Here is a 68265-nt window from a genome sequence, read left to right as displayed (position 1 = left end):
AATCTCAGCACTTTGGCAGGCCGAGGCCTACAGGGTCCAGCCCTATAGGGTTCTGTGAGCCCCTCCCTGTTGGTGCAGAGATGAGAAACTGTAGAAATAAAAGACAGAGACACAGAGAAAGAGAAAAGAGAGTTTGGGCTCAGGGGTCCACTGCCAACCATAGCACACAGACCTGCAGTGGCCCCGAGTGCCTGGACACTCTTTTACTGAGTACAGAGCAGGAGGCAGGGAAGGTAGGGTGAGGTAATGGTGGTCGGTGATAGGGTCAGGTCAATCACGTGTCTTGGAGATGGGGACCCAAGACTTTCAAGTAGCCGAGGGGAGGAGAAGAGCTAATGTGTCAGCGCTCTTCGCATATTTGTTAAAAAGTCGAGGACATTAATTCTTATCATCTGAGAAAAAGAGAAACAGGTGCAGAAGCAGGGTGTGATAGTGGACGTGGAACGTGACCACTGAAGCACAGCATCACAGAGACAGTTAAGTCCCCAGATGTCTGCGGGCTTCCCTGACAGCCGTCAGGCCTTGCCACAAGAGCTTGGAGAAGCAGAGTTTTCTCCTAACTTCCCCAGGAAGGAGTTGTCTCAGCCATTTTGGACATCTCCTTCCCTAGCTGACTAAACAGCGGGGCTTTCACAGCATTGATGCTGCCGCACAGCCGAGGCGCCCTCCAGCAGCCATTATGCGGGCGTGACAGAGGGCTTAGAGCATCTTGCCTTAGGATTACTTTGTTCACAATGTCATCTCAGTTTCATGCTTCATGACCCGATAGACATTAGTAAAATTAAAGGTTATATTGAGTATATATCTTTATAAGTAACTGTAAGATTATATATGATTATATAAAGGAATAACTATGTGCCTACATTTCTAATTCTTTTCTAAATCAATATTTATATGGGAACAGGCTGAGGCTTCAGAACCTTCCCACAGCACTTGCAAGGTTTCGCCCCTACAGAGGCCAGTGGATCTCCTGAGGTCAGAAGTTCGAGACCAGCTTGACCAATATGGAGAAACCTCAGCTCTACTAAAAATACAAAAATTAGCCAGGTGTCGTGGTATGCACCTGTTGTGCCAGCTACTTGGAAGGCTGAGAGAGGAGAATTGATTGAACCCAGAAGGTGGAGGTTGCAGTGAGACAAGATCTCACCACTGCACTCCAGAATTCCAGGCTGGGTGGCAGAGCAAGAATCTGACTCAAAAAAAAAAAAAAAAAAAAAGGCCAGGCACCATAGCTCACTTCTATCATCCCAGCCCTTTGGAAGGCCAACTCAAGTGAATAACTTGAGGTCAGGAGTTCAAGACCAGCCTGGGAAGCATAATGAGACCCTGTCTCTACAATCAAATAAAAATGTTTTCTCGGCCGAGTATGGTGGTTCATGCCTGTAATCCCAGCACTTTGGGAGGCCAAGCTGGGTAGATCATAGCGTCAGGAGTTCAAGACCAGCCTGACCAAGATGATAAAAACCCTTCTCCACTAAAAATACAAAAATTAGCCAGGCATGGCGGCAAGCTCCTATAATCCCAGCTACTCGGGAGGCTGAGGCAGAAGAGTCGATTGAATCCAGAAGGCAGAGGTTGCAGTGAGCCAAGTTCATGCCATTGCACTCCAACCTGGGTGACAGAGTAAGAGTCTGTCTCAAAACACACACACACACACACACACACACACAGACACACAGTTCTAAGGCCAGGCGCAATGGTTCACACCTGTCATCCCAGCACTTTGGGAGGCTGAAGTGGGTGGATCACTTGAGGTCTGGAGGTTGAGACCAGCCTGGCCAACATAGTGAAACCCCGTCTCTACTAAAAATACAAAAATTAGCCAGGCGTGGTAGTGGAGGGTGCCTGTAATCTTAGCTACTCAAGAAGCTAAGGCAGGAGAATCACTTGAACCTGGAGGCAGAGGTTGCAGTGAGCTGAGATCATAGTGCCACTACACTCCAGCCTGGGTGACACAGTGAGACTCTGTCTCAAAAAAACCCAAAAACCACAAACAAACAAAAAACAGGTTTTTTTTTGTTGTAGAGATGGGTGGTGGTGATGATCACCATGTGATCATCAATATGAATGTACTGAATGCCTCTGAATCCCACGTTAAAAAAGCTAAAATGGTCAATTTTATGTTATTTTTAGGTACAATATTTACATATATTTTGGTGGTTTGTTTTGAATTTCTTATGTATTTATATGCATATTTAACAGTAGAAAAAAATGCTGAAGATCACTCTATCAGAGAGAAAGAAAGAAAGCAAAAGCATTGGAAAAACAGGAATTAGCAGGAACTTCCCCTGCTGTTATTACCTTTTTGTTGTTGTTTTTGAGATGGAGTCTCGCTCTGTTGCCCAGGCTGGGGTGCAGCGGTGTGATCTCCGCTCTCTGCAACCGCCGCCTCCCAGGTTCAAGCAATTCTGCCTCAGCCTCCTGAGTAGCTGGAATTACAGGCATGCACCATCACGCCTGGCTAATTTTGTATTTTTAGTAGAGACGGGGTTTCACCATGTTGGCCAGGCTGGTCTCGATCTCTCAAAGTGTTGGGATCACAGGCGTGAGCCACCGTACTCGGCCTTTTTTCTTTTTCTTTTCTTTCTTTCTTTTTTTCTTTTTTTTTGAGACAAGATCTTGCTGTCTCACAGGCTGGAGTGCAGTGGCGCAATCTCAGCTCACTGCAGCCTCTGCCTCCCAAATTCAAGTGATTCTTGTGCGTCAGCCTCCTGAGTAGCTGGGATTACAGGCATGTGCTACCACATTCAGCTAATTTTTTGTTTGCTTTGTTTTGTTTTGAGGCAGAGTTTCACTCTTGTCACCCAGGCTAGAGTGCAATGGCGAGATTTCAGCTCACTGCAAACTCCACCTCCTTAGTTCAAACAATTCTCCTGAATCAGCCTCCCAAGTAGCTCTGATTACAGGCACCTGTCACCACACCTGCCTCATTTTTGTATTTTTAGTAGAGACAGGGTTTCACCACGTTGGCCAGGCTGGTCTCAAACTCCTGACCTCAGGTGTTCAGCCCATCTCAGCTGCCCAAAGTGCTGGGATTACAGGCATGAACCAGTGTGCCCAGCTGCTAATTTTTATATTTTTAGCAGAGACAGGGTTTTGCCATTTCGACCAGGCTGTTCTCGAACACCTGACCTCAGGCGTCCCACCTGCCTTGATCTCCCAAAGTGCAGAGATTACAAGCGTGAGCCACCGAGACCCATTTTTTCAGGGCTATTTTGTTCATGGCTGGAACCAGGAACAGCACTGATACATAGCAGCATTCAACAAATATATTTTATTATTGTTGTTTTGAGAGACAGGATCTTGCTCCACTGCCCAGGCTGGAGTGCAGTGGGGCACTGTAGCCTCAATCTCCCAGGCTCAAGCAGTCCTCCCACCGCAGCCTCCTAAGTGGCTAGAACTACAGAAACTACAGATACGTGCCACTATGCCCAGCTATTTTATTTTTTAGTAGAGATGAGATCTCAGTCTATTGCCCAGGCTGATCTCCAACACCTGGGCTCAAACAATCCTCACGCCTCAGCCTCCCAAAGTGCTGGATAACAGACGTGATCAGCTGCACCTGACCATCAACAAATACCTTTTTAAACCAGGTTTTACCATTGTGATCAACATGGCAGACCCCATCTGTATGAAACAATTTTTTTAAAAAAATTAGCTGGACACTGTGGCGTGCACCTGTAGTCCCAGCTACTCAGGAGGCTGAGGCGGGAGGTTATCTTGAGCCTGGGAGGTTGAGGCTACTGTGAGCTATAAAAGCACCACTGCACTCCACCCTGGGAGACAGAGCAAGACCCTGTCTCTAAGAAACAAAAAGAAAAGGAGAAAAGAAAAGAGCTTCTGAGCTATCATACTAGCTCTAGCTTGCTAGGGCTGCCAGAATGAAACATCACAGCTTGTGTGCCTTAAAAACAGAAACTTACTCACATTTCTGGAGGCTGATGTCCAAGATCAAGGTATCATCAGGGTTGGTTTCTGTTTCTTTGAGACCGAGTTTTGCTCTTGCTGCCCAGGCTGGAGTGCAATGGCACAATCTCGGCTCACGGCAATCTCCGCCTCCCAGGTTCGAGCGAATCTTCTGCATCAGCCTACCGAGTAGCTGGGATTACAGGAATGCGTCACCATGCTAGCTAATTTTTGTATTTTTAGTAGAGATGGGGTTTTAGCATGTTGGTCAGGCTGGTCTCGAACTCCCAACCTCAGGTGATCCACACCCCTCCTTGGCCTCCCAAAGTGCTGGGATTAAAGGCAGGAGCCACCGCGCCCGGCTATTTGTTTGTTTGTTTGTTTTTTTGAGATGAAGTCTTGCTCTGTTACCTACACTGGAGTGCAGTGGCATGATCTCATTTCACTACAACCTCTGCCTCCCAGGTTCAAGCGATTCTCCTGCCTCAGCCTCCTGAGTAGCAGGGACTACAGATACGCAACACCATGCCCAGCTAATTTTTGTATTTTTAGTAGAGACGGGGTTTTGCCATGTTTCTAGGCTGGTCTCGAACTCCTGACCTCACGTGATCCACCCCCTCCCTTTGGCCTCCCAAAGTCCTGAGATTACAGGAGTGAGCCACCGTGCCCAGCCCAGGGTTGGCTTCTCCGGAGACCTCTTGCTTTGGTTGCAGACGGCCGCCTCCTTGCGTGTCCTCACACGGTCTTTCCTCTGTGTGCACCTTTGTATTTCTTTGTATCTATATTTTTTCTTCTTTTAAGGACACCAGGCAGATTGGATGAGGACCCGCCCTAACAGCTTCATTTTTTCATATTAACTAAACCACCGTATTTTCTGGTTTTTTTTTTTTTTTTTTTTGGTGTTTTGTTTTGTTTTGTTTTTTGAGACAGGGTCTTACTCTGTCTCCCAGGCTGGAGTGTAGTGGCGCAATCACAGCTCACTGCAGCCTCCTGGAATCAAGCAGTCTTCCCGCCTCAGCCTCCTGAGTAGCTGGGACCACAGGTGCACACCACCACATCTGGTTAATTTCAAAAAAAAAAAAAAAAAAAAAAATTTTTTTTAGAAAGAGTCCATTCTGTTGCCCAGGTGCGAGTGCAGTGGCGCGATCTTGGCTCACTGCAGCCTCTCCCTCCTGTTCTCAAGCATTTCTCGTGCCTCAGACTCCTAAGTAGCTGGGATTCAGGTGTGCACCATCGCACCCGGCCAATTTTTTGTATTTTTAGTAGAAACAGCCTCTCCCTATGTTGCCCAGGCTGGTTGCAAACTCCTGGCCTCATGTGATCCACCCACCTCAACCTTCAGAAGTGCTGGGATGACAGGTGTGAGCCACCACACCTGGCCTTAAACACCCCTTTAAACACCCTGTATTCAAATACAGTCACACTGCAGGGATGAGGAATTCAGCATAGAAATTCCTGTGCCTCTATCTTCTGTCTCTATGGATTTACCTGTTCTGGAAAGGGGTGTGACAGAGACCTGCTGGATAGTGTGGCTGAGACAACAGTGTGACCCCAGGAGGCGACATCACGGCAGCATTACATCCAACTTTTTTTTTTTTTTTTTTTTTTTGAGACAGAGTTTCACTCTTGTTGCCCAGGCTGGAGTGCAGTGGCGTGATCTCAGCTCGCCACAACATCTGCCTCCCGGATTCAACTGATTCTCCTGCCTCGGCCTCCCGAGAAGCTGCGATTACAGGCGTGCACCACCACGCCTGGCTAATTTTGTATTTTAAGTAGAGACGGGTTTCTCCATGTTGGTCAGGCTGGTCTCGAACTCCTAACCTCAGGTGATCCACCTACCTCAGCCTCACAAATTTTTTTTTTTTTTTTGAGACAGAGTCTCGCACTATTGCCCAGTCTGGAGTGCAGTGGAGCAATCTTGGCTCACTGCAACCTCCACCTCCCAGGTTCAAGCGATTCTCCTGCTTCAGCCTCCCAGGTAGCTGGGATTACAGGTGCCTGCCACCATGCCCAGCTAATTTCTTGTATTATTTTTAGGAGAGACGGGGTTTCACTATGTTGGCCAGGATGGACTCAAAGTCCTGATGTGGTGATCTGCCTGCCTCGGCCTCCCAAAGTGCTGGGACTACAGGCGTGAGCCTGTAATGCATCCGGCCAACATCCAATCTTGGAGAGCTCAGAACCGGTGAAATTAACCTCTGCACACAGCTGTGCTTGTTACAGGCACAAAGGCCGGATGCCAATAACCACAACTGAGCCACAAGATGAGAACGGACCTCAGCAGTGCTCCAACAACCTGAATCCTCACTTCACGGGCCAAGTAAAATCTCCACAGTCAGGACGCAGCAGCTCCCAGCTGTCATCCCGGCACTTTGGGAGTCTGAGGAGGGAGGCTTGTCTCAAACTCCTGACCTCAAGTGATCTGCCTGCCTCAGCCTCCCAAAGTGCTGAGATTATAGCCGTGAGTCACCCTGTCTGGACTGTAACATCCATTCTTTTAGGAAGCCCCAGATTTGTGCAATAAAGCTCTGCTCATAGCTGGACTTGCTTTACAGGAACGAAGGCCGGATGCCAATAACCACAAATGCGCCACAGGATGAGAGCTGACCTCAGCAGTAATCCATCGGCCTGAATCCTCACTTCACAGGCAAAGTAAATCTCCACAGCCAGGGCGCAGTGGCTCCCACCTGTCATCCCAGCATTTTGGGAGTCTGAGGAGGGGGGATCACTTAAGCCCAAGAGTTCAAGACCAGCCTGGGCAACATGGTAATACCCTCTCTCTACAAAAAAATAATGTAAAAATTAGCCGGGCATGGTGGTGCATGCCTGTGGTCCCAGCTACTTGGGAGGCTGAGGCAGGAGGATTGCTTGAACCCAGAAGGTCGAGGCTGCAGTGAGCTATGATTGCACCACTGTACTTCAGGCTGAGAGACAGACTGAGTTGCTGCTTCACAACAAAAAGCGGGGTGCAGCGGGTCACACCTGTAATCCCAGCTACTCAGGAGGCTGAGGGAGGAGAATCGCTTGAACCCAGGAGGCGGAGGTTGCAGTGAGCCAAGATTGCCCCACTGCACTCCAGCCTGTGTGAATGAGCGAGATTCTGTCTCAAAAAAGAAAAAAGAAAAAAAAGGTCTCCAGTAGGGTGAGGTGCACTTTGCTAAGCACATATATGCTAGGTACAAAAAAGACTGCACACTTCAGTTATCCCTAGATAGCCCTGCCTCTTTCCAGAAATCCCTGCTCCCAATGTGCACATACATGCCTCAAGAAACTTTAAAGATCCCCCTTATATGGCCAGACGCGGTGGCTCATGCCTGTAATCCCAGCACTTTGGGAGGCCAAGGCGGGCGGATCACAAGGTGAAGAGATCGAGCCCATCCTGACCAACATGGTGAAACCCCGTCTCTACTAAAATACAAAAAATTAGCTGGGTGTGGTGGTGCGTGCCTGTAATCCTACCTGCTCCAAGGCTGAGGCAGGAGAATCATTTGAACCCAGGAGGCGGAGTTTGCAGTGAGCTGAGATTGTGCCACCGCACTCCAGCCTGGCGACAGAGCAAGACTCCATCTTTAAAAAATAAAAATAATAAAGATCCCCCTCACCACACCTTCAGAGAGAAGGTACTTTGAGTGGGAGTTCCTCCCTTTCTCCATTCATTGATTGACTAATAAAGTTTCTATCTTGCTTTACCAGACCTGGTTTTGTTCTATTGGTGCAAACGGCACCCAGCAGAGAAAGGACCCATTAGCATCAAACAATCCCCTTAATAGTGGGTAACAGCGGACACCGTGGCTCACACCTGTGATCCCAGTGCTTTGGAGGCTAAGGTGGGAGGATCACTTGAGCTAAGGAGTTCGAGACCAGCCTGGGAAACAGAACAAGACCTCATCTCTAAAAAAAAATGGCGGGGATGGGGGAAGAAGGGAAGACTTAAAAAAATGAGAAATTAAAATTTAAAAATTTTTTGGCCAGGTGCGGTGGCTCACACCTGTGATCCCAAGACTGAGGCAGGAGAAGCAAGCGTTGCCTTGAGGTCAGGAGTTCAAGACCAGCCTGACCAACATGGTGAAACCCCATCTCTACTACAGATACAAAAAATTAGCCAGGCATGGTGGTGCACACCTGTAGTCCCAGGTACCCAAGAGGATGAGGCAGGAGAATCACTTGAACTGGGAGGCAGAGGTTGCAGTGAGCTGAGATTACACCACTGCACTCCAGCCTGGGAGACAGGATGAGACTCCACGTCAAAAATTAATTGATTAATTAATTGAGACAGAATCTCAAAAGGATATTCAGGCCTTTATGTGTTCTCCACCCTCACCAACACACACACGTGTGTACACACACACGCACGCGCATACACGTACGCGCATACACACACACACACACGCACACACAGGATCTGGGTGACCTGGACTCCACTGAACTCACAGAATACACCACTAGTGACACTGACCCAGCAGTCCCTCTGCTTTGTACTCTGGGGACCCCAAGTCACCATGGGAGGAGTGTGGCCATCTTGCTCAGGAGTCTACGTGGAGAGGCCACATGGAGAGGTCACCTCTTCCAGACATGACAGATCATCTGGATGGAACATCCAGCCAGCCTAGCCCCCAGACAATGGCAGCCACCATCACATGGAACAAAAGAACCCCAGTGAGCCTGGTCAGCCGGGGGCCAGCGAGAGGATATGGTGACAGGTGTTTGTAGCCAGCAGGCATGGGGTGGTTTGCTCTACTGAGAACAGAGCACGCAGATGACAGCCCAGGAAGGTCCAGATCCTAGAGGTCCACTTAGGTGGCATGTGGCACCCACACCAGCCTCACAGCCAGGCACACACGTCCCTGACATACCCTGTCGCCCACCGAGGCTGACTCGTGACTGAGAAAACATTAGAGGAAAAACCTGGCTGGATGCAGTGGCTCACACCTGTAATCCCAATGCTGTGGAAGGCCGAAGTGTGAGGATTCTTTGAGGTCAGGAGTTGGAGGCCAAAAAAAATAAAAAATTAGCCTAGCGTGGTGGCATGTGCCTGCAATCCCAGAACTTGGGAGGCTGAGGCAAGAGGATCTCTTTTTTTTTTTTTTTTGAGATGAAGTCTCACTCTTGTCACCCAGGCTGGAGTGCAATGGCACGATCTCAGCTCACTGCAACCTTTGCTTTGCAGGTTCAAGCTATTCTCTTGCCTCAGGCTCCCGAGTAGCTGGTATTACAGAAGCCCGCCACCACACCTGGCTAATTTTCGTATTTTTAGTAGAGACGGGGTTTCACCATGTTGGTCAGGCTGTCTTGAACTCCTCATCTCAGTTGATCCGCCCACTTCAGCCTCCCAAATTGCTGGGATGACAGTCGTGAGCCACCACGCCCAGCCCAGGAGGATTTCTTGATCCCAGGAGTTCAAAGCTGCAGTGAGTCATGATCGCACCACTGCACTCCAACTTGGGCAACAGAGGGAGACTCTGTCTCTAAAAACATAAAATAAAATAAAGGAGAAAAGGCTAAAAACAATAAAATCCAACTCTGGTGTAGCTTTTTCCTACCAACTGGAAGAAAGCCACCAGGGTTTTGTTTCTGTGACAGAATGGCTCAGCCCAGCATGGGAAGCACCCGGCAGGCTGAGCTGGGGGCTGAGTTGAGAGGCCTGGGTGCCTGTCCCCAGAGCTGAGGGAAGGCCATGGACCCCAGAATCCTCCACCATTGATCAAGTCCTTCCCCACATCCTTGCTGCAGCCTCAACTGCCACTGCAGAGAATATAACCCCCAGCACACTGCCCCAGGAGCCCAGAATTCAAAACTCACCTCATCTACCTTTTCCCACAACAAACAGAGTCCGAAAGCCAAGATCTATCTACCACCTCCAGGAAGCCCTCCTGATACACCCACTCCCTCTCTCCCCATCCAGCGTCTCAGGGACCAGCCAGATGTTGGAGACCTGCCAGATGTTGGGGGGGCCTGCCAGATGTTGAAGACCGGAAACCTGAGTCCATCTCAAAGGGTCCCAGGGAGGTCACTCCCCTGCAAGGAGGTTACCATGACCCCCAATATCCCATTCAGAGATTCAGAAGCTGAGGATCAGAGAGGAACGTTGCCCCCTCACCCAGCAGTCAGAGTGTGAATTAACCTCAGCCGTCCGCAGCCTTTTTGGCACCAGGGACTGGTTTCATGGAAGACAATTTTTCCATGGACTGGGGGTGGGGATGGTTTCAGGATGATTCAAGAGCATTAATTTTTTTTTTTTTTTTTTTGAGACATAGTCTTACTCTGTTGCCCAGTCTGGAGTGAAGTGGCACAATCTCGGCTCACAACAACATCTGTCTCCCAGGTTCCAGCGATTCTCCTGCCTCAGCCTCCCAAGTAGCTGGGATTACAGGTGCGCACCACCATGCCTGGCTAATTTTTGTATTTTTGGTAGAGACGGAGTTTCATCATGTTGGCCAGGCTGGTCTCAAACTCCTAACCTCAATTCATCCACCCACCTCAGCTTCCCAAAGTGCTGGGATTACAGGCTTGAGCAACCTTGCCCAGCTTTTTTTTTGTTGGGGGTAGGCAGAGTCTTGCTCTGTCACCCAGGCTGGAGTGTAGTGGCCTAATCACGGCTCACTGCAGCCTAGACCTCCCAGGGTCAAGCAATCCTCCTACTTCAGCCTCCCAAGTAGCTGAAACCAAGTGTACACCACCACCCACGGCTAGTTTAAGAAAAAAAAAAAAAAATTTTTTTTTGAGAGATCTCTATGATGCTCAGGGTGAATAATAAAACTGACTTTTCTTTGTCTTTCTTCTGTTGTTATTGTTTTTTTGAGACGGAGTTTCGCTCTTGTTACCCAGGCTGGAGTGCAATGGCGCGATCTCGGCTCACTGCAACCTCCGCCTCCTGGGTTCAGGCAATTCTCCTGCCTCAGCCTCCTGAGTAGCTGGGATTACAGGCACGCGCAACCATGCCCAGCTAATTTTTTGTATTAGTAGAGACGCGGTTTCACCATGTTGACCAGGATGGCCTCGATCTCTTGAACTCATGATCCACCCGCCTCGGCCTCCCAAAGTGCTGGGATTACAGGCTTGAGCCACCGCGCCCGGCCCTGTTGTTATTGTTTTGAGACAGAGTCTCACTCTGTCACCCAGGCTGGAGTACCATGGTGTGATCTCGGCTCACTGGAATTTCTGCCTCCCAGGTTCAAGCAATGCTCCTGCCTCAGCCTCCAGAGTAGCTGGGATTACAGGGGTGTGCACCCTGCCCAGCTAATTTGTGTATTTAGTAGAGATGGGATTTCATGGTGTTGGCCAGGCTGGTCTGAAACTCCTGGCCTCAAGCGATCCACTGACCTCGGCTTAAAACCTATTTTAAAATAAGCTAGAGGGACTACAGGCACCCGCCACCATGACTGGTTAATTTGTTAATTTTTTGCAGTGACAGAGTCTCCCAATGTTGCCCAGGCTGGTCCCAAACTCCTGGGCTCACATAATTCTCCTGCAAAAGTGCTGAGATTCCAGGCATGAGCCACAGCACCCAGCCTCTATCTTGAGCCTCTCTCTCGCTCTCTTTTTTTTGTTTTTGGAAAAAAGTCTTACTCTTGTTGCCTAGGCTGGAGTGCAGTGGCGCAATCTCAGCTCACTGCAACCTCTGCCTCCCAGGTTCAAGTGATTCTCCTGCCTCAGCCTCCTGAGTAGCTGGAATTACAGGTGTGTGCTACCATGCCTGGCTAATTTTTTGTAGTTTCAGTAGAGCCAGGGTTTTACCCTGTTGGCCCAGCTGGTCTTGAACTCCTGACCTCAGGTGATACGCCTGAGGAGGAAAATAAAATCAAAGACAGAATTAAGATAGAACAAGTAATAGTTAACATTAGGACTAGGTCATTAAGAAAAATCACAGTGGCTGGGCACAGTGGCTCACGCCTGTAATCCAAGCACTTTGGAGGCCAAGGCGGGTGGATCACCTGAGGTCGGGAGTTCAAGTTAAATATATATATTTAAAAATATACATTAAAAAAATATATGTATATATATAAATTTAAAAAATTTAAAAAAAAGAAAAATCACAGTACACCAAAATAAGTAACCCCTCCCAGCTTAGCCTAACTAACTGCAGCTGCAAACTTGTCTCACAGCCCACATTCCAGGCTAGTCGTAAAACCTGTGTTTAGAGAAAGTAGAGGCAAAGTAGACCCAGTACCACCCCCTCTCTATGCAGATAAGAGCACCAGAGCATATCTTTAGGTCTGCAGCCCGCATATACATCTGCAATTCCTGTTTTTCTGGTCTCCGTGGGTGTCCTCCTCAACCTTTCTACCTCCTACCTCAGCTGCAAGGTTATAGTCAAATAACCACCAAGCCCAAGATTGTAAAACTTGATTAACTAACTGTCTTTGTCCAAAACTTGTTTCCTGCCTTGTTTCCCCGCCTCACATTGTACAAAAGCAATGCGTTCTCTTTGTCCAGGGCTGGCGGCCATTATGGGCAGTGAGGCTGCCGTCAGCCGGAGCTCCAGTAAAGAGATTCTCTTGTGTCTCTTGGTCTCTCTGTTTTTATCGGCTCAAATTTCCACAACATTTTGGTGCTGAAACCCAGGAGCCAGCCAGAAGAACAGAGATAACCAGCTTACTGTCTCCTTTGCCTGTGGGGCTTGGGTCCCTGGGCCTGGGGAGACCCTAGTCCTGAGATGCACCGACGGGACAGTTTCCCGAGACAGGAGCTTGGCTCTCCCACGTCCCAGAGCCCTTCCCTCGACAGCACAATGGAACCTGGAAGAGATGACAAGACAATTTCAGAGGCTGCGCGCTTCAGGAACTGTGATAAGGCATCAAGGGCCCAAGACAGAGTAAAAAAGGGATAAAAGATTCTGTTGTAGAGGACAGGAAAATCCTGTCATAGAGAATGGAGAAAATCCTGCCGTAGGGGGCAGGTGAGAGCTTGATCACCTCTCAAGAGTTAAGGGAAGCCCAGGCTGGGCGCGGTGGCTCAAGCCTGTAATCCTAGCACCTTGGGAGGCCAAGGTAGGCAGATCATGAGGTCAGGAGATTGAGACCATCCTGGCCAACACAGTGAAACCCCATCTCTATAAAAATACAAAAATTAGCTGGGAATGGTGGCACGTGCCTGTAATCCCAGCTACTCGGGAGACTGAGGCAGGAGAATCACTTGAACCTGGGAGGCGGAGATTGCAGTGAACTGAGATCATGCCATTGCACTCCAGCCTAACGACAGAGCAAGACTCCGTCTCAAAAAAAAAAAAAAGAGAGAAGCCCAATCCAGGGGTTGCTGGACCTGGTGGCAACCCTTACACCCTAAGAGCCAGCAGAGAGCAGCAGGATAGAGCGTGCTGAGCTGGCAGCCAACAGAGAGCAGCGGGGCAGAGCTTGCCGAGAGAGCGGCGGAATAGTTCTTCCCAAGTCGGTATTGAGAAATTTAAACTGCCAGAGTGCGGCGAGATGGAGCTTGCCAAGTCCGTTGAGGAGTCTTGGGATGGGGCGGCGTGTGAAAGTGCACGAAAGAGACGGTTCCAGGAGAAACCAATGCAGGGAGTGACGTGAGGAGACACAGATCCCTTAGCGTGCACTGTGCACTGCGAGGTGAGTGCGTGGCTGGACTGTCCTAGCATACAGTCCAAAGGAGCATCAGTCCAAAGAACGGCAGGTGCACCGTGGGGGATTAAGGGATCCTCCTCCAAACCTCCCGTGATTGGACCTGACCAGATCAGCCTGAGGCGAGAGTCTGAGTGATTGTGCATCGTGAGAGTGAAGGCGGGAGGTGGTGAATCAAAATGGAAAAACGAATCAAAGCCTCCTCCTTTGGAGCGTATGCTAAACAATTTCCAGAAAGGCCTTTCTAGGGAATATGGTGTAAAATTGTCGCCTCAGCCTTTGGAGTTGGTTGGCCGCCAGAGGGCACTCTCAACTGTAAAATTACCGGCAGAGTCTTTGAAGTAATAACAGGGGCGACAGGCCAGTCCTGGCCTCTCATCAGTTTCCTTACATCGACTCTTGGCTAAGTGTTATCTAGACACAGCCCAAGTGGCTTGGCCTGTGCGTGGTTAAATATTGTAAGACTCTGGTCGCCCATGGAGGTCTGAAGAAAGTCAGAAAAACTTGTAATATGTAAGCCCCCAGAAGAAACTAAAAACCCAGGGAACCAAGAGAAACCCGTTTTACAGGCTCCCACACCCTGCCCTGAGGACTTAGAAACTCCTCCTCCCTATGCCCCCATATATCCATCCCTAGCAAGGCTCAGACAAGAATAGGGCAGATGTCCTTTGAGGAAACAAGTTCAGAAAGCAGTGGGGCTCCAGCATCGCCCCACAGAGAGGGACCCACACCCCCGCCATCCAAGTTCAAGGGAGATAAGCAGGAACCATAGTTCCTGAAACGCACAGCCTCTGAAATTGTCTTGTGATCTCTTCCAGGAAGACATGCAGTGGCTTCAATCTGGCAGAACCCATGCCCTGCAGATGCGGGTCAGAGAAACTCAGGCTCAAATTTATCTTGATGAACAGGGCCAGGTGAGGGGAGGAGTATGCATCTACTCCTACTTGTCCTTCTCCACAACTGATCTCTTAAACTGGAAACATCATGACCCTTCATACACAGAAAAGCCCCAAGCAGTAATTGATACGAGATCAATTTTTCTAACTCATAACCCCACACGGGCAGATTGTCAGCAGCTGCTTGTAACGCTATTCAGTACAGAAAGACATAGAGTAGTGCAGGCGGCTGGAAAACAGTGTGCCTGAAAGCACACGCAGCTCTATGCAGAAGCCCGTTTCCCTGATACTGACCCAAATTGGGACCCTAATAACCCTGATCAATTTGAACGTTTACAAAGATACAGGGAGGCCCTCCTAAATGGAGTGAAGTCAGGAGGGAGAAAGGCAATGAATATGGGGAAATTTTCAGAAGTCCTATGAAAGGTTGAGGAAAGTCCCAGCCAATTCTATGAGAGTCTCTGTGAGGCTTACAGGCTTTATACTCCTTTTGACCCTGAGGCTGCTGAAAATCAGAGAATGGAAAACACCGCCTTTGTTAGTCAGTCGCAGAGTGACATCAGGCTGCAGCTTCAGAAATTAGAAGGGTTCGATGGCAAGAATGCCTCTGAGCGGCTGGGTGCAGTGGCTCATGCCTGTACTCCCAGCACTTTGTGAAGCTGAGGCAGGTGAATTATGAGATGAGGAGTTCGAGGCCAGCCTGACCAACATGGTGAAACCCTGTCTCTGCTAAAAATACAAAAATTAGCTGGGCATGGTGGCGCACACCTGTATTCCCAGCTACTCAGGAGGCTGAGGCAGGAGAATCGCTTGAATCCAGGAAGCAGAGGTTGCAGTGAGCCAAGATCACACCACTGCACTCCAGCCTAGGAGACAGAGCAAGACTCCATCTCAAAAAAAAAAAAGAATGCCACTGAGCTTATATCAATAGCCACCCAACTGTTCATAAACCGTGATCAGGAAGAGGAACAAAAGGCAAAACAGAAACTGAAGGAAAAGGCTGAGGTAATGGCCGCGGCACAGGCTACAGTACTCGTTGCCACCCTAGCTAGCTGAGGAGATAACTCTAGAAGAAGGCGAGGACAGGGCCGAGGCCGGGGCCAAGGGAGAGAGGAGAGTGAAGCAGGAGGCCAATTCAGACTAGGAAGAAACCAACATGCAATTTGCAAGAAAGAAGGACATTGGAAGAAAGTTTGTCCAGATAAGCACAAAATCAATAGCCAAGCACAGTGGGTAAAAGAAGGAGCTCAATCAGTACATAGCCAGCACGTGAGGTAGACAGACTAGTTATTAGAACACCTGGAAGACAACCCGCCCGGGCTGGCAATGAACCAGGCACCAGTCTTTGTAGAGTTACTCCCAGGAGCTTCCCCAGTACAGGCAGTACAGGTTCACCTTTACCCAATTTTTGCAGGTGCCATAATAGGCATCCAGGAACATATAGAATGGCTTTTTTTTTTTTTGAGACGGAGTCTCACTCTGTCACTGGAGTCCAGTGGTGTGATCTCGGCTCCCTGCAAACTCTGCCTACCAGGTTGAAGAGATTCTCCTGCCTCAGCCTCCCCAGTAGCTGGGATTACAGGCACCTGCCAACCATGCCCAGCTAATTTTTTTGTAGTTGTAGTAGAGACGGGATTTTTCCATGTTGGCCAGGCTGTTCTCAAACTTCTGACCTCAGGCGATCCTCCCACCTCAGCCTCCCAAAGTGCTGGGATTACAGGCGTGAGCCACTGTGCCCGGCCGAGAGTGGCTTTATAAGCACAGGATTCTTAGAAAGTGTAAGTTGTCTTGGAACGTGCAAGCCGTCTGGTGAAAGCAGGCCTGTCCGGGATCTCCATGCTGTGGTCACAGTTCATCCAGTAGCACCTAACCCATACACTCTGCTTGGACAAATTCCTGCCAGTGCACCTGGTTTACATGTGTCTTCTTTCGTCTTAGACTAACTCCTGTGAGTCAGCCCATTTCTGCCTTCCACTGGGGAGACAGCCAGTACCCCTGGACCAGACTTCCTCAAGGGTTCAAAAATTCTTTAATTCCCCCACCATTTTTGAGGAAGCCCTAGCTTCAGACCTTAGTGCCTTTGTTCCACCTAATGATGAATGTGTCCTTCTTCAATACGTAGATGACCTCCACCTTTGGAGGCCAAGGTGGGCAGATCATGAGGTCGGGAGTTCAAGACTAGCCTGGCCAGCATGGTGAAACCCCATTTCCACTACAAATACAAAAAAAACTGGCCAGGCGCAGTGGCTCATGCCTGTAATCCCAGCACTTTGGGAAGCCGAGGTGGGTGGATCACAAAAGGCACAGAGAATCTCCACCACCTTTTATGGGAAGCCAGATACAAAGTTTCAAAGAAAAAGGTGGGGATTTGTTTACAAAGGCTTAGGTGTTTAGGTTTTGTAGTAAGCCAGGGGAAAAGAGAGCTCAGCCAATGAAAACACGCCGCGTGTGTGCTTCCTACCCCAACCACTCGGCGCCAAATCGGAGAATTTTTAGGGGCAGCAGGCTTCTGTTGCATTTGGATTCCAAATTTCTCGCTCATACCAAAACCCCTATGTGAAGCTACAAAAGTGGGGGAGGGAAAGGAGCCCCTCTTGTGGGAAACAAGTCAAGCAAAGGCTTTCAAAGAAATTGTAACAGCAAGGCCGGGCACGGTGGGAGGCCAAGGTGAGCAGATCACGAGGTCAAGAGATTGAGACCATCCCGGCCAACATGGTGAAACCCCGTCTCTACTAAAAATACAAAAATTAGCCAGGCGTAGTGGCACATGCCTGTGGTCCCAGCTACTCTGGAGGCTGAGGCGGAAGAATAGCTTGAACCCAGGAGGCAGAGGTTGCAGTGAGCCGAGATTGCGCCACTGCACTCCAGCCTGACGACAGAGCAAGACTCTGTCTCAAAAAAAAAAAAAAAAAAAGCTTGGCCAGGTGTGGTGGCTCACCCCTGTAATCCTAGCACTTTGGAAGGCCAAGGTAGCCAGATTACGAGATCAGGGGTTCAAGACTAGCCTGGCCAACATGGTGAAACCCAGTTTCTACTAAAAATACAAAAAAATTGGCCAGGTGTGGTGGCGGGTGCCGTAATCCCAGCACGTTGGAAGGCTGAGGCAGGTGGATCACCAGGTCAGGAGTTTGAGATCAGCCTGGCCAACCTGGTGAAACCTCGTCTCTACTAAAAATACACAAATTAGCCAGGCATGGTGGCAGGTGCCTGTAATCCCAGCTATTCAGGAGGCTGAGGCAGGAAAATTGCTTGAATCCGAGAAATGAAGGTTGCAGTGAACTGAGACCACGCAATTGCACTCCAGCCTGGGCAACAGAGACTCCATCTCAAAAAAAAAAAAAATTAGCCAGGTGTGGTGGCAAGCCCCTATAGTCCCAGCGACTCGGGAGGCTGAGGCAGGAGAATTGCTTGAACCCAGGAGGTGCAAGTTGCAGTGAGCCAAGATTGCACCACTGTACTCCAGCCTGGGTGACAGAGCACGACTCTGTCTCAAAAAAAAAAAAGAAAAAAAAGAAATTTAAAAAGTTCTAATCCAAGTCCCAGCCTTAGGACTCCCTGACCAAACTAAACCTTTCTTCCTATATGTGAATGAAAGAAAGGCAACAGCTGTGGGAGTCTTAACGCAAATGCTAGGGTCATGGCACCGGCCTGTGGCATATCTTTCTGAGCAGTTGGACTCTGTGGCACTAGGCTGGCCCCACTGCTTCAAAGCAATAGCGGCTACAGCCCTGCTGGCCCAGGAAGCCGTTAAATTAACTTTGGAACAAAAGTTATTATCCAAGTGCTGCACACAGTAATTACCCTGCTAAACCAGAAAGGACAGCGCTGGCTGTCTAACCCAAGAATGACCAGGTGTCAAGGGCTCGAATGTGAAAACCCTAACACAGCTGTGGAAACAGCAAACACTTGAAATCCAGCCACGCTGTTACCTATAGAGGAGCCCATAGGCTGGGCGCAGTGGCTCACGCCTGTAATCCCGGCACTTTAGGAGGCCAAGGCAGGCAGATCACAAGGTCAGGAGTTTGAGACCATCCTGGCCAACATGGTGAAACCCCATCTCTACTAAAAAACACAAAAAAATTAGCCGGGCGTGGTGGCATGCACCTGTAGTCCCAGCTACTCAGGAGACTGAGGCAGGAGAATCGCTTGAACCTGAGAGGCAGAGGTTGCAGTGAGCCAAGATCACACCACTTAACTACAGCCTGAGCAAGAGAGAGACTCCATCTCAAAAAACAACAACAAAAAAAGAGCCCATAGTAGCCCCTAAACATTACTTCATAGATGTAGTGGATGAGGTATTTTCAAGCCAGGAAGATTTACCCATCAGCCTTTAAACAGTTCAGATGTAGACTACTTCACGGAGGGCAGCAGTTTCATTTCAGAGGAAATCCGCCGAGCAGGGTATGCTGTAGTAACATAGGAATTTGGGCCCACTGATGGCTGAGAAATAGAGGCACGGCACTTGCCTGAAGAACATCGGTTCAAAAGGCCGAGCTGATTGCTTTAACGAGGCTTGTTGCTGGCAAAAGGAAAAGTAGCTAATATCTATACTGACTCTAAATATGCGTTTGCTACCCTGCATGTCCGTGAAGCCATATACAAGGAAAGAGGGCTTCTTACATCAAGAGAGAAAGAAATAGGCCGGGCGCGGTGGCTCAAGCCTGTAATCCCAGCACTTTGGGAGGTCGAGGCGGGTGGATCACGAGGTCAAGAGATCGAGACCATCCTGGTCAACATGGTGAGGACCCCGTCTCTACTAAAAATACAAAAAATTAGCTGGGCATAGTGGCGCATGCCTGTAATCCCAGCTACTCAGGAGGCTGAGGCAGGAGAATTGCCTGAACCCAGGAGGCGGAGGTTGCGGTGAGCCGAGATCGTGCCATTGCACTCCAGCCTGGGTAACAAGAGCGAAACTCCGTCTCAAAAAAAAAAAAAAAAAAAATTAGCTGGGTGTGGTGGCACATGCCTATAATCCCAGCTACTTGGGAGACTGAGGCAGGAGATTCGCTTTAACCCAGGAGGCAGAGGTTGCAGTGAGCTGAGAATGCGCCATTGCACTCCAGCCTGAGCAACAAGAGCAAAACTCCGTCTCAAAAAAAAAGAAAGAAAGAAAAAAAATCGTAAATGTGTGCACCTGGCTCGACTGCATAACCTATAATCCTCAAAAAAACCAGGCTGTGTTTCCTCAAATCCCGCTTTGGATTAGTGATGCTAGACCTTGGTATGATTCTGGTAACTGTGAGGTAGCGGGTGAAGGCGCTGTTATCTCAGAGAGCCCGCAGTCTCGTAAATTTCACTGTTTCAGACCCAGATTCACCTATTTGGACCACAGGTATCAAAGTACCTGTAGGATACAGTAATCTTACCAAAGTAGATGAAGAAAATGCCGAGAAAAGAAGGTTAGGTGTTGTATATCTTAAAACCTGGGCAGAAGAGGGCACTGTGTTTTTCTATATTGTCAAAAAGTCCTGAGCTCATCAACCACAGCAGCAGTTTTGGGTCTTCAAGTCATTTAACGAGCATTTTAAGCAAGCAATTCCTGAGCCACCCTCTACTACTAATAATCTGTTTGCAGGCCGGGCACAGTGGCTCATGCCTGTAATCCCAGCACTTTGGGAGGCCGAGGTGGGTGAATCACCTAAGGTTGGGAGTTCGAGACAAACATGGAGAAACCCCATCTCTACTAAAAATACAAAATTAGCCAGGCATGGTGGCACATGCCTGTAATCCCAGCTACTGGGGAGGCTGAGGCAGGAGAATTGCTTGAACCCGGGAGGCGGAGGGTGTGGTGAACTGAGATCACACCATTGCACTCCAGCCTGGGCAACAAGAGCAAGACTCTGTCTCAAAAAAAAAAAAAATCTGTTTGTTCAGTTAGCTGAAAATATAGCAGGAAATGTCCTCCTCAACCTTTCTACCTCCTACCTCAGCTGCAAGGTTATAAAGTCAAATAACCATGAAGCCCAAGATTGTAAAACTTGATTAACTAACTGTCTTTGTCCAAAACTTGTTTCCTGCCTTGTTTCCCCGCCTCACATTGTACAAAAGCAATGCGTTCTCTTTGTCCAGGGCTGGCGGCCATTATGGGCAGTGAGGCTGCCGTCAGCCGGAGCTCCAGTAAAGAGATTCTCTTGTGTTTCTTGGTCTCTATTTTTCTCAGCTTGAATTTCCACAACACGCCCACCTTGGCCTCCCAAAATGCTGGGATTACAGGTGTGAGCCACTGTGCCTGGCCAAGACCCTGTCTCTAAAAAAATAATAAAAAATAATAGGCCAGCCATGGTGGTTCATATCTGTAATCCCAGCACTTTGAGAGGCCAAGGCGGGTAGATCATCTGAGGTCAGGAGTTTGAGAACAGCCTGGCCAACATGGCAAAACCCCATCTCTGCTAAAAATACAAAAATTAGCCAGGCATGGTGTGCATGCCTGTAATTCCAGCTACCAGGGTGGCTGAGGCAGGATCACTTGAACCTGGGAGGCGAAGGTTGCAGTGAGCCAAGATTGTGCCACTGTACTACAGCCTGGACAACAGAGCAAGACTCCATCTCAAAATAATAATAAATAATTAAAACAGGGTGAGTCCAAGGATTTCTGGCTTCCATTGCACTGGGGAGGAAGCCATGCTGAATGAGGGTCCCCTGACCTGGGAACAGGAAGGCACTGCCCAAGCTCTGCTCTTCTTCCAAGAAGCCTGAAGTTAACGCAGACTCCCCACCCCAGCCCTGCCTCCCCTGCTCCCAAAAAGCAAGAGGCACAGTAGCTGCACCCAGGGCTGGGTCTCCACGTCCCACCTTCTGTGCCCTGGGTCTCATGGAGGTGGGGCTGCAGCAGAGTCCCCAGGCTGCCCAGGCTGAGGGAGACAGAGACCCAGAGGCAGGCAGAGGTTGTGAAGCAACTTTATTCACCACCCTCTGTGGGGCAGCAGGAGTGTCTTCAGCATGGGGTCGTTCCACCTCCTGGGAGCTGCCTGGGGTCAGCCCCTCGGTTCTGGCTGTGGCGTGTTCCCCATCCAAGCTCCCCAGGTCTCCATAGGGAATGTCCAGGGACTCTGAATCTCCAGGGCCACTTCTGCAGGAGCTCGACTTTGAGGTTGGGGGTTCCACATGGCCAGAACAGCCCTGGTCTCTGAGGGCTGGCATGCCTATATGGCCGTCCACATCACTGATCACCTCCTGCCCGGCTGCACCCAGGGCTGGGTGATGGTGGTGGCCAGTGTTTGTCCTCAGATCAGAAAGGTCTTCCGTTCTGACAGCACCACGGACTCCTTCGCGTTCACCAGCAGCCCCAGTGGGCAGAGGCGCCCCTGGGCTCGAAACCAGAACAAAAGGAGGAGGGTGGCGGCCACAAGGCTTGTACTAAGCACCGCTGTGGGGAACAGATGGACAGAGGAGTAAGGAGAGGGGAAGGCAAGAGTCCCCACACCCACCAAGCTCCGCCCACATGGAGATGGGCATTGTGCAGCTCATCCCTCCCCAACCAGCTCCCCTGAATCCCATGGAGCTCTAAGCCTCCTGCATGGGAGGGTAAGTCCATCTCACCAACAGCTGCAATAACCCCATAGGCACTTGGTCTTCCAGAGGACGTTGCATTCCCGAGAGAGGTGACACTCTCAAAGGTCACAGGGGGCCCCATAGTTGTGGCATTCCCTTTCAGGAGGGTCTCACTGGTTCCTGCAATAAGCCCAGGCATTTCAGTTGTTGAGGGGAGGGCACTGAAGGCATAAGGGGGCAGGTGCCCAGGAGAGCCCTTGGGGTTTATCTTCCAACCCAGGCTGGGTGAAGCTGACGGCTGCCTGTCATTATGTTACTGTTTGTTTTTTTTAAGAGAGAGTCTGGCTCTGTCACCCAGTCTGGAGTGCAATGACACGATATCGGCTCACTGCAACCTCTGCCTTCTGGGTTTAAGCGATTCTCCTGTCTCAGCCTCCCGAGTAGCTGGGATTACAGGTGTGTGCTACCACACTTGGCTAACTTTTGTATTTTTAGTAGAGACGGGGTTTCACCATGTTGGCCAGGCTGGTCTCGAACTCCTGACCTCAAATAATCCACCGCCTCAGCCTCCCCAAGTCCTGGGATTACAGGCGTGACCCACCGTGCCTTGCCCCTAATGATGTCTTGCGGCTCCCACAGGCAGAGCCCCACTGGCAGAGCCACATGTCCACGCCCCCAGCCTGGTCACGCCCCAGCAGGCAGCGGGTGGCCCCGCCTACCCACCAGTCCACCCCACCCCTGCAGGTGCGCACCACAGCCGAGCTCGTCACTGGAGTCGGAACAGTCTGGGTGGCCGTCGCAGAGCCACGTGAGTGGAATGCATTCATCACTCAGCGTGCAATGGAGCTCTCCTGCTGGGCAGGTCGGGCGGCTGCAGTTGCGCAGTTTCTCGTCGGTTTCCCCGGAGCAGTCACTGACGCCAGTGCAGGAGCAGAGGAGGCCAGGGGGCGGTGGGCATTGCCCATTCTGGGTACACGGCTCAATTGCTGGAGCACAGGATCAGTCAGGTCCCAAATGCCCACCCAAGAAGGCCCAGGTACTCCCTGCAACCCAGTCCCCTGCAAGCCCCACCCTCTAAGAACAGCTGAGTCCAAAAAGTGTACCCTTCCTAAGGCTCCGCCCCCTGCAACTGTTAATTCTACCTTCTAAAGACAGACCTCCCTGCAAGTTCTTCCCCCAAGACTCCACTAGCTCTACCTTCCTACAAGCCCACTTTATTCTATTTGTTTTTCTTTTCTTTTCTTTTCTTTTTTTTTTTTTTTTGAGATAGAGTCTCGCTCCGCCACCCAGGCCGCAGTGCAGTGGTGCAATCTCGGCTCACTGCAACCTCCGCCTCCTGGGGTCAAGCAATTCTCCTGCCTCAGCCTCCAGAGTAGCTGAGATTACAGAGGCCCGCCACCACACTCAGCTAATTTTTGTATTTTTAGTAGAGACAGGGTTTCACCATGTTGGTCAGGCTTGTGTTGAACTCCTGACCTCAAGTGATCTGCCAGCCTAGGCTTCCCAAAGTGCCGGGATTACAGGCGTGAGCCACCACACCTGGTCCTTTCTTTTTCTTTCTTTCCTTCCTTTTTCTTTTTTCTCTTTCTTTCTTTCTTTTATTCCTGATACAGAGTCTCACTCTCTTGCCCAGGCTGAAGTGCACTAGTGCAATCTTAACTCACTGCAGCCTCAACTTCCCAGGTTCAAGTGATCCTCCTACCTCAGCCTCTCGAGTAGAGAGGACTACAGGTGTACACCACCACGCTGGGCTAATTTTTTATCTTCTATAGAGAGGGGGTCTCACTATGTTGTCCAGGCTGGTCTCAAACTCCTGGATTCAAGCAATCCTCCCGCCCTAGCCTCCCAAAGTGCTGGGATTACAGGCGTGAGCTACCGTGCCCAGCCCGAGTCCATCTTAGACCCCGCTTCTTCTTATGACCCATAGACCCAAGTCCCACCTACCCCTGTGGCCCTGCCTTTCCCACAAGCTCCACCTCCGTGCACCTAGGCCTCTCACATCCCAGCCACAGGCCCCACCCCCTGTAAGCCCTGCCCCTGGGCGTGGCCACTCACGGCACTCCTCCTCATCACTGGCATCAGGGCAGTCCTCGTCACTGTCGCAGCGCCAGTTGAGGGGCACGCATAAGTCACCGGTACGGCACTGGAATTTGGTGGGTGGGCACGAGCCTGAGCTGGGGCCTGTGAGATGGATGCAAATGAAGCCTGGGGGGCTGGAGGCTGGACCGCCCTCTAAAGAGTACAGTAGTCACTGTGATCCTCAGGTGACAGGCTGTGGGAGTTCAGTCAGGGTGGTGGGAAAGATCTTAGAGGAAAAATTATATAGTTATAGTAAATAGTCACAACCTTCTTGGAAGGTGGGGTTGGGGGTGCTTAGCTTCAGTAAAAGGTTTGGCTGAAGGCATCTGAATTCTCTTAAAAGCTTAGGGTGGCCAGGCATGGTGGCTCATGCCTGTAATCCAAGCACTTTGGAGGCCAAGGTGGGCAGATCACCTGAGGTCGGGAGTTCAAGACCAGCCTGACCAACATGGTGAAACTCCGTCTTTAAAAAAAAAAAAAAAAAAGCTTAGGGCGTAGATACGTAAGAATGTAGAGGACCTTACCTAAATCACTTGTTTACTCATGTAGTCTTAAGACCAACCTTTGATTATCCGGGAGTGCATGATTGCTCTCTACTCAGGAGGTCCGCAATGTCAATTACCCTCTAGCGGCATTTACTCAATACCTTTGTAATTTAATCTGTACTAAATAAATGTGAACATCACTGGCTGATGGGGCATGGCTGCTAACTCTTTCCCCAATCCCTCTCGGTATCAGTGAGTGCCCCGGACCCCTAAGTCCACTCTTTCACTGGATATCTGTGTCTGAGTGCATCTGTTCATCCATCACTGGGTCAGGGTCTCCTGGTCAGAGCCAGACAACAGGCAAGGTCCTGGGATACAAGAACCACACTGGCAGCTGCTTGTTACTGAGCCCCTAGTACAAGTGGCGTTCAGAGCGCAGTGGTTCCTAGCCTTATCAAGAGCCCTACTGGGCAGGTGCTACTGCACTCTGCAGGCTACACAGAAAGGAACTAAGAGGAGAATACAGACGTGGTGGCAAAGCCTGGGCATGGTGGCTCACGCCTGTAATCCCAGCACTTTGGGAGACCAAAGTGGGTGGATCACTTGAGGCCAGGAGTTCAAGACCAGCCTGGCCAACACGGTGAAACCTCATCTCTATTAAAAATACAAAAATTACCCAGGTGTGGTGGATAATTTTTGTGTTTTTAATAGAGACGGGGTTTGCCTGTAATGCCAGCTACTCAGGAGGCTGAAGCACGAGAATCACTTGAACCTGGTAGACAGAGGTTACACTGAGTCGAAATCATACCACTGCACTCCAACCTGGGTGATAGAACAAGAGTTGGGGCTCAAATGTGGGTCTTGATGATCCTAGAGTCTTCACCAAGCTCCTCACATTGAGATAATCTACCCGGGAGACCTCCAAGCTCCATGGTTAAAGAGACTCGGGGGTGGGGCCGCTTCTCCACATGCCCTGGGTCAGGCTCATGGGCTCAGGTTAGCAGGGAGGGTCTGTCTCCTCTGCATAGAAGGGAAATTGAGGCACTGGGCAGAGAACCTGCTTAGTCACCAAGTCCTGTTGCCTTGCCTCCTGAATTCCTCCCAGACCTGATCACTTTCCCCATTCTAAATGTGTCAGCTCCTCACCAGAGCCTCAGGTCCCAAGATCCATTAGGACACCAGAGACCTGCCCTTCCCTCTCTCCTCTCTACACCCTGTGTTTCCCCCTCTATTTTCAGATCTCAGCTGATTTCCTGGGAGTGGTCTCATGTCCCCCTCGGAGACCTAGGAAGCACTGCCTCCCACATCTAACAACTGTCCTTACCCTGGTCATGCCTATCCACCCAGACTGGACATCCTATGGAGGTCAGGGCTGTGACCTGGCTGCCTAAACCCAAGGCAGTGCCTGATCATAAGTGAACACAGGTCACAAAAGAGTCCAAGCTGGGTCCAGAGAAGATCTGAGCTGTCCTAGATTCTGAGCAGGAAAGCTCAGCTGTTTGCCGACCTGGAGGGGCACAGAGGGGCCTAGAACCTGGGCCAAGGGACAGAGGAATGGAATGGCCTTTAGGGCTTCCTCCTGGGTATGGCTAGGGGAGGTGGCAAATCCACCACCCTAGCTTGGCTTCACTCTGCCAGTGCCTTTAACCTCTTCCACCTTTACCCACCAGCTATGAGCCTCCAACCCCTCATCCCCCCACAGCCAGCCCCTCCCTGGCCTTCAGGGCCAACTGCACCTTCGAGTCACACAGTCCCTGAGCTCTGTGGAGCCCGGAAGAGCTGTGGACAACCCGGCGTCAGCTTCCTTCCCTACCCCCGGGGGGTCTGGCAGCCTCCAGGAGTGACTCTCTACCCAGGCCCAGACTCTCACATCCCTGACGCCTCTGACTCCTGGCCCACTGGAGTGTGTGTCCCTCTGCAAAGAGGACAGCAGAGCACAGCAGTCCCTGCCTCATAGGGTGGTAAACCTGATAGGAGTCAGAGTGACCAGTGACTTTCCCTCCTGGCCTCAGTTTCCTTACCTGTAAAAGGGGTATGCTGGGAATCCCTACCTCAACATCCTGTGGAAAGGAGACTCTGTATAAGGAGTTTTGTCCTGTAATCCCAGCACTTTGGGAAGCAGAGACAGGCAGAACACTTGAGGTCAGGAGTTAGAGACCAGCCTGGCCAACACGCTGAAACCCCATCTCTACCAAAAATACAAAAATCAGCCAGGCATGGTGGCAGCACCTGTAGTCTCAGCTACTTGGGAGGCTGAGGGAGGAGAATCGCTTGAACCCAGGAGGCGGAGGGTGCAGTGAGCCCGAGGGTGTAGTGAGACACGCCACTGCACTCCAGCCTGGGCGACAGAGCGAGACTCTCAACAACAACAAAAAGTTTTGTACTTGGTTAATGTGAACCCTGCTTTAAAAAAAAAAAAAAAAAAAGGAAAAATGTCAGGGACTTTGAGGTGAGTCCAGGGACCTACAAAGTGCGAAATGCACAAAGAAGCTGGGAAAGCGTGTGAGCCTGAGCCCGGAGCTCCAAGCCAGGAGTGCCGGTGTGCACAGGGAGGCTACTCCAACCCTCCCAGCTGCCTCTAGGGGCCTCAGAGAGGGAGCCTGTCCCCACTGGCCACCAATACCACTTAGGCCAGGGTGAACATGCCCACAGGGGTATACTGAACTTGTGACCCCAGTCTCTCCGAGGGCCTGGAGTAGCATGGAGGGAGAGACCTCGAGGACGGAGGCCAAAGGAGGAGAGACTGGGAGGGTGGGGAAGGTAGCGGAACAGAGACAAGGCCTGGGAGCGAGGGTTTGGGCGCGAAGGCACAGGTATGAGAGGCACCAGGTGACCCACCCCGCGTGATTAGTTGTCGGAAAATCTGAGCCTGCTAACAGTTTTTCTGACCACGCTGGTATGAAGGGCGGCTTGCGACAATGGGGCACGACAGGGCAGAGCACGTGTGGGGTGGTGCGCAAGGCCGGGGCAAAACTGTTAAGGGCACGTGGAGGCACCCGGGCGGAAGGACCCCCAGTCCCTCAGTATGGGGTCTTCTTAGCACCCGCGCGCGGCTTCTCGCAGGCGATAAAGTCCAAGTGCTGGGGGAGTGTCCGGGACGGACGTGCGGTGTAGCCAATGGCGAGGCGTTGTCGGAGCGCAGAGGGGAGGCTAAGCCTCGCGAGGCGGGGAGCCCGCGCTGCGGGGTGACACTCACCTGCGGCCTCGGCGGAGGTCTGTGTGGAAAGCGGGGTCGCGGCCGCCTCCAGGCCTAGTCCAAGACCGAGCAGCAGCCGCAGAGCCAGGCCCAGAGCCGCTGTTCGCCCCACCCCGCCCCGCGCCATTCAACCGCTGGTCTAGCCGTCTCCGTACCGGCGCCGGCCACGCGCCCTCCCTACCTCGGTCTTATCCCTGCGCACGCGCACGCGCACGAGCAGGATGGGGCGGGACCCATGCCCCACGAGTCCCTCGGCGCCCGCGGCTACGCGTACCGTAAATACCAGAATAGGAGAGAAAGAGAATTAGAGGCCCGTCCCCACTTTCCCCAGTGACGAGATCGGTCGAAAGGTATGGAGCCCGCTTGAAGTTAGAAACTTCTGGGGATGGAAAGAAATTTCTTGATGTTCATTTACATTATTTCCCATTCCACATGGGGACTGCTGCAAATGTTACTGCCTCGTGATCCTCTTTAATATGGCTGCCACGCCCCTCAAGCACTCCTCATTCCTCCCTCAACTCACTGCTTTCGTGGCTCCGACAGGTAATTAATTTTATTTACTTATTCTGGTTAATTGTCCGAGTCCCCATACAATGCCAACTATTGGAGGGCAGGGATCTTCTGTTGCTCATTGCTTTATTCTGAGGGCCTGACACATAGTACCTGACTCATAGTAGGTTCTTAGTAAATATTTGGTGAGTAAACGACCCCAGAGTCGGGTTGCTTGGGGGGAAAAAAGGAAAGAAAATCAATTAATTAATTAAATTTAATAATAAAGGCCAGATGTGGTGGCCATGCCTGTAATCCCAGCACTTTGGTGAAGCAGAGGCGGGCAGATCGCTTGAGCCCAGGAGTTTAAGATCAGCCTGGGCAACATATCAAGTCCCTGTGTCAAGAGAAAAGAAAATTAGCTGGGCATGGTGGCTCTAGCTTGTAGTCCCCGCTGCACAGGAGGCTGAGGTAGGAGGACCACTTGGGGCTGCACTCCAGCCTGGGTGACAGTGAGACCCTATTTCTTTTCTTTCTTTTTTTTCTTTTTTTTCTTTTTTGAGACGGAGTTTCACTCTTGTTGCCCAGGCTGGAGAGCAATGGCGCAATCTCGGCTCACTGCAACCTCCACCTCCTGGGTTCAAGTGATTCTCCTGAGTCATCCTCCTGCGTATTGGGGATTATAGGCACCTGCCACCACCCTCTGGCACGCACACGCGTGTGTGTGTGTATTTTAGTAGAGACGGGGTTTCACCATTTTGGCCAGGCTGTTCTCAAACTCCTGGCCTCAAGTGATCCTCCCGCCTTGGCCTCCTAGAAAGACCACATTTCTTCAAAAAGGTGGCTGGGTGAGTGGCTCACGCCTGTAATCCCAGCACTTTGGGAGGCCAAAGCAGGTGCATCACGAGGTCAGGAGTTCGAGACCAGCCTGGCCAAAATAGTGAAACCCCATCTCTACTAAAAATACAAAAATTAGCCAGGCACGGTGGTATTTGCCTGTAGCCCCAGCTACTTGGGAGGCTGAGGTGGGAGAATCGCTTGAACCCAGGAGGCGAAGGGTGCAGTGAGCCGAGACCACAACATTGCACTCCAACCTGGGATGACAGAGACTCCATCTCAAAAACGAAAAAAAAGAAAAGTCGGGGTCATAAAACTTGGTTCAGAGGCCGTCAGTGGCACGCCTTGCCTAGGGTCTTGCCCTCCTGGTGGCCTCTGCAGACCCTGCCTGGTCTTTCTCTCCCTCCTGCCCTTTCTGAATCTGATTCATCCTTTTGCCCCAAGCAGAATCCCACCTCCACCAGGAAGCCTTGGGCTGTTAGCCTTTGTAGGACCCACTCTGGGAGACATGTACCTGCTGCCTGCAACTGTGGCCTTTCCCCTTCCAGAGGGCAGGACCCTTTCAGCACCCTCTTGGTCCACAGCTGATCTTTTTCAGCTGCTGAGGGTACAGGGCTGTGCCCTGGGACAGCCATGACACTCTCCTGCTTAGGGTCACTGGGTGGCTCCTGCAGCCAGACTTGTACATCTCCCTTTGCAGATGTGTATCTCCTCCCCAGGAAACAACTGCCTTCCTTCCAGGGCTCATTCTCATCCTGCAACCCTAGCATAATGGTTTCTGGCTCAGGGAGGCCTTTCCTGATCTGCCCTAGGTCTGCCTTCCCTGTGAGCAGTTCTCACTGTCCTTTGCCTTCTCCCTTGAGCTGCAAGGTGACCAAGGTCAAGCGGGGCCTCAGTGGGAAGGTGCTGAGGAAGGTCCATGTGAGCAGTGGCTGGGGGAGCTCTCAAGAGGTGGAAGTTAGGCCAGGCACGGTGGTTCACGCATGTAATCCCAGCACTTTGGGAGGCTGAGGCAGGAGGATCACTTGAAGTCAGGAGTTCAAGACCACCCTGGCCAACATGGCAAAACCCTGTCTCTACTAAAAATGCAAAATTAGTTTGGTGTGGCTGTGCACACCTGTAGTCCCAGCTACTTGGGAGGCTGAAGCAAGAGAATCGCTTGAACTCAGGAGGCAGAGGTTGCAGTGAGCCAAGATCATGCCACTGCACTCGGCCTGGATAACAGAGCAAGACTTTGTCTCAAACAAAAATTTAAAAAAAGAGATGAAGGCTGGACGCAGTGGCTCACGCCTGTAATCCCAGCACTTTGAGAGGACAAGGCAGGCAGACCACCTGAGGTCAGGAGTTCAAGACCAGCCTGGCCAACATGATGAAACTCTGTCTCTACTAAAAATACAAAAAATTAGCTGGGCATGGTGGTGGGCACCTGTAATCCCAGCTACTTGGGAGGCTGAGGCAGGAGAATCGCTTGAACCCAGGAGGCAGAGGTTGCAGCGAGCCGAGATCGCATCCTTGCACTCCAGCCTGGGCAACAAGAGCAAAACCCCATCCCCCCCGCCTCACCAAAAGAGATGGAAGTGAGAAGTCTGTGGCTGGCCTACCAAGTGTATACATACACACACACACACACACACACACACACACCCCTCCCCCACCTGACTGGTCTTCATGATCAGTGTTCCCCAACACCCAGCGGTCCTGGAGTCCAACCTTGCAGAAGGGTCACCCATTCCCACCACTCTCAAGGTCAGAGCCTGGCCTTCGGGGGAAAGGGTGTTGCTGTCTTCAGGGCCTCTGCACCCAGGGACAGTGTCTCTCCTACCCCTGAAGCACCGACAGAGTTGGAAGACTCAGCACTGACTTCACCCCAAAATCCAAGTAACCTGGGTATTGCTTAAAATCAGGGGCCAGGCGTTGTGGCTCATATCTGTAATCCCAGCACTTTGGGAGGCCGAGGCAAGTGAGGTCTGGAGTTTGAGACCAGCCTGGCCAACATGGTGAAACCCCATCTCTACAAAAAATACAACATTAGCCAGGTATAGTGGCACACATCTGTAGTCCCAGCTACTCAGGAGGCTGAGGCAGAAGACTAGCTTAAGCCTGGGAGGCAGAGACTGCAGTGACCCAAGATTGCACCATTACACTCCAGCCTGGGCAACAAGAATGAAACTCTGTCTCAAAAAAAAAAAAAAAAAAAGTAAAATCAAGCCAGGTTTGGTGGTTCATGCTGGTAATCCCAGCACTTTCAGAGGTCGAGGCAGGAGGATCACTTGAGGCCAGGAGTTCAAGATCAGCCTGGGAAACATGGTGAGACTCTTTCTGTTTTTTTATTTTTTTAAGTAAAACAAGAAGCGATACTGGAGCTCTACGTATTTGTCATAAATTAGGTCACTGTCTCCCTGGAGGGAATCCAAGGAGGCAAAGCAGTCAGGGCCCTAAGGGTGCAGTGTCACAGGTAAGGCTGGTCCGAGGACAGCTCCCACCTCTTTATGGGAGGCGCTGGAGTCACCGCCTTCTTCTCAGTGGCTGCTACAGCGGAGCTAGAGGAGGGAAAGACTTCAGTGAGGGTTTCCAAAGAGCAGTGCAGAAGGATCTGAGGCAGCCCACACCTGCCCTGGTACAAACATACCCAGAGGGACTTTCTGGACCTGCAGGGCAGACAGCAGGGTATTCCAGAATGCCAACCCCTCCAACGTAGCCCCTCAGAGGGTCAGGCGATACCAGCTGGGAGCTGGCAAGCCTCCTCTCTCCCCCAAGTCCTGTGTGAACGCCCTGCCGTGGCTCCAGGGCCCAGAACCCATCGTGGAGAGCTGGGCTCCTCCCTTCCCACTTTTGGTCTCCAGTGTACACAAGGCCCCCACCCCCATTCCTGCTGCCCCTCAGAACAGATGCTGGCAAAAGGACCAAGCAGTTAACTATCACTAGCCTCCAGCTCTTCCTGCCTCAGGGACTGAACATCAACTACCTGGCAGGCGCTACTATGTGGGCACAGAGCCAGGAAGCTGGGGTACCGCCCTCAGAAAGACTCAGGCTGATGGGGCTGAGAATCCATGGGCAAATGACAACTGCAAAACATATCTCTGGCCCAGAGCTGGCCAAGAGGGAGCCCCCAGGAGACCCTGTGCAGGAAGTCGAGGATGAGCACCCTCCCCTCTCACTCCACCCACCTGAGCCTGTGGGACCTAGGGCTAGAGAGGTTCACACACCTCACACCCTAAGCAAGAAAGAAAGCAGGAGGGTGGGATGACGAGGAGGCGCCCTAGGGGTAGAGGCACAGGACCTCCGAGGAGCCTCAAGGAAGTGGAAGAGGTAGGAGTGGCCTCCCTGGGAAATGCAGACATCCCTGGGGCCATGGCAAGGGGTGTGTGGGAACAAGGTAGCTTGCCACACTCTGGTGCTGGACTCCAGTGAATCAGAAGGTGACAACCACTCCACTGACCATTCAGAGTTCTTTTTCTTTGTTTTTTTAAGACAGAGTCTTGCTCCATCACCCAGGCTGGTGTGTAGTGGCATAATCTCAGCTCATTGCAACCTCCTCCTCCCAGGCTCAAGTGATTCTCTTGCCTCAGCCTCCCAAGTAGCTGGGATTACAGGCACATGCCCTCCCAACTAAGTTTTGCATTTTCTTTCTTATTTATTTAGGAGACAGGGTCTCACTTTGTCACCCAGGCTGGAGTGCAGTGGCGCAATCTCGGCTTACTGAAGCTTCCTTGACCTCCCAGATTCAAGAGATCCTTCTGTCTCAGGCTTTCAAGTAGCTGGGACTATGGGGGCATACCACCACACCCAACTAATTTTTGTGTTTTTTGTAGAGACGGTGTTTCACCATGTTGCTCAGGCTGGTCTCAAACTCCTGGGCTCAAGGGATCCACCTGCCTCAGCCTCCCAAAGTGCTGGGATTACAAGCTAGAGCCACAGTACTCCTAATTTTTGTATTTCAATAGAGGCAGGGTTCACCACGTTGGCCAGACTGGTCTCGATCTCCTGACCTCAAGTGATCCACTCACCTTGGCTGGGATTACAGGCGTGAAGTATCATACCCAGCCTAAAAAATTTTTAGTAGAGACGGGGTCTTGCTATGTTACCCAAAGAGGTCTAGAACTCAAGCAATCCTCCTACCGAAGCTTCCCAGGTCGTTGGGATTACAGGCACACACCACCATGCCCAGCCTATTCACAGAATTCCTTTTCTTTTTTTTTGAGATGGAGTCTCTGTCGCCACGCTGGAGTGCGGTGGCACTATCTCGGCTCATTGCAACCTCCACCTCCTAGGTTCAAGCAATTCTTCTGCCTCAGCCTCCCGAGTAGGTAGGATTACAGGTGCGTGCCAGCACCCTCAGCTATTTTTTGTATTTTTAGTAGAGATGGGGTTTCATCATGTTGGCCTGGATGGTCTTGATTCTTCACCTTGTGATCCACCCGCTTCTGCGTCCCAAAGTGCTGTGATTACAGGCGTGAGCGGCCGCGCCTGGCCCTATTCACAGAATTCTAAGTATAGAGCTGCCCTGCCTGGCCCCATCTCCTCCCAGATCTCAGCACACTGCAAGTCTAGCATCCCTATTTTATAGATAAAGAAACCAAGGCTCAAGAAGGCTGAGACACTGCCTACACTGTGAGTCGGCTGTAGAGCCCAGACTCCAATGGGAGTCCAGGTGAACTGGTTTGAAATTCTGCTTCTGCTTACCGCTGCCTTTGTGACCGAGGACAGTCACTTGGCCTCCCGGAGCCTCAATATTCCGTTTTGCAAGAGGGGGATATCATCTAACTGGTGGAGTTATTGGGAGGTAGGAAGGACAGTCTCTGTGCCAGGCTCCCTTCTAAGAGTATACAAATATTAATTATGACGATTAACCCTCCTAACAACTTTCTGAAGTAGATACTATTACAGTCCCCATTTAAGAGAAGGGACCAAACTAGTTTTTGAGAGGAGCCCAGGGTTTATACAATTCTCTAAGAAGAATATATGGCCAGGTGCAGTGGCTCACGCCTGTAATTCCAGCACTTTGGGAGGCTGAGGCCAGGGGATCACATAAGGTCAGGAGTTCAAGACCGGCCTGACCAACATGGTAAAACCCCGTCGGTACTAAAAATACAAAATTTTCTGGGCATGGTGGCACACACCTGTAATCCCAGCTACTTGGGAGGCTGAGTAGGAGAATCACTTGATCCTGGGAGGTAGAGGTTGCAGTGAGCTGAGATCATGTCACTGCACTCCAGCCTGTACAACAAGAGTGAGATTCCCTCTTAAATAAATAAATAAAATAAGAAGAATCCATAATTATATAAGCTGTATTGTCTCAGCTTTTCACAGGGCCCTTGGAGGTACCCCAGAACTTCATCTGTTTTGTAGGATGCCCAGTCCCGGCTGAGGCACTAACTTCTACCCTGCCTTGGGTTGGACTAAATGAGCTCTTGCTGAGCATGGTGATTCTCACCTGTAGTCCCAGCTACTCGGGAGGCCAAGGCAGGAGGATCACTTGAGCCCAGGAGTTTGAGAACAGCCTAGGCAACAGAGCAAGACCCCTCTCTACAAAACATTTAAAAATTAGCCCAGCATGGTGGGATTAACCGAGTAATCCCAATTACTCAGGAGGCCAAAGAAGGTGGGGAGGATCGCTTCAGCCCAGGAGTTCAAGGCTGCAGTGAACAATGACTGTACCATTGCACTTCATCCTGGGCGACAGAGCAAGACTCTGTCTCTAAAAACAAGTAAATAAGCTCTTGGACAAAAAGCTCCCAGCAGCACAGTTCCTGACGCAGTTGATGCTTACTAAGTAGGATCTTGACAAGCACCCTTTCCACAAGCTGGGGAGAGGGAGTGGGTCACAGGAGGGGGCTGTGGGGGCTCTGGTGAGCAACACTGGAGATCCTCACCTCTCTGCTGGCTTGCCTGACACCAGCACCTTCTGCGAGGACATGATGATGGAAGGGGGCACAGATTCCCGGCGGCCATCGCGAGTGCAATAGTAATTGTTGGAGAGCTTGTGGTTGGGACCCACAGGGAGCTTGGGAGGAGGCTGAGTTCTAAGGGAAAAAAAGATCAGCATTAAAGCAAAGAGACAGTCATTGTCACAGCCCCACTGTGGGCCCCTGTCACCTCAGGGACCCACAGCCAACCCTGGGCTAGGTCACAGGCTGGGGAAGTCCCTTGGTACACTGGCAGGGACATATGCCTGGGGAGGGGTCCTGGGACCAGAAGCAGATGGCAGCCCCAGGTACCCCACCTGTCCCAAATAAGTGAGAGGGTACAGTGGACCCTTTGTGAGGCTCCCAAGGCCCGGGACATGTTCCCATGCACTCTACCCCACGGCTGAGCTTGGCAGCCAGCCTCACCTGATTTAGCCCACTCTAAGTGGCTTTTTCCCCTAAGACCAGGCTATGGCGCCCTGCGTTTCCTGTTATCTCAGGAAGTCTTTAGAGAACCCTGCTGGTTAAGGCCCATTACTCAAAGAACACCTTGACCTTGGAGCTTGTCCAGATCTCTACATTTCCTGCCACCATGTAGCCAGGCAACAACTCTTTGGAGCCCAGAGAGGGGTGAACAGAGTTCGGTCTTGGCTTGAACTAAACCCTGGGCTGCATTTCCCGGGAAGCCTGAGGCCTTAAAAGGAAATGCTCAAAACAAGGCCAGGCACGGTAAATCATGCCTGTAATCCCAGCACTTTGGGAGGCCAAGGTGGGTGGATCCCTTGAGGTCAGGAGTTCAAGACCAGCCTGGCCAACATGGCAAAATCCCATCTCCACTAAAATGCAAAAATTAGCCGTGCATGGTGGCAGGAGGTAGAGATTACAGAGAGCTGAGATCACGCCACCACCACTACACTCCAGCCTGGGCAACAGAGTGAGACTTCATCTCAAAAAAAAAAAAAAAAAAAAAAGCTCAAAACAAAAGAGAGGCTTTCCAAAGAGAGGGGGAAGAGAAGACAGGAAAAACTGTAAATCGATCTGTTTGCACTTAGCCATGTTTCTAAGTCATGTTTTTGTCTGAGAACTGTTTTGCCAGAATTTATTTTTTTTTTTTTTGAGACAGGATCACATGTACTCCAGCCTGGATAATATATGCAATCATATGATCGTTTGAGGTGTGATCATAGCTCACTGCAGCCTCGACCTCTGGGGTTCAAGCAATCCTCCGCCTCAGCCTCTCGAGTAGCTGGAATTACAGGCACATATCACCACATCCAGCTAATTTTTCTCAAGTAGCTGGAACTACAAATACACATCACCACATCTGGCTAATTTTTCTATTTTTTTTTTTTTTTTGAATTGGGGGTCTCACTATGTTGCCCAGGTTGGTGTCAAATTCCTGGCCCTAGGTTATCCTCCCACCTTGACTTCCCAAAGTGCTAGGATTACAGGTGTGAGCCACCACTCCTGGCCTTTTTCTTAAAACAACTGTAAGTCATTGTATTTTTTAAAAATAAGAAACACAGGCTGGGTGTTGTGACTCATGCCTGTAATCCAAGCACTTTGAAGGCCAAGGCAGGCGGATCACCTGAGGTTGGGAGTTTAGAAACCAGGCTGACCAACATGGTGAAACCCCGTCTTAGGAAAAAAAAAAAAAAATAAGAAACACAAACATAAAGTAAAAAATGTTTAATATTAAAAGCAATATATTATGTGAAAGACTTTGCTTAAGGAGGCTGGATACGGTGGCTCATACCTGTAATCTGAACATTTTGGGAGGCCAAGGAGGAAGGAGTTGTTTGTTTGTTTGTTTTCTGAGATGGAGTCTCACTCTGTTGCCCAGGCTGGAGTACAGTGCTGCAGTCTGGGCTCACTGCAGCCTCCGCCTCCTGGATTCAAGCAATTCTCCTGCCTCAGCCTCCCAAGTAGCTAGGAATACAGACGCGTGCCACCATGCCTGGCTAATTTTTGTATTTTTAGTAGAGACGGGGTTTCACTATTTTTGCTGGGCTGGTCTCGAACTCCTGATCTCATGATCCACCTGCGTTGGCCTCCCAAAGTGCTGGGATTACAGGTGTGAGCCACCACACCTGGCCAGAGGCCAGAAGTTTAAGACTAGCTTGGACAACATGGTAAGACCCGTTTCTATAAAAAATTTTAAAAAATAGCCAGGCATGGTAACATGTGCCTGTAGTCCCAGCTACTTGGGAGGCTGGAACAGAAGGATCACTTGAGCCTGGGAGTTCGAGGCTGCAGCAGTGAGCTATCATTGTGCCAATGAACTCCAGCCTGGGTGACAAAGACCAAGTCTCAAAAAAAAAAAAAAAAAAAAAAGCCAAATAAAACATCCAGATGAATCACTAGAGGGCACCCTCATCCAAAAATTTTACAAAGCCATTTCCTCAATTGGTCCAACTATGCTGATAGAAAACCAAGTGCTGGGGGTGGTGGAAGAGCATAATGAAGAATAGCCTGATGGATGCTGGGCTTAATACCTAAGTGATGGGTTGAACTTTGCAGCAAACCACCGTGGTACATGTTTATCTATGTAACAAAACTGCAAATGTATCCCAGAACTTAAAGTTGAAAACAAAAAAAATTCAACACTTCTAATATTTGGAATTAGTCACAACATACAGGCATTCACATTAATTTGGTTATCTTAATGCTATATTTTTTCCTTTCATTACCACCCTCAATGACTGCCTTACCTATGCCTACCCCTTTGACTTCATAGATTATACCATTATCCCTTTCCCTCAATGGGTTCCATCTGTAATGGCCTCCTTCCTACTCAGTCTCTCTCCAGCCTGACAGTCTTAGCCCTTCCTGTTCTCTCTACTCAGAATGTTTTGTTCTGTTTTGTTGAGAGTCTTGTTCTGTTGCCCAGGCTGGAGTGCAGTGGTGCAATCTCAGCTCACAGCAACCTCTGCCTCCCGGATTCAAGCAATTCTCCTGCCTCAGCCTCCTGAGTAGCTGGGACTACAGGCGCATGACACCATGTCCGACTAACTTTTGTATTTTTAGTAGAGATGGGGTTTCATCATGTTGGCCAGGCTGGTCTCAAACTCCTGACTTTCAGGTGATCCGCCCACCTCAGCCTCCCAAAGTGCTGGAATTACAAGTGTGAGACACCACGCCCAGCCAGAATGTTTTTTCAATAATTATTCTTTGAATGGGTCCTTCTCATCATTCAGGTGACTCAACTGTCAATTCCCAAAGAAAGATCTTTCCCAACTACCTGACTTTACATAGAGGCCCTCCAGCTTCCACTTATTTTGTTTTGTCTTCAAAGCATTCCAGAACAATACTACCTGCTTTGTTTCCCTACTACATTTCTCCCTAGTATGTGGGGTCCATGAAAGGAAATGTGAATAAGAACTTTCCTGGTTCACAATGTTAAACCCAAGCCTGAGGTCATACATGACAGAGGCTTGTAAACATCCACTAATTTTTTAATATAAATGAGTCTGAAATAGGACACTTCTGGGTTCAAATCCCAGCTGTCACTTTCTAACTTCTGAGTGAATTCAGGCAAATGATTTAGCCTCTCTGGACCTCTGACTGAGTATTGTAAATCTAGCCTGATTCCCACTCAGAATGCACGACCGGCCTCGCTGTTCCAGGAGAGCTGTCTCCGGAGTTCAGCAAGGTTAAAGGAAAACCTCTGCCTCCAAAGCCTGGCAAGGGACTGGTGGCAGGAGCTCAGCCTTGCCCTTCAGGAGTCTAAAGGAACACAGATCTTGTTTTTCAGGGAGAAAGGACAAAGCCAGAGGCTGGGCAGCGGGCGGGGCCTGCTCACCGCTTGGAGATCTCCTGGTAGCGCAGCTGCAGCTTCGCCTGCAGGTCATGCTGTGGGAAGAGCAGAGGGGAGGTCGGCCTGCCAGGCACCCCAGGAGAGAGGAAAGGAGAGGGCGAGGGACCAGGGATGGATGGCCCGGGGATGCACATTTTAAGGGAAGGCAGGGGAGGAACACTCAGGGAAAGGGATGTGGGCCCTAAAGGTGAAAGCCGGGGTCCTGGCCCACAAGATCCAAGGCTAAGAAGGTCCTGGATTGGGGAAATCCCAGGCCTGAGTGGGTCCCCGGCGAGGAGAGGGTCCCGGGCTGAAGCGGTCATGAGTTGGGGGTTCCCAGGGAGATTCTGCGGAGAGCGAAGGGTGCCGGCTTAGGAGAGAGGTGAGGAGCAGGAGCGGGTCCGGGACACACGGAGCCCGAAGCCCCTCCGTGACGCGGCCCTGTCCGCCCCGCGCACCCCGGACGCCCAGTTCCGCAGCCGCTGGACGATACGGGTAGCGGACGCCATCTTCCGTCCGCGCTTCTGAGGAGCGCCGCCACTAATGTCTCCACCGCAGGGGCTACTGGGAAAGACGCGGAATGGTCTCGCGAGACGGTAGTGGGCGGAGCTAGAACGTACTATAAAGGCTCTCCCCAGAGCACGTGATTTCTCTCCGCCAGACCGCTGCCGAGCCGCCATTATGGATACTAGCCGTGTGCAGCCTATCAAGTTGGCCAGGGTGAGATGGGGGCCCAAATTTGGGGGTAGCGGGAGGGAGTAGATGAGCCGAGCGGGCCAGGTCCAAACCCAGCTTCTTTCCACCAGGTCACCAAGGTCCTGGGCAGGACCGGTTCTCAGGGACAGTGCACGCAGGTAACCGGATGGGGGCATTTGGCCGACTCCTGGGGGCCCTAAACCCTGATAGGATCCCTACCCTGCCTTAACCCCTGCCCGCCGGAATCCGGGAACCGATGCTTCTTTCATCCCAGGGCTCTGGTGGCTCCTTTAAGGATCTATGATCTGGCCCAGACACGTTCTCTGAATTCATAACTGCTTCCCACCCCGCGGCCCGCCCTGACGCCTTCCCCCACTCTCCGGTGGGGACCCATAGGTGCGCGTGGAATTTATGGACGACACGAGCCGCTCCATCATCCGCAACGTAAAAGGCCCCGTGCGCGAGGGCGACGTGCTGACCCTGTTGGAGTCCGAGCGAGAGGCCCGGAGGTTGCGCTGAGTTTGGCTGCTCGCTGGTTAGTGCAAAGAGGAAGGGAGGCTTCGTTAAGCTCAGGGTGAGAGGGCTTGGGAAGCAGAACGAGAGTCTACAGAGACTGGCAAGAGGGAGGCGGGAGTTTGCCAGTTGCTGCGGGGCCTGTCAGCATCTCACGTTTGGGTCTGTTCACAGGGTTTTGGATGTTGGATTCGACCACTTGAGATGGAAATGGTGTGTCACGATCTGGTCCTTTATTTTGTGCTGCCACACGTAAATTGAGATGGACCTTTAAATAAAGCGTTTGTGATACAAGTTAACTCGGGTTCTTTTTGGGTTATGCAACTAAGGTTTCTGTTTCTTTAGTAGGCTTCTTGCGTGGCTTCCAGGTGGTCACCGATCCTCCCGCACTCTGGAAATGGTCGTGTTTGTATATATACACCTTTTACCCGAAACAAAACACAAGCGTAGTAGGAGTGTTGTATTAGCAAAGACGTTTCAGAGAGTGGGTGGACCAGGGTTGTATCACTCCTTGGTCCCCACTTCACCTCGGTGGGGTCAGGGTAAGCCCCTTCCTGCCACAGTCACCCCAACTGAAACCGCCTTTCTCTTCGGCCAGTGTTAGCCTCTGAGCAAAGCACCCTGGACCCTTCTGTGCGCCAAGGTGTAGTGAGCCAGATGGGGCAGCTCACTGAGCCTGGGCGTTCTCTCCATTGTCACTGCATTCTCCTTCACCAGGTGTGGCACTCTGAGAGCCAGGGGATGACTGTGTCTAGAGAGAGGGGGAAAACAGGAGGGTGGAGGGGGGCAGAGGCTGAGGCTGCAATCTCCTTCAGGCAGGAAACTTAGGATTCCGCCCCAGCCTCACCTAGTGGAGGTTCTTTTACCCGGGAGCCACGCTGCCTGGTTGGAATCCTACCTCTGCCCGTTCTGACCTGGAAGAGGTGCTTGACCTTTGTTCCCACATCTCCCAGTGGGGCTAGTGCAGGTGTTCCTCAACTTATAATGAGTTACACATCCCAGTAAATCCATCATAGGTTGAAAATATTGCAAGTTGAAATGTGTTTAATACACCTAACCTACCAAACATCACAGCTTAGCGTGGTCCATCTTAAGCCTGCTCAGAACTCGTCCACCTATAGTTGGGGAAACTCCCATCTAACATGAAGCCTATTTTAATAAAGTGTTGAATGTCTCATGTAATGTATTGAATACTCTGGTGAAGTATGGTTTCTGTTAAGTGCACATTGCTTTCACACTATCATTAAGTCAAAAAATTATAAGTAGTGCCAGGCGTGGTGGCTCACACCTGTAATCCCAACACTTTGGGAGGCTGAGGTGGGCAGATCACCTGAGGTCAGGAGTTTGAGACCAGCCTGGCCGACACGGTGAAACCCCATCTCGTGCCACTGCTTTCCAGCCCGGGTAACAGCAAGACTCTTGTCTTAAAAAAAAAAAAAATTAGCTGGACATAGTGGCATGTGCCTGTAGTTTTAGCTATTTGGGAGGCTGACGTGGGAGAATCACTTGAACTCAGGAGGTGGAGGTTGCAGCGAGCTTGCGATCACCCCACTGCACCTCCAGCCTGGGCAACAGCAAGACTCTGTCTCAAAAATAAATAAAAAAATGTAAGTGGAGCCATGGTAATTTGGGATCAGCCTGTACGGGATAAGTGGGCTGATTAGACGACTTCGATTATGAAAGTGCTGAAACAGCCTGGCACTTGCCATCAGAGTATAGTGGTGTTGGAGGCTAATCATGTGTTCTGCAAACTCACCCAGTCTCCAGTTCTGAAGCTCTGGCCCCTCTTCCCCACCCTGCCTGATGGCAAAGGGCTCCTTTTTCCTTTGATAAGAGCCTCCCTGGGAGTAGGTAACAGGAGCCCAGGGAAATGCATGAAAGGTCTTAGCTAGGTCTGTGACCTTAGGTTACTTCCCCCTTAGAGGCCTCAGTCTCAGGACCTGGGGTAGCATCAGCCTCACACTGGGGTTTTGCTGCTTTAACATCAAATCCCAACCCCTGCCAGACACTGTTTCACACCGGTAATCCCAGCACTTTAGGATGTTGAGGCAGAAGGATCCCTTGAGCTCAGGGTTACAGAGGAAGACCCTGTCTCCAAAACAACCACCAAAAAAAAACCAGCCACATAGGAGAATCCAGACACTGGTTCTGCACCCCTGGTGCTACCTTGAGGGAGCAGCAACGGAGGCCTGGGCCATATTTACTATCCTCTGCAAACAATTTGCAGCTGGGAAGGTTTGTTTCTTTGAGCTGTGCTCACCTGGGTGTCGGGCTGGCCTGAGCTCAGGTGGGCATGTAGTAGAGCGGCCACCTCATCCTGCTCAGCCTCCAAGGCGATGGCCAGGGCACTGGTGCCCTCCTGAAGAAAGTTAGGGACAGTCAGGTTCCCGAGCCAAGCCGTAGTCCCGCCCCCACAAGATGCCAGCCCTATTATGGGGTCTTACATTGTCCAGGATGGCAGGGTCACAGCCTGGCTGGGCGAGCAGCAACCGCACGGTATCCAGGCGCCCATACTCGCTGGCGCACATCAGCGCTGTGGCCCCATCCGCATCCTGCGCATTCACGTCAGCCCCACATGCCAGCAGGGCTGCCACCATGTCCTTTCGGCCATGGCTGATGGCCAGCATGAGGGCTGTCTGCCCCGTCTGGGGAGTGTGGAAGAAGCGGGGACAGGCTGGGGTAGGCTCAAGGAAGGGAGGTCACAGGCTGACTCCCAAAGTGGAAGTGACTCCTGGCTGAGAGCCACAGTGGGGGCATCCACACACCTGGCTGGCCTTGGCATTGACATTGCCCATGCAGAAGAGTCTCTGGACCACAGCCATGTCCTCCTTCTCCCGCCCAACAGAGGTGAGTGCAGCCAGCATGAGAGGCGAGTAGCCAGCTCGGTTCTGGTGATTGACCTCACAGACCCCTGGGAGAGAGAAGGGGGCCATCCACTGAGATGCCAACACCCTGGCCCGACTTGATCCACCTACCTCCCTGCAAGCCTCAAGTACGGCACCTGCACACTGGGTGTTTCCTTAACACTTTCCCCATGGTAGCCACGTGGTTCCTCCCTCACAAGGGTGTTGCTCAAATATCATCTGCTCAGTGAAAGACCTTCCTATTTCTTTTCATCTTTTTTTTTTTTTTTGGAGACAGAGTCTTACTCTGTCCCCCAGGCTGGAGTGCTATGGCATGATCTCGGCTCATTGCAACCCCCACCTCCTGGGTTCAAGCGATTCTTCTGCCTCAGCCTTCCAAGTAGCTGGACTACAGGCATGCGATATCACACCTGGCTTTTTATATTTTTTTAGTAGAGACAGGGTTTCACCACCTTGGCCAGGCTGATCTTGAATTCCTGACCTCAAGTGATCCACCTGCCCTGGCCTCCCAAAGTGCTGGGAATACAGGCATGAGCCACCAGCCCGGACCTCACTATTTCAGACTAGGCAGGGACTTGGTTTTGTTTGCTGCTGTATCCCTCAGTACTTAGAATACCTGGCACACAGTAGGTGCTCAGTTAACATTTGTTGACTGAATAAAATGACAGGTTTATTTTCAGGGCCACCACCCGCCAAGCCACCATTGTTGCTCCCCTACAGAACAGTGCCAGCCTCCACCCTTGTCCCTGAATCCACTGCAGGTTCCACACAGCAGCTGGGATCAACTATTTATTTATTTAGAAACAGAGTCTTGCTCTGTCGCTCATGCTGCAGTGCAGTGGCATGATCTTGGCTCACTGCAACCTCCGCCTCCTAGGTTCAAGCAATTCTCCTGCCTCAGCCTCCTAAGTAGCTGGAATTACAGGCACATGCCATGACACCCACTAATTTTTGTATTTTTAGTAGAGATGGGGTTTCACCGTGTTGGTCAGGCTGGTCTCAAACTCCTGACCTCATGATCCACCTGCCTTGACCTCCCAAAGTGCTGGGATTACAGGCGTGAGTCACCATGGCCTGGCCAGGAGCAACAATTTAAAAGGAATATGGTGGCCAGGCAGCACATGCCTGTAATCCCAGCACTTTGGGAGGCCAAGGTGCTGGATCACTTGAGGTCAGGAGTTTGAGACCAGCCCGGCCAACATGGTGAAACCCTGTCTCTACTAAAAACACAAAAAATGGTCGGGCATAGTGGTGGGTGCCTGTAATCCCAGCAACTTGGGAGGCTGAGGCAGGAGAATCGCTTCAACCCGGGAGGCAGAAATTGCAGTAAGCCGAGATCGTGTGACTGCACTCCAGCCTGAGCAAGAGTGAGACCCGGTCTCAAAAAAAAAAAAAACTGCCCACACCTTTTTTTTGTTTGTTTTTGTTTTGTTTTTGCCAACACCTTGATTTCCAACTTCACCTGTTGTTTGAAGCTGCCCACAGTGATATTTTGATGGCAGCCCTAGGAAGCAAAATAGCCTGGTCAACACTGCCTGCCCTGAATGAAACACAAATGTGAGCTCAGTTTCCTCTGGGATCAGTTCTGTTACCATCCTAGCCCTTATTCCTCACAGCACGTGTTTTGATGGCATTTCCTGGAGTGTCTATTTTAATGCCTGTCTCCTTCCACTCTGAAGGCTCTGAGGATTGAGGTAGTTTAAGGAAATGAGTGGGCAAGCGGGGCATATAGTAAGGAGCTTGGAGAAAGGAACTGGGTCAGGGTTATGGGATGGATATCCTAGTGAGGAAGGACAGCTGAAATGAGGGACTGGGGAATAAAGGGTTAAGTCAAATGACAGCAAAAATAGGGGCCAGGCATGGTGGTTCACGCCTGTACACCCAATCCATAGGGAGGCCAAGGCAGGAGGATCACTTGAGGCCAGGAGTCTGAGGCCAGCCTAAGGAATACAGTGAGACCCCCATCTCTTAAAAAAACAAAAAATTTGGCCAGTCACAGAGGCTCACACCTGTAATCCCAGCACTTGGGAGGCCAAGGTGGGCTGATTACGAAGCCAAGAGATCAAGACCATCCTGGTCAACATAGTGAAACCCCATCTCTACTCAAAATACAAAAAATTAGCCAGGCATGGTGGCATGTGCTTATAGTCTCAGCCACTCAGGAAGCTGAGGCAGGAGGATCGCTCAAACTGGGAGGCAGAGGTTGCAGTGAGCCCAGATCTTACCACAGCACTCCAGCCTGGTGACAGAGAAAGACTCAGCCTAAAAAAAAAAAAATTAGCTGGGTGTGGTGGCTTCTGCCTGTGGTCCCAGATACTCAGGAGGCTGAGGTGGGAGGATCCCTTGAGCCTGGGAGGTTGAGGCTGCAGTGAGCTATGATCACACCACTGCACCCACTGCACTTCCACTGAGACACCAGTGCAAGGCATCATGTGGTGGGGGGGCACACAGAAGTAGCCAGAGTGGGGTCCCTGCAGGCTAGCCAAGGGACCCACCCATTTTCCCGCTCCCTCTCTCTTTCCTATTGCAGCTACCCTTGGCCTTGCTTAACTAAGAATCACCCTGACCAGGCACAGTGGTTCATGACTATAATCCCAGCACTTTGGAGGCTGAGGCAGGAGGATCACTTGAGCTCTGGCATTCAAGACCAGCCTGGTCAACAAAGTAAGACCTCATCTCTACTAAAAATACAAAAATTAGCCAGGCGTGGTGGTGAACACATGTAGTCCCAGATACTTGGGAGACTGAGACAGGAGGATCACTTGGGCCCAGGAGTTGGAGACAAGCGTGGGCAACATGGGGAAACCCCATGTCTACAAAAAAATTAAAAAAGAATCACCCTCTTCATTGACTTCATCCTCTGGTTGTGTTCTGCTAGAGCACTTGCCAACATTTGAAATTATTTCATGTTTTTACTTGATAATCATCTCTCTCCACTCTTCCCTCACCACCCCCACCACACATGCGCTCAAAACCACACATTCCTGAAAGTTCTTTGGAAGCAGATATTCATTCAATACACACTTGAGGGTTTGCTGTGGGTTTGTCAGGCAGGCAGTTAGGGTCAGGTGAGAGAAGGGTACGGAGAAGAGTTGACAACAGGCTGAAGGAGGATGACAGAGGCAAAGACACAAGGGGTGAGGGCTGTGAAACGGAGAGGGGGCAGTGGGTAGCTACCCCCGTAAGGTCCAAGGATTGCTGGTGTTGGGGAATGGGAGCCAGTGAGCCGAGAAGTTGGGAGGTGAGGGGCAGGAAGCAGGGAGCTGGGAAGTGAAATTCTGTAGGGGCACAATTATTAGTGACATCAAGGTCTGGGGCTGACCTTATACCTGTAAAGCTGGTGTGGGGCAGAGTCAAGATCAAGGAAGAGCAGCCAGCAGGTTGGAGGGATCATAGGTGAGCATATTGAAATTGACACGTGCTGGCCTCCTGAATAGCTGAGATTACACATGCCCACCACCATGTCCAGCTAATTTTTGTTTCTCTGTTTTTGTTTTTGATACTGAGTCTCACTCTGTTGCCCAGGCTGGAGTGCAGTGGCGTGATCTCAGCTGACTTCAACCTCTGCCTCCTGGGTTCCAGTGATTCTCGTGCCTTATCTCCTGAGTAGCTGGGATTACAGGCATGTGCCACCACACCTGGTTAATTTTTGTATTTTTAGTAGAGATGGGGTTTCACCGTGTTGGCCAGTCTGGTCTCAAACGCCTGACCTCAGGTGATCTGCCTGCCTCCGTCTCCCAAAGAGCTGAGATTACAGGTGTGAGCCACGGCCCCTGGCCTAATTTTTTGTATTTTAGTAGAGACGAGGTTTTGCCATGTTGGCCAGGCTGGTCTCGAACTCCTGACCTCAAGTGATCTGGGATTATAGGCCACCAAGTCCCCACCCTGAGGGCAGAAGGCCTTTGGGAACCCAGACACAAAGAGGTTTAAAACCCAAGGAGGGGCTGGGTGCAGTGGCTCATGCCTGTAATCCCAGCAGTTTGGGAGGCCAAGGTGGATGGATCACCTGAGGTCAGGAGTTCGAGACCAGCCTGGCCAACATGGTGAAACCCCATCTCTACTAAAAATACAAAAATTAGCCAGGTGTGGTGGTACATACCTGTAATCTCAGCTACTTGGCTGAGACAGGAGAATTGCTTGAACCCAGGAGGCAGACGTTGCAGTGAGCCAAAATCACGCCATTGCACCCCAGCCTGGGCAACAGAGAGAGACTCCATCTCCAAAACAAAAATACAAACAAAAAAAAACCCAAGGAGGTTGGCTAGGTGCAGTGGCTCATGCCAGAAATTCCAGCACTTTGGGAGGCCAAGGCAGGCAGATCACGAGGTCAGAAGATCGAGACCATCCTGACCAACATGGTGAAACCCTGTCTCCACTAAAAATAGAAAAATTAGCTGGGTGTGGTGGCTCGGGTCTGTAGACCCAGCTACTCAGGAGGCTGAGGTAGGAGAATCATTTGAACTCAGGAAGCGGAGGTTGCAGTGAGCCGAGATCGTGCCACTGCACTCCAGTTTGGTGACAGAGGGAGACTCCGTCAAAAACTAAACTAAACTAAACTAAACTAAAAAACCCGAGGAGGAGTGGTGCCCTCTGCTGGACAGCCATTCTCTGCCTTCCTCTCCAGAGTCTTCGCGCCTAGGTCAGTCCCTGCCCTCTCCTCCCCCATTTCCTGATGTCCCACCCACCCTCCCTTGGCTCTGACCCGTATCCAGGAGCAAACTCGCGATGACCAGGTTCCCGTGGGACACACTGTAGTGCAGGGCCGTGTTCCCGTTGCCATCCGCCAGGTTCACCACGTGTGCCAGCAGCTCGGGTCCCAGGCTCCTCAACCCTTCCAGCATCCTTGCCACGGGCTCCGCCTGAGAGCGCCGCTGGCTGGACACTCGAAACCACTCCTGCGCCACCAGGCGCACTGCGCCCTGCCGGGATGGAGCGAATATAACATTGGCGACCGTCCACGATGCCGTGGTGAGGGAGCTGGGGATGGGCAGGGACTGGGAAGCGACCCCTTTGGCGTTTCCAGGCAGCGAAGGAAGGTCACTCCTTGTCCCGGTGGGGAGCCATGGGGACCCAGATGGAAGGCCGGGGCCACACCCCTATCGGAAGGGGTCCTTTCCTTCTAGGGAAGGATTTGTGGGAGAACCTGGAATGGGGAAAGGCAATGAGAGCTTGCTCTTGGGGAATACTGGAGTGGGGCCGGGGATGGGCCTCTCTGGGGAAACCAAGGAAAGATCGGCGCTGTCCTGGGACCGAGATCCCTTCGGAGAGCCCGGGGTCAGGCGAGGTGCCTGGTGGGAAGGGACAGATCTAGGTGCGCTCCCCTAGGAGGTGTCAGAGGTCCTTGGAGGCGCTCGCGCCACTCCTGAGGGCACTCACGCTATCGCGGGCTACTCCGCGGGGCCGGCTCAGCTGCCGCTGCAGCGCTGCGCATGCCTCCCTCAGACGCGGGCTCAGCTCGCACCTGCAGAGGAGGCAGGGCCGGGCTCAGGAGGGATCAGGGGGCAGCACCGACCAGAAGGGAAGCAGCCGCCTCCTCTCCAAACTCCTCGCGAGCACCTCTCACCTCCCCTGTGCCACCGGCTGAGACTGGGCCTCCGTCTCAGGCTCAGGGCCCTGAATGTCTCCGCCGCTGGGAGGACCAGGGGTGCCCGAGTCGGATCCCCCGCCGCTGTCATCCCCGGAACCCGAGGAGCTCCCCGGGGGCTTGGCGCCTCCGTTCTCGCTGTCGCCATCGCTGTCGCTGGCGTCCTCGCTGGAGGAGCTCTCGTACCTGGGGGCAGGGTGGGAGGCGTCTGCTAAACCTCCCCTGTGGGCTCGTTCTGGAGGCCTGCGACGTGGGTGTGGCCGTCCCCATTTTACAGATGAGGAAACAGGATTGCCAAGACTACGCTGCCAGCAGAGGGGCAGAGTTGGGGTTGCAACCCCGGTCCACGTCCCGGCAGAAGCTGCCATGGGAAGGGAAAGGCGCTCACTCTCCGTTGAGGACCCCAACAAACTGCAGGCTCTTGGGTCCGGAGCTGGGTTGGGCACCAGGTGTGCCGTCTCTCTTCTTCATGATGGATTTGAGGATGCCTGGCGGGGATGAGATGAAGGCACTGAGTTCGAGTGCGGCGCCCAGCAGGCCAGGACCCAGCGACCGGGTCGGGACTCACCCGCGGGGGCCACGGCTCTGTCTCTCTCCGTGGATCTGGGCAGGCCCTCCTGAGTCAGGAAGGACGCCTCTGCCGGGGGCTCGGTCTGTGCGGCCTTCTCGGCACAGCTCCACGGGGTCTGAGTGGTGGCCTCGCAGGGCTGGACATGGGCCGCGGCCGCCGCCGCCGCCGCCTCCTCCGCAGCCTCGCGGGCCTCCTCCAACTCCCGCAGCCGGCCCCGCAGAAGCTCACTCACCCCGCGCTGGTGCTCCAGGCTGGCATGCAGCAGCTCGAGCTCGCGCTCGACGGCCGCAGGCAGCCCCAGCAGCGCCTCGGTCACCCACGCGTCCGCCTCAACGGTCTCGGGTGCCGCCTCCACACCGGCCTCCTGGGTCTCCGGCACAGCCTGGGCACCCACTTCTCGGGTCTCGGGCACGGCCTCGGCGGCCACCTCCCGAATCTGGGGCGTCCCATCGAGGCTCCCGACTGACGCGTCGAGGGCCTGGAGCGCGCCCTCGCTTCGCCCTGCAGCCAGGCCATCTGGGCCGTCAGCCCGGGGGCTGGCCTTGGCACGGACGCCGCGCTCGGAGGTGGCCAGGCGCTCGGTGAGCCGCCGCAGCTGGGCGAGCTTGTCCGGGCGCGCCTCAGCCTCCCCGTCGGGCTCGGGCTGCGCGCGCCCAGCCAGCAGCCGCGCCTTCTCCGCGCGCAGCGCACGCACCTGCTCCTGCAGCTCGGGCAGCGCGCGCGCCTGGTCCTCGAGCTCGCGCAGGCGCCGAAGCGCCGCAGCCATCTGCTCGCGCACCAGCTGCAGTTGGGCGGGGCCGGGCGAGGCGGGCGCGAGATTAGGGGCGGGGCTGCTGCGGCCAGACCCGCGTGGGCTGCGTGGGACCCCGCGGCCGGGGCTGGGCACGCGCTCATGTGCCTGCGCCATCTCCAGCCGCCGGCTGGTCTCCCGGAGCGTGTGCTCAACGCGCGGGTTGCGCACGGGCGCGCGCGGCGACGGCGGCGGCATCAGGAGCCCGGAGGGCGCGCCTGGGGAGAGTACCCGCGGTGCTCCACCGTCGTCACTGGCCAGGGACTCGCTGGATGTCCAGGCGCCTGGGCTACGTGCGCCCGCGAGGCTGGACCGGGGCGCGCGGGGAGGACGCGCGGGCGGGGGTCCCAGGCCGCGGCGGGCGGCGGGGCCACGTTCCAGCTCCTCTACGTACTTGAGGAAGTCCAGGTCCAGGTGGAAGCCGTAGGGCGTCTCCACCGAGTAGGGCGAGCTGGGGCTGCGGGCGCCCCGGGCGGCGGGAACCGGGCACAGGCGGGGGCCGCCCAGGTCTGCGTGCACAACGGGGACATGGGGAGGGGGGCATCAGAATGGGGAACGCCCACGGTTCACACCTATCTGTACCCAAGTATTAACTCAGTCGTGCGTTTTTTGAGCCCCTTTCTGTGCTAAGCACGTTTCTAGGCCTTGGGGACACAGCAGTGAGCAAGACAAACATCCCTGTCCTCTTGTAGGAAGCAGATAAGCATCCTTCCAAATGATGCCTACGGCAATGATAATAATAATAGGAAATAAAAGGAGGAGGAGCGACTTAGGCTCTGGTTGTCAGGGAAGCGTTCGTTCCTGTGGAGTGGAACCCTGGCCCGGCCTCACGCCTGTAATCCCCACACTTTGGGAGGCCGGGGCAGGCGGATCACCTGAGGTCAGGAGTTCGAGACCAGCCTAGCCAACATGGTGAAACCCTGTCTCTACTAAAAATACGAAAATGACCCGGGTGGTGGTGGCACGCGCCTGTAATCCCAGCTATTCTGGAGGCTAAAGCAGGAGAATCGCTTGAACCTGGGAGGTGGAGGTTTCAGTGAGCCGAGATCGGGCCACTGCACTCCAGCCTGGGCGACAGAGACTGCGTCTCAAAACAAACAAACAAACAAAGGAGCCCTGTCTAGTCGTGGTGGCTCACACCTGTAATCCCAACACTTTGGGAGGCTGAGGTGGGTGGATCACTAGAGCCCAGGAGTTCGAGACCAACCTGAGCAACATATTGAGACCCCCATCTCCAAAAAAAAAAAATAGCTGGGCATAATGGAGCACGCCTGTAGTCTCAGCTACTCGGCAGGATGAGGTGGGAGGATCATGAGGTGGGAGGATCACTTGAGCCCAGGAGGCAGAGGTTGCAGTGAGCTGAGATGGCATAACTGCACTCCAGATGGTGACAGTGAGACCCGGTCTCAAAAAAAAAACGTTGATGTGGGGAAGCCCTGCACGATGAGCAATGAGGAGGAAGCAGCTGGGAACAGGTTTCTAGAAGAAAACAGCCCATGGAGGGTCAGCTGGAGTCACAGTGGGGTGGAGACCAGGGTGTCCAGAGCAGAGTGAAGGAAGGGAGGGGGAAGAGGAATGGAGGTAGAGGGGCCACACTTCCTAGGGTTGAGGGCTACCTGGGAGCCGGGTGTATTCCATTTGTGATTAGTGCCATAGGTGGGTTTTGTTTTGTTTTGTTTTGTCTTTTTGAGATGGAGGCTCGCTCTGTCACCCAGGCTGGAGTGCTGTAGTTCCATCTCTGCTCACTGCAGCCTCCCCCTCCCAGGTTCAAGTAATTCTCCTACCTCAGCCACCTGAGTAGCTGGGACTACAGGCACACACCACCATGCCAGGCTAATTTTTTTTTTTTTTGAGATGGAGTTTCACCCTTCTTGCCCAGGCTGGAGGGCAATGGTGCCATCCCAGGTCACTGCAACCTCCACTTCCCAAGTTCAAGTGATTCTCCTGCTTCAGCCTCCCAAGTAGCTGGGATTACAGGCACGTGCCACCATGCCTGGTTAATTTTTGTATTTTTAGTAGTGATGGGGTTTCACCATGTTAGCTAGGCTTGTCTGAAACTCCTGACCTCAGGTGATCCACCTGCCTTGGCCTCCCAAAGTGCTAGGATTACAGGCGTGATACAGGCGTGAGCCTCTGCACCTGGCCATGACTGATGCCATAGGTGGTTTAAAGCAGGGTCATGACATTGGAGAGGACCCTCTGGCCATTGTAGGGCTGTGTCCCCACACACAGGCATTGGACGTGGCTCTGTGGATACACACACACACACACATACCTGTTTCTGCATACTCACCAGGCAGGTTCTGATTCAGGGCAAACTTGGCCATGTTTCCTGCAGCAGCCGTCAGAGGCACCCTGCAAAAGGGGTGAAGGTGGGGCTGGGCGCTGTCCCTCTGGCTGGAGCCTGTGGGGCCTCCCTTTGAGTCTAAGTAAACCGGACCCAAGAGCTCTCCTCCTTCACCCACCAACCTCACTCCAAACATGCCCTCTCCTTCCTCTTCCCTCAAGAGACCTTGAAACTTTTTATTTTTTGAGACAGAATCTTGCTCTGTGGCCTAGGCTGGAGTGCAGTGGCGTGATCTCGGCTCACTGCAACCTCCGCCTCCCAGGTTCAGGCAATTCTCCTGCTTCTGTCTCCTGAGTAGCTGGGATTACAGGCATGTGCCACCACGACTGGCTAATTTTTTTGTATTTTTTTTTTAATATCGACTGCGTTTCACTATATTGGCCAGGCTGGTCTCGAACTCCTGATCTTGTGATCCACCCACCTCAGCCTCCCAAAGTGCTGGGATTGCAGGCGTGAGCTACCACACCCAGCCAAAACTTCACATCCAGCTTTTTTTTTTTTTTTTTTTTGTATTTTTAGTAGAGATGGGGTTTCACCATGTTGGCCAGGATGGTCTCAATCTCTTGACCTCGTGATCAAGGGTTGCCTGCCTCGGCCTCCCAAAGGACTGGGATTACAAGTGTAAGCCACCACACTCAGCCAAAACTTTTTTTTTCTTTTCTGTTTTTTTGAGACAGAGTCTCACTCTGTCACCTAGGCTGGAGTGCAGTGCCACAATCTTGGCTTATTGCAGCCTCTGCCTCCCAGGTTCTACCTCCCAAGCAGCTGGGATCACAGGTGCCCACCACCATATTCTGCTACTTTTTGTATTTTTAGTAGAGACAAGGTTTCACCATATTGGCCAGGCTGGTCTTGAACTCCTGACCTCAAGTGATCCACCTGCCTCGGCCTCCCAAAGTGCTGGGATTACAGTCATGAGTCACCATGCCCAGCCAACCTTGAAACTTTGGATGGAATGAATGAGCCCCAGGTGTCAGACCTCAACCTGCTGGACAGGAGGAAGCAGGAAAGACGTCAAGCAAAGAGAGGAAGATGACCAAGAAAACAAGGGTAGCTGGAAGTGGGGGAGGCATTCCAGACCTGCTGGGTTTTCTGGTAACCTCTGGGGAAAATTAGAAATGGATGCTCTACGTAGTGGGCTGTGAGCCTTTAGAAAAGGAAGACCAAAGTTGGAAATCCTTCATGGGATCATTAAAAACTGATCTGGAGGCCAGGCAAGGTGGCTCATGCCTGTAATCTCAGCATTTTGGTAGGCCGAGCCGGGCAGATCATGAGGTCAGGAGTTCAATACCAGCCTGACCAATATGGTGAAACCTTGTCTCTACTAAAAATACAAAAATTAGCCAGGCGTGGTGGTGAGCACCTGTAATCCCAGCTACTCTGGAGGCTGAGGCAGCAGAATTGCTTGAACCCAGGAGGTAGAGGTTGCAGTGAGTCAAGATCTTGCCACTGCACTTCAGCCTGGGTGACAGAGCGAGACTTGGTCTCAAAAAAAATCATGTAATTGTGCATCCAAATTTTTACCAAGGTCAATTGTGAAACTCTTGCAGGAATGATGGGAAATTGGGGGCTACATGCACAAAAGATCCACATCAACAAATCAGTGGATACTTGTCTCCCTGGAATGTCGCTAGTGGAGTTTCACAGGGCTTGATCCTTGGCTTGTAAGAGTTTGTAGGCAGGGCGCTGTGGCTCACGCCTGTAATCCTAGCACTTTGGAGGCCCGAGGCAGGCGGATCACGAGGTCAAGAGATGGAGACCATCCTGGCCAACATGGTGAAACCCCATCTCTACTAAAAATACAAAAATTAGCTGGGTGTGGTGGCGCGTGCCTGTAGTCCCAGCTACTCTGGAGGCTGAGGCAGGAGAATTGCTTGAACCCGGGAGGTGGAGGTTGCAGTGAGCCAAGATCACGCCACTGCACTCCAGCCGGGGTGCCTGGCGACGGAGTGAGACTCTGTCTCAAAAAAAAAAGAGTTTGTAATGCAAACGCAAACACCTGGGTTGTCAGAGCTGTGGCTGTTCATGGGGCTGCGGGGGAAAGTGACTGTTCAGATGAATGACATGATGGTGTCTGTAAGAAAGTGAGGAAGATTGGCCACATAATAATGTGATACTTAGCAAGGACAAATATTGAATCCAGAACTTTGGTCCAAAAAGCACAGGGTGGGCTGGGCGCGGTGGCTCATGCCTGTAATCCCAGCACTTTGGGAGGCCAAGGTGGGCAGATCATGAGGTCCGGATATCGAGACCATCCTGGCAATGGTGAAATCCCATCTCTACTAAAATACAAAAAATTAGCTGGGCATGGTGGCGTGCACCTGTAGCACCAGCTACTCGGGAGGCTGAGGCAGGGAAATCGCTTGAATCCAGGAGATGGAGGTTTCAGTGAGCCGAGATCATGCCACTGCACTCCAGCCTAGTAAAAGAGCAAGACTCTGTCTCAAAAAAAAAAAAAAAAAAAAAAAAGCACAGCACTCTGGGAAGCAAGAGCAGAAGGATCACTTGAGCCAGGAAGGAGTTCCATACCCACCTGGGCAACATGGCAAGACCCTATCTCTATTTTTTTTCTTTTTGAGACAAAATACAAAAATTAGCCAGGTGTAGTGGCACGCACCTGTAATCCACCTGTAATCCCAGGTACTCAGGAGGCTGAGGCAGGAGAATTGCTTGAACCCAGGAGGTGGAGGTTGCAGTGAGCCAAGACCAAACCACTGCACTCCAGCCTGGGCAAAAAAGGAAGCCTCCTTCTCAAAAACAAAACAAAACAAAACAAAACATAACACCACCTGGCAACCCTCCCAGCCACCCCTTCTAGCTTTTTTAATCCCTGGTGACCACCTGCGTGCCTGACCCTACCAGGCATTGAGCACCCATCAGCCCCCCTGACTCATTACCCTCCTCTACTGATGGGGAGACCCTGACCCCACTTCCCACCTCTGTCTGGCTGAAGTCCCTGAACTCTCCCTTCCTCCTCCAAGGCCAGGCAGGAGGCCTCTTCCAGTCCCCAAGCAGCTGTTTCCTGTCCCTTCACACTGGCTGCAAGGGGTGGGTCAACAGGCCAACAGGTCATCACAGAGGACAGCCAATACCGTTCATCACTTGTTTTCAGGAAATTGCCAGGGAAGAACTGGGCTGTGGAAAAAGCCCAGATTGAGGCTTGCGGGGTCTGGGTCTGCTTCTCACACAGCTGGCTGTATGATGCAATGGGGTCAGCATCCTCCTCCGATGACCTGGTCACACCCAAATCCCAGGCCCTGGGATCTCAGAAGGCAGCTGTGGGCCATTCCTGAGACCTAAACTAGCTGAAGCAGTTGGATCCAGAGGCTGGGCTAAAAAAAGGAATGGATACCCCCAGAGTGTCAAATCGTAACAACACTTTTGACGTTTACTATGGGCCAGCCTCTAGTCTAAACAATTTATTGATATCTTTTTTATTTTTTTTTTTGAGATGGAATCTTGCTCTGTCACCAGGCTAGAGTTCAGTGGCACAATCTCGGCTCACTGCAACCTTCACCTCCTGGGTTCAAGCAATTCTCCTGCCTCAGCCTCCCGAGTAGCTGGGACTACAGGCAACTGCCACCACGCCCAGCTAAATTTTTATATTTTAGTAGAGATAGGGTTTCACCATGTAGGCCAGGATGGTCTCAATCTCCTGACCTCATGATCCGCTGGCCTCTTCCTCCCAAAGTGCTGGGATTTCAGGTGTGAGCCACTTTGCCTGGACTCTTTTTTTAAGAGGCAAGTTCTCACTCTGTCACCCAGACTAGAGTCCCGTGGCTCAATCATATCTCAGTGTAGCCTTGAACCCGTGGGCTCAAGTGATTCTCCCACCTCAGCCTCCCAAATAGCTGAGACTACAGGAACACACTTCTACATCTGGCTAATTCTGGTTAATATTTTAAATTTTTTGTTTTGTTTGTTTTAGATAGAATCATGCTCTGTCGCCGAGGCTGGAGGAGTGCAGTGGTGTGATTTTGGCTCACTGCAACCTCCGCCACCTGGGTTCAAGTGATTCTCCTGCCTCAGCCTCCCAAGTAGCTGGGACTACAGGTGTGTGCCACCATATCCAGCTAATTTTTGTATTTTTAGTAGAGACAGGGTTTCACCATGTTAGCCAGGCTGGTCTCAAACCAGGCATGAGTCACCGTGCCCGGCCTAATTTTGTTTTTTGTAGATAATGGTGTCTTGCTGTGTTGCCCAGGCTGGTCTCCAACTCCTGGGCTCAGGCAGTCTTCCCAGTTCAGCATCCCAGAGCGCTGGGATTACAGGCATGAGCTACTGCACCTGACCTTGACTTATTTTTTTTAAAGCCTAGGTAAACCCACTGAGGTTAGATTTTCTATGATCATTGTCCCTTCCTCTATCGTACAGATGGAGAAACTGAGACACAGAACAGTTTAGTGTCCTGCCTGCGTCCTGTCACAAACAGGCAGAGGCAGCACTTGAACCCAGGCAGCTTTTCCAGAGTCTGTGCATTGGCCACTACACTTGAATGCTTTATTTTGGAGACGGAGTCTCTGTCACTAAGGCTGGAGTGCAAGGGCCAGATCTCGGCTCACTGCAACCTCCGACCCACAGGTTCAAGTGACTTTCCTGCCTCAGCCTCCTGAGTAGCTGGGATTACAGGTGCTTGCCACCACGCCTGGCTAATTTTTGAATTTTTAGTAGAGATGAGGTTTCACCATGTTGGCCAGGCTGGTCTCAAACTCCTGACTCAAGAGATCAGCCCTACTCGACCTCCCCAAATGCTGAGATTACAGGCATGAACCACTGTGGCTGGCCTTGCTTTAACGCTTTCTAGAAACAGCCCCTTCCCCTTCCCAGCAGGAGCAGGGAGCCTCAGGGGGCTTGGCCCTTCCAGCCTGCACCTGTGTCAGACCCTGCATGTGTCCCTGATTGGGGTGGAGGCGCCCCCTACCTCTGCTGCTCCAGGGGCTGGGGCCTCACTGGAGTGGGGCGTGGAGCTGCCTTCTCCTCTCCTCTGCTCCCTGCCCTGGCTGTCACGGCATGATCGGGATTCTCTGCCTAAGACCCCCTCATTAGGCCGTCAGAGCCGATGCCATTCAGCCGCTTTCCCGCCCCAGGGACTATTTTGGGACACAGAGCTGTGATCACCAAACCAGAGGAGTGGGGGCCACGGCAGGCTGGTGAGGATCCCAGTCCTGGGGAGAGGGCGCCTTCCAGGAGCCCCTGATGTTTGATGGGACTCTCAGACTCTTGAGGTGGGTTGGGGGGTAGCTGGTGACAGCAGGAAGGGGGGTGTTAAAGTCATCATCATCCGCCCACCCCCGGGTCGTCCTGGCCGCGCAGAGACAGAGCAGTTTCCTACAGGAAGCGTCGCCGGGCGGTCCCATCCGCTACCCATTGTCTGCGGGTCCCGAGGCCGTGCGTCCCTCCCCAAAACACCATTTCCGTGTCACGCTCCCACACCCAGCCCAGCGCGAGGGGCTGGCCAGGGTCCCCAAGCCGTCCCAGGAAAGGGTCCCAGAACCGGTTGGGGCACTAGGGAGCAAACAAGACCCCCAGTGGGCTCCTGAAGGGCGAGAGGGGGACGATCCCACGCCTCCAGAGCCCCACACTCTGCTCGCTACCCACCTGGGGCTCCCAGTTTGGGAGGGGTCCCGGCCAGAGGACACGGCGCCCGCTCCGTCGCAGCGCGCAGAGCCCGCAATGGGGCTGGAAACGCAGCGCAGCGCTGGGTCCCGGTGCGTCCCCGAATCCACCCACTCAAGGATCCCCCATATGTGTCGCCGAAAGCTGGCGATTTACCTGAAGCCGCAGCCCCCGCCGCGACCGCACCCGAGCCCGCCCCCTCGAAGTCCGGGGACTGATTATCAAGGCCTTGACCCTAACTGACGGCCACGCCAGCCAACCAGCACCCGAGGCTCTCCAGGATGTCCAATAAGAAAGTGGGGTGGGACAACAGGGCGGGGCCTGGAATATGGGCGTGGTTGTGGGCGGGGCCTGGAGTGACGGTCGCCGAGCGCGGGCTGGCGGTATTTCTGCACCAGCAGAGGTCAAGTCCCTGCCCAGCGCCAGGCCAAGGAGCTTGGATTTGATCCACAGGCACGAGGGAGCCATGAGTGAACTATAAGTAGAAGAGTAACCCGGTGGGATTTCTGTAACTGGTACTTATTTTGCAGTGCCTGGATGAAGTACCAGGACCCGGATCTTCCCTACCGCAGAACCTTTGCACATGCAGTTTCACCTACCAGAAATGCTTTTCCTTGCATCTGCACAGGTGGGTACTTTTTGAGATTCCCTACTTTTTTTTTTTTTGAGACGGAGTCCCAGGCTGGAGTGCAGTGGCGCGATTTTGGCTCACTGCAACTTCTGTCTCTGGGTTCAAGCAATTCTCCTGCCTCAGCCTCCTGAGTAGCTGGGATTACAGGCACACACCACCATGCCCCGCTAATTTTTGTATTTTTAGTAGAGACAGGGTTTCACCATGTTGGCCTGAATGGTCTCAAACTCCTGACCTCAAGTAATCTGCTCGCCTCGGCCTCCCAAAGTGCTGAGATTACAGGTGTGAGCCACCTCGCCCAGCCTCCCCTACCTTCTGAGGTTCAACCTTTGTGTGGCTGCCCCCTAAATGCCTGACACAGCCCCTCACCAGCATTTTTCTCATCACTCTATTGAATTAGCCTAATAGCTACTTTTACTATCTGAAAAACAAGAGCAGACTCTGTTATTGCCAGGTGCAGTGACTCACGCTTGTAATCCCAGTATTTAGGGAGGCATAGATGGGAGGATCGCTTGAGCCAGGAGTTGAGACCAGCCTGAGCAACATAACAAGACCTAGTTCTCAGAACAAAACAACAAAACAAAAAGACACATACACACAAACACACACACACACACACACAAACACTCATTTATTTGTTTACTATCTCACTAAAGTGGCCGCACCAAGGCTGGGCATGGTGGCTCACACCTGTAATCCCAGCACTTTGGAAGGCCGATTTAGGTGGATCACCCAAAGTCAGGAGTTTGAGACCAGCCTCACCAAAATGGTGAAACCCAGTATCTACTAAAAATACAAAAATTAGCTGGGCGTGGTGGCAGTTGCCTGTAATCCTTGCTACTCGGGAGGCTGAGGCATGGGAGGCTGAGGCATGAGAATCACTTGAACCTGGGAAGAGGAGGTTGCAGTGAGCTGAGATTGTGCCACTGCAATCCAGCCTGGGTGACAGAGTGAGACCTTCTCTCAAAAAAAAAAAAAAAAATAGTCATACATGGTGGTGCACGCCTGTAATCCCAGCTACTCAGGTAGCTGAGGCAGGAAAATCGCTTGAACCTGGGAGGCAGAGGTTACAGTTATGCCAATGTATTTCAGCATGGGTGACAGAGTGAGACTCCATCTCTAAATAAATAAATAAGTGTCAGCACCATGGGAGCAGGAAACTGGTTTTGGTCACTACTTTATCCAGTGATCCTAGCACACAGTAGATGCTTAATAAATGTTTGCCGAAATAATTTTTATTTTTTTTGAGACAGGATCTCATTCTGTTGTCCAGGCTAGAGTGCAGTGGCACAATATCTCAGCTCACTACAACCTCCACCTCCTGGGTTTAAGTGATCCTCCTGCCTCAGTCTCCCAAGTAGCTGAGATTATAAGCCTCCCAAGTAGCTTAGCTGGGATTATCATGCCCAGCTAATTCTCTTACTTTTAGTAGAGATGGGGTTTCACCACTTTTCCCAGGCTGGTCTTCAACTCCTTGGCTCAAGCAATCCACCTGCCTTGGCCTCACAAAGCGCTAGGATCACAGGCGTAAGCCACAGCACCTGGCCAGAATATAGTAATATTGTATATGTATTTTAATATCTGATACTCCAGTTTTTTGTTTGTTTGTTTTGTCTTGTTTTTCTGAGATGGAGTCTGGTCTGTAGCCCAGGATGGAGTGCAGTGGCATGATCTCGGCTCACTGCAACTTTTGCCTCCCAGGTTCAAGCAATTCTACTGCCCTCAGTCTCCAGAGCAGCTGAAACTACTGGCATGTACCACCATGCCTGGCTTTTTTTTTTTTTTTTTTTTTGTATTTTAAGTAGAAACAGGGTTTCACCATGTTGACCAGGATGATCTCGATATCCTCACCTCGTGATCCACCTGCCTCAGCCTCCCAAAGTGCTGGGATTACAGGCGTGAGCCATGGAGCCCAACCCTGATACTCCTTTAAAAAAAAAAAAAAAAAAAAATTCCTGGGCTATTTTAATTGGTTGATTCTTTCCATTAAAACTGGAATTCGGCCGGGCGCGGTGGCTCACGCCTATAATCCCAGCACTTTGGGAGGCCGAGGCGGGTGGATCACGAGGTCAAGAGATCGAGACCATTCTGGTCAACAAGGTGAAACCCCGTCTCTACTAAAAAATACAAAAATTGGCCGGGCATGGTGGTGCACGCCTGTAGTCCCAGCTACTCGGGAGGCTGAGGCAGGAGAATTGCTTGAACCCAGGAGGTGGAGGTTGCGATGAGCCGAGATCGTGCCATTGCACTCCAGCCTGGGCAACAAGAGCGAAACTCTGTCTCAAAAAAAAAAAAAAGAAAAAGAAAAAGAAAAGAAGAAATAAAACTGGAATTCTGTCAAGTTTCCCCATGAAAACTCCATTGGAATTTTTTCCTGTTTCTTTGAGACAGAGTTTTACTCCATTGCCCAGGCTGGAGTACAGTGCAAAGACCGTGGCTCACTGCAGCCTTGAACTCCCAGGCTCAAGCAATCCTCCCACCTCAGCCTCCCAAGTAGCTGGGACTACAGATATGTGCTATCACATCCAGCTAGTTTATTTTTTGTTGAGACAGGGTCTATGTTGCCTGGGCTGGTTGCAAACTCCTGGACTCAAGTGATTCTTCTGCCTCAACCTCCCTAAGTACTAGGATAACAGGCATGAGCCACTGCACTTGACCTCCATTGGAATATTTAAAATATTTTTATTGTAAAATAAAGTGTCCATAGATGCACACACACAGCCAGATTCAAGAAACCACATAAAACAAATGTATACTCTTTCCCTAAGCAGCCTGAGGTAGTCTGTGAAAATGGTTCACTATTCACTTGACCGGAGAACTCCACAAAATCCTGCCAATCAAGAGGTTCAGATCTTTGTGTTCACTTTGATAACACTGCGAAACTGCCCAGGCCATCAAAAGTATACATATATGAAAAGCCATAAAGTATCTGAAAGATGTCACTTTATAGAAACAGTGCATACCATTCCGACGTTACAATGGTCAAGTTGGCAGGTGTCCCCAGGCCAAGCAGTGGGTCTGGACACAAGGTCAGTGGCCCAGAAAAAAATGCTGAATTTTTGCTGCACATGCTTTAAAATGCAGTGGCCGGGTGAAGTGGCTCATACCTGTAATCCCAGCACTTTGGGAAGCGAAGGCAGCAGATCGACTGAGGTCAGGAGTTTGAGACCAGCCTAGCCAACATGGCAAAACCCCGTCTCTACTAAAAATACAAATATTAGCTGAATGTGGTGGCAGGCGCCTGTAATCCCAACTACTCAGGAGGGTAAGGCAGGAGAATCGCCTTAACCTGGGAGGCAGAGGTTGCAGTGAGCCGAGATCGCGCCATTGCACTCCAGCCTGGGTAACAGAGTGAGACGCCATCTAAAAAACAATGCAGAGAGTAATGCTGAACTTCAGGGTTTATTGAGCATATCCAAGTGAACAAAGCACCTAAGATGCACCGCTGGACCTGCAGAGCTCATGATCAGATTAACCCATGCATGAGTTCTCCCTGCCACACCGAGATAATCCTTACTGAAAAGGAACAGATTGTTCCTAAACCAGAAGAGGAGGTTGCCCAGAAGAAAAAGATATCCCAGAGAAACTGAAGAATCAAAAACTTACAGCACAGGACTAAATTCAGCATTAAAATAAATGCAATTAAAAGTAAAAAAAAACCACACACACACACACACACAGCCAGGTTCGATGGCTCACGCGTGTAATCCCAGCACTTTGGGAGGCTGAGGCAGGCAGATTATGAAGTCAGGAGATCAAGACCATCCTGGTCAACATGGTGAAACTCTGTCTCTACTAAAAACACAGAAATTAGCCAGGCGTGGTGGCGGCAGCCTATAGTCCAAGCTACTCAGGAGGCTGAGGCAGGAGAATTGCTTGATTTGGGGAGGCGGAGGTTGCAATGAGTCAAGATCACGCCACTGTACTCCAGTCTGGATGACAAAGCGAGACTCTGTCTCAAACAAAAACAAAAACAAAAGATAAATGCAATTAAAAGCAAACACACACACACACACACACACACAAACAACAACAACCCCCCCCCCCACACACACACAAATGTATAGCTTAAAGAGTTACTCTAATGGAGAGTTCTCAACCAGGAGTGATTTTACTCCATGGGAGAGTGGCAATATCTAGGGACATTTTTGGGTGATAGGGAGGAGGCGGTTTTTTGGCATCTAGAGGGTGGAGGCCAGGAATGTAGCCAAACACCCTGCAATGTGCAGGCCAGCCCCAAGGACCAAGAATTATGTGGCCTAAATGTCAAGAGTGCCAAGTTTCAGAAACCCAGTGCTAAGATGTCATCATCACCTCCACCCAGGCCAACCAACTGCAGTGACCAGCTACCCCAAAAGCCCCTCCGTGGACTGTGTCCTAGTCACAGCTGCCCCTCACTCACAAAGTAACCACTGTTTTGTGACTTTCGTTTTATTCATTTATTTACTTATCTATTTATTTTTGAGACAGCGTCTTGCCCTGTCACCCAAGCTAGAGTGCAGTGGCACAATCACAGCTCACTACAGCCTTGACTTCCTGGGCTCAAGTGATGCTCACACCTCAGTCTCCCAAGTAGCTGGGATTACAACCATCAGCCAGCACGTTTGGCTAATTTTTGTTTATTTCTTGTAGAGAGTGGGGGCTGGTCTCAAACTCCCAGCCTCAAGCGATCCTCTGGGCTCAGCCCCCGAAAAGTGTTAAGATTACAGGCATGAGTCACTGCACCCAACTGTTGTGACTTCTGTAGTAATCACTGCCTTGGACTCCTGTGTAAGTTTTTTGTTGTTTGTTTGTTTGTTTGTTTGTTTGTTTGTTTGTTTTGAGATGGAGTCTCGCTCTGTCGCCCGGGCTGGAGTGCAGTGGCACGATCTCGGCTCACTGCAACCTCCACCTTCCGGATTCAAGTGATTCTCCTGCCTCAGCCTCCTGAGTAGCTGGGACTACAGGCACACACCACCATGCCCAGCTAATTTTTGTATTTTTAGTAGAGACAGGGTTTCATCATGTTGGTCAAGCTGGTCTTGAACTCCTGACCTCATGATCCACTTGCCTCAGCCTCCCAAAGTGCTGGGAAAACAGGCGTGAGCCACCACACCCAGCCCTATTTGTTTTTTTGAAACAGAATCTTGCTCTGTTGCCCAGGCTGGAGTGCAGTGGCATGATCTCAGCTCACTGCAGTCTCTTGGGTTCGAGTGATTCTCCTGCCTCAGACACCCAAGTAGTTGAGATTACAGGCACCTGCCACCATGTCCAGATTTTTTGTGTTTTTGATAGAGATGGGGTTTCACCATGTTGACCATGCTGGTCTGGAACTCCTGGCCTCAGGTGATCCACCTGCTTCGGCCTCCCAAAGTGCTGGGATTACAGGAGTGAGTGAATGTACCCAGCCCTATGTAGGTTTTTGTTTGTTTGCTTGTTTATTTATTTTGAGACAGAGTCTCACTGTGTTGGTTAGGCCGGAGGCAGTGGTGAAATCAATGTTTACTGCAACCTGGAACTCCTGGGCTCAAGTGATCCTCAGCCTCCAGAGTAGCTGGGAGACAGGTGAGCACCACTGCACCTGTATAGTTTTTTGTTTGTTTGTTTTTTGAGACAGTGTTTTGCTCTTGTTGCCCAGGGTGGAGTGCAATGGCGCGATCTCAGCTCACTGCAACCTCCACCTCTCGGGTTCAAGCGATTCTCCTGCCTCAGCCTCCCAAGTAGCTGGGATTAGAGGCATGCACCACCACGCCTGGCTAATTTTGTATTTTTAGTAGAGATAGGGTTTCTCCACGTTGGCCAGACTGGTTTCAAACTCCTGACCTCAGGTAATCTGCCTGCCTTGGCCTCCCAAAGTGCTGGGATTACAGGTGTGAGCCACCGTGCCTGACCACCTGTATAGTTTTATTACTCAAGTGTGAATCTCTAGACACTGGAGTTTAGTCTTGCCCATTCAAAAAGAAAATGATGATATATCTTTTAAATCTTTTTTTTTTTTTTTGAGATGGAGTCTTTCTCTGTTGCCAGGCTGGAGTGCAGTGGTGCTATCTCGGCTCACTGCAACCTCCGCCTCCTGAGTTCCAGTGATTCTCCTGCCTCAGCCTTCTGAGTAGCTGGATTACAGACACACGCCACCACACATGGCTAATATTTTGTATTTTAATATTAATTAAAGAGACGGGTCTCACCACGTTAGCCAGGATGGTCTCGATCTCCTGACCTCGTGATCCATCCACCTTGGCCTCCCAAAGTGCTGGGATTACAGGCATGAGCCACTGTGCCCTACCTAAGCCTCTTTTAATTCACAGGTTCCTCTCCATCCCTCTCCTTCCCTTACAATATCAGGATTGAGTGGCTGGGCATGGTAGCTCATACTTGTAATCCCAGCACTTTGGGAGGCTGAGGCAGCAGGATCACTTTAGCCCAGGAATTCAAGCTTAGCCTGGGCAACATACTGAGACCCCCCCATCTCTACAAAAACTACAAAAATTAGCTAGGCATGGTGGGATGTACCTGTAGTCCCAGCTACTGGGGAGGCTAAGGTGGGAAGATCACTTGAGCCCAGGTGATCAAAGCTTCAGTGAGCTGTGATCACGTCACTGCACTCCAGTCTGGGAAACAGAGTGAGACCCTATCTGGAAAAAAAAAAAAAAAAAAAAAAAGGAAAGAATTACACAACTCTGGCTCCTTGTCCTGAAGTGTTTCCCACGGTCTAGGTGTTGCTGATGCTACACTCATGGTGCAGTTAGTTTAGGATATTCCTCTGTCCCCCGTATTGTCTGCAAATTGGCAGTTGCTTTTAGAACTGGGGTCAGACTCAGATTTGATTACTTTGGCGTCACTACGGGTGAGTTCCATTCTTTTCCAGGAGGCTCGTAGTGTTCAGCTGTCTTTCCTGAGTCTAGAAGCCACCGGGAATTAACTCCTTAGAGGTTGCAAAATAGTGATGTCATCTCTCTTGTACTTCTTTATTTATTAGCTGAATTATTTCTTTTATTTCAAGATAATTCTTTTTATGTGCTATCTGGTTTTCCAGGCACACTTTCAGAGAAGAAAGGCAAGATAAGAACCTTATTCTTTGGCTGGCACAGTGGCTCACACCTGTATTGTCAGCACTTTGGGAGGCTCAGGTGGACAGATCACCAAGGCAGGAGTTTGAGACAAGCCTGGCCAACATGGTGAAACCCTGTCTCTACTAAAAATGCTGAAACTAGCCAGGTGTTGTGACACACACCTGTAGTCCCAGCTACGCCAGAGGATGAGGCAGGAGAATCGATTGAACTCGGGAGGCAGAGGCTGCAGTGAGCTGAGATCGTACCATTGCACTCCAGCCTGGGCGACAAGAGCAAGACTCGATCTCTCTCTCTTTTTTTTTTTTTTTTTTGAGACACAGTTTTGCTCTTGTTGCCCAGGCTGGAGTGCAATGGTGCGATCTCGGCTCACTGCAACCTCTGCCTCCTGGGTTCAAGAAATTGTCCTGTCTCAGCGTCCTGAGTAGCTGGGATTGCAGGCGTCCACCACCATGCCTGGCTAATTTTATATTTTTTACTAGAGACGAGGTTTCTCCATGTTGGTTAAGCTGGTCTCGAACTCCTGACCTCAGGTGATCCACCCACCTCAGCCTCTCAAAGTTCTGGGATTACAGGAGTGAGCCACCGTGCCTGGCCCTAGACTCCACCTGAAACTAAATTTAAAAACAAAAACAAACAAACAAACAAAAAAACCTCGTTCTTGACCAGGTGCAGTGGCTCACTCTGATAATCCCAGTACCTTGGGAAGCTGAGGCAGGAGGATCACTTGACCCAGGAATTTGAGCTCAGTCTGGACAACATGTTGAAATTCCATCTCTACAAAAAATAAAAATAAAAAGAATTAGCTGATCATGGTGAGATGCATCCCAACTACCCAGGAGGCTGAGGCAGGAGGATCACTTGAGTCCAGGAGGTCGAAGTTGCAGCAGTGAGCCATGATTGAGCTACTGCACTCCAGCCTGAGCAACCCTTTCTTATAAAATAAAATAATTAGCCGGGCGCGATGGCTCATGTCTGTAATTCCACCACTTTGGGAGGCCGAAGTCAGTGGATAACCTGAGGTCAGGAGTTTGAGACCAGCCTGGCCAACATGGTAAAACCCTGTCTCTACTAAAAATACAAGAAATTAGCTGGGCATGGTGGCAGGCGCCTGTAGTCTCAGCTCCTGGGGAGGCTGAGGCAGGAGAATCGCTTAAACCCAGGAGGGGAAGGTTGCAGTGAGCCAAGATCATGCCACTGCACTCCAGCATGGTGGCAGAGTGAGACTCTGTCTTAATAAATGAATAAATTAAAATTTAAAAAAAAATTTTTTTTAAAGAAAAAGAGAAAGAAAAAAAAGAAAAAAAAGGAATGAACAAGAGGAAGAAAAAGGAAGAGAAATAGGGAGAGAGAACGGGAATATTGCTTTATTGCCCAGGCTAGAATGCAGTCTAAAAATGGGAATTGAAAACCTCTTTTATGCCAATAATTGTGCTTAACAATGGAGACAGGAAGGAATAAGGGAAGAAAATAACAAACAAGCAGCCAACCAATATTTCATTTAAACCTATGAAATGCTATGCAATTACTGAGGAGTGACTTACTTCCAATTATGTAGTCACTTTTGGAATAGGTGTGATATGGTACTGATAAGAATGTATGTTTTGTGTATTTGAAGTGGAGAGTTCTATAAATGTTTATTAAGTTTACTTGTTCCGGGTCTGAGTTCAAGTCCTGGATGTCCTTGTTAATTTTCTATCTCGTTGATCAGTCTAATATTGATAATGTGATGTTACAGTCTCTCGCTATTATTGTGTGGGAGGCTAAGTCTCTTTATAAGTCATTAAGAACTTGTCTTATGTATCTGGGTGCTCCTGTATTGGGTGCGTGTATATTTAGGATCGTTAGCTCTTCTTGTTGCATTGATCCTTTTACCATTATGTAATGTCCTTCTTTGCCTCTTTTGATCTTTGTTGCTTTAGAGTCTGTTTTATCAGAGGTGAGAATTGCAACTCCTGCTTTTTATTTATTTATTTATGTTTGCTCTCCGTTTGGTTGGTAAATCTTCCTCTGTCCCTTTGAGTCTTTGTGTATCGTTGCATGTGAGATGGGTCTGGATACAGCGTACCGATGGGTTTTGGCTTTTTATCCAGTTAATAATATATATGAGTTTAATACTGCCATTTGATGCTAGCTGGATATATTTTTGGAAAGGCTGATACTGGTTGTTCATTTATATGTGTAGTGCTTCTTTCAGAAGCTTCTGCAAAGCAGGCCTGGTGATGGTGAAATCTCTAAGTACTTGCTTGTTTGCAAAAGATTTTATTTTTCCTTCACTTTTGAAGCTCAGTTTGGCTGGATATGAAACTCTGGGTTGAAAGTTCTTTTCTTTAAGGATGTTGAATATTGGCCCCCACTCTTTTCTGGCTTGTAGGGTTTCTGCTGAGAGATCTGCTGTAAGTCTGATAGGCTTCCCTTTGTGGGTAAACTGACCTTTCTCTCTAGCTGCTCTTAGTATTTTCTCCTTCATTTCAACCCCAATGAATCTGACGATTATGTGCCTTGGGGTTGGTCTTCTTGAGGGATATCTTTGTGGTGGTCTCTGTATTACCTGGAGTTGAATATTGTCCTGTCTTACTAGGTTGGGAAAGTTTTCCTGAATAATATCCTGAAGAGTATTTTCCAACTTGGATTCATTCTCTTCGTTACATTCAGGTACACCTTTCAAATGTAGATTAGGTCTTTTCACATAGTCCCGTATTTCTTGGAGACTTTGCTCATTCTTTTTTATCCTTTTTTCTCTAATCTTGACTTCTTGTTTTATTTCGTTAAGTTGGTCTTTGAACTCTGATATCCTTTTTTCTGCTTGATCAATTCGACTGTTAAAACTTGTGCATGCTTCGCGAAGCTCTTGTGTTGTGTTTTTCAGCTCCATTAATTCACCTGTATTCCTCTCCAAATTGTCTATTCTCGTTAGCATTTCGTCAAACCTTTTTTCAAAGTTCTTA

General features: G+C 51.1%; 4 protein-coding genes across 6 annotated transcripts; 1 reads left to right on the top strand and 3 right to left on the bottom strand.

Moving 5' to 3' along the window:
- Positions 1-21258: 21258 nt before the first annotated feature.
- CD320 (CD320 molecule) lies at positions 21259-27755 on the bottom strand. Its single transcript, XM_012436245.3, has 5 exons — positions 27629-27755; positions 23924-24049; positions 22621-22854; positions 21917-22048; positions 21259-21743 (listed from the first exon to the last, which is right to left on the bottom strand). Exons 1-5 carry the CDS (start codon positions 27753-27755, stop codon positions 21601-21603), a joined length of 762 nt encoding a protein of 253 aa, XP_012291668.3. The 3' UTR covers positions 21259-21600.
- Positions 27756-31262: 3507 nt separating this feature from the next.
- On the bottom strand, positions 31263-39225 carry NDUFA7 (NADH:ubiquinone oxidoreductase subunit A7). 2 transcript variants are annotated; one of them, XM_012436242.3, is made up of 4 exons: positions 39115-39225; positions 38663-38712; positions 34828-34977; positions 31263-31494 (listed from the first exon to the last, which is right to left on the bottom strand). In XM_012436242.3, the coding sequence occupies exons 1-4, from the start codon at positions 39163-39165 to the stop codon at positions 31404-31406; spliced, it is 342 nt and encodes a 113-aa protein (XP_012291665.1). In that variant the 5' UTR covers positions 39166-39225; the 3' UTR covers positions 31263-31403. The 2 variants fall into 2 exon arrangements, with proteins under 2 accessions (XP_012291665.1, XP_012291666.1); XM_012436243.2 differs by lacking the exon at positions 39115-39225 and having other exon boundaries at positions 38663-39102.
- A 48-nt stretch (positions 39226-39273) lies between these two features.
- RPS28 (ribosomal protein S28) lies at positions 39274-40164 on the top strand. Of its 2 annotated transcripts, none has more exons than XR_001104781.2 (4): positions 39274-39376; positions 39463-39510; positions 39749-39926; positions 40040-40164. XR_001104781.2 is itself a non-coding variant. In XM_012436244.2 (4 exons), exons 1-3 carry the CDS (start codon positions 39338-39340, stop codon positions 39869-39871), a joined length of 210 nt encoding a protein of 69 aa, XP_012291667.1. In that variant the 5' UTR covers positions 39277-39337; the 3' UTR covers positions 39872-39887; positions 40040-40164. The 2 variants fall into 2 exon arrangements, 1 of the variants encoding a protein (XP_012291667.1); XM_012436244.2 differs by having other exon boundaries at positions 39277-39376; positions 39749-39887.
- KANK3 (KN motif and ankyrin repeat domains 3) lies at positions 40042-52193 on the bottom strand. Its single transcript, XM_064381952.1, has 10 exons — positions 51968-52193; positions 48882-50183; positions 48702-48801; positions 48293-48499; positions 48106-48190; positions 47432-47648; positions 42631-42776; positions 42310-42510; positions 42126-42224; positions 40042-40616 (listed from the first exon to the last, which is right to left on the bottom strand). Exons 1-10 carry the CDS (start codon positions 52155-52157, stop codon positions 40533-40535), a joined length of 2631 nt encoding a protein of 876 aa, XP_064238022.1. The 5' UTR covers positions 52158-52193; the 3' UTR covers positions 40042-40532.
- Between the last annotated feature and the right edge of the window lie 16072 nt (positions 52194-68265).

This window comes from Aotus nancymaae, unplaced genomic scaffold (assembly GCF_030222135.1).
Source record: "Aotus nancymaae isolate 86718 unplaced genomic scaffold, 86718_ANA_hifiasm-v0.15.2.pri h1tg000028l, whole genome shotgun sequence".
In the NCBI taxonomy this organism is placed as follows: Eukaryota; Metazoa; Chordata; class Mammalia; order Primates; family Aotidae; genus Aotus; species Aotus nancymaae.
The sequence above is the reverse complement of the archived record's forward strand: the minus strand, read 5'-3'. Positions and strand labels throughout refer to the sequence as shown.

What these genes read in the sequence shown, in the direction of transcription:
- NDUFA7 (XM_012436243.2), bottom strand. Translation starts at nt 38,979, where the DNA reads ATGACCGCTTCAGCCCGGGACCCTCTCCTCGCCGGGGACCCACTCAGG. An exon ending in TACCAGGAGATCTCCAAGCG is followed by an intron (nt 34,978 to 38,662) that starts GTGAGCAGGCCC and finishes TTTTTCCCTTAG; the next exon opens with AACTCAGCCTCCTCCCAAGC. An exon ending in TCAGGCAAGCCAGCAGAGAG is followed by an intron (nt 31,495 to 34,827) that starts GTGAGGATCTCC and finishes TCCCTCCTCTAG; the next exon opens with CTCCGCTGTAGCAGCCACTG.
- KANK3 (XM_064381952.1), bottom strand. Translation starts at nt 52,157, where the DNA reads ATGTTTGGAGTGAGGTTGGTGGGTGAAGGAGGAGAGCTCTTGGGTCCG. An exon ending in GTTGGGGTCCTCAACGGAGA is followed by an intron (nt 48,500 to 48,701) that starts GTGAGCGCCTTT and finishes CCCTGCCCCCAG; the next exon opens with GTACGAGAGCTCCTCCAGCG. An exon ending in CAGCCGGTGGCACAGGGGAG is followed by an intron (nt 48,191 to 48,292) that starts GTGAGAGGTGCT and finishes CCTCCTCTGCAG; the next exon opens with GTGCGAGCTGAGCCCGCGTC.
- RPS28 (XM_012436244.2), top strand. Translation starts at nt 39,338, where the DNA reads ATGGATACTAGCCGTGTGCAGCCTATCAAGTTGGCCAGG. An exon ending in AGCCTATCAAGTTGGCCAGG is followed by an intron (nt 39,377 to 39,462) that starts GTGAGATGGGGG and finishes TCTTTCCACCAG; the next exon opens with GTCACCAAGGTCCTGGGCAG. An exon ending in CTCAGGGACAGTGCACGCAG is followed by an intron (nt 39,511 to 39,748) that starts GTAACCGGATGG and finishes GGGGACCCATAG; the next exon opens with GTGCGCGTGGAATTTATGGA.
- CD320 (XM_012436245.3), bottom strand. Translation starts at nt 27,755, where the DNA reads ATGGCGCGGGGCGGGGTGGGGCGAACAGCGGCTCTGGGCCTGGCTCTG. An exon ending in GACCTCCGCCGAGGCCGCAG is followed by an intron (nt 24,050 to 27,628) that starts GTGAGTGTCACC and finishes TCCATCTCACAG; the next exon opens with GCCCCAGCTCAGGCTCGTGC. An exon ending in TGGGGTTATTGCAGCTGTTG is followed by an intron (nt 21,744 to 21,916) that starts GTGAGATGGACT and finishes TGTTCCCCACAG; the next exon opens with CGGTGCTTAGTACAAGCCTT.